The following is a 69,748-nucleotide window of genomic DNA, read 5'->3' as shown; positions in this document are numbered from 1 at the left end:
AAGCAGGATACCAAAACCTAGACCAATAAAGGCAACTGCAGAAGCAGCAATCACCTGGATAAAGAAAGTAGCAAAGACAGAAATTGATGAGACACCAGGAGCATAGAATTTTATAACTTGAACAAGAAAAACAACATAACAAGAGAACTTAACTTCCATGACCAGTTAAGATATGATGCCATGGTATAAACTAAAAACATATTAGGCATTCAAGACAAACTTTTACTGAAGCTACATTTACAATCATGAGTGGCTAATGAAAAGATTAATCAGATAACATTACTGTTCGTTAGCAGATACCAGATTTCGATGTCCACTTTATGCAAATCATTTCAAATTATATTAGCACTAATCATAATGGAGAAACAGTATACTAGAATTAGCAAACAAAGTATGAATTGAGATTAAAAAGAATAGAACGCAAAAAATGCAGGATTATACGAACATTGTAATGTACATTTGAGTTTAAATAGAACGCAGAAAATGCAGGATTATATGTTGCTTGATAATGACCAAAACAATGCATATAGACTTCCACCACTGCAAATGCAGTACTGTGTTTCAGCCAGCTACTTAAGAAGCTTGAGCAAAGGAAATGTCGATGGAAGCCAAAGTATGAGCAGGTTGATACTGCTAAGAAAGATCATATGTCCGTATATTGTAAGCAAGCACAAATTGCCATAAGATAGAAATCACAAAACTGTGAGGTCAAATGAATGGAACTGTGGGTATAAGTCACAGGGAAGTTATCATTTTGCAATAGGAAAGAATATCATTGTGCAAGTATTGCAAGAAAAACCAGGTCCCTTGGCTCAATGATCTTGCTAGCAAGATGCCACTATCTACAATTTTACTTTGAACAGGAACAACCATCAGATAATCATCTCATACATGCATGCACATTGAATAGATTAACACACAAGTAAGACAACCCTTTTGCTATTGAGGTTCATAAACTCGCTGTATGCCTAATCATTGTTATTTTGGTCTGTGATGCAAAAAACTGAGTTGTAAAAATGAACAAGGTCATCATCGACATTGCAATATGACTTCTACTTGGCTGCATTGTGCAACATCTGTGAGAAATATAATATATTGAGCCTGTATACATTCACATTGTCAATAATTTTAGCAGAAAGACAAAAGGAATAGCTGCACCATACCATGAATACGAGCATTTTCTTTATCCCAATCATCGCAAAAATTGATAGCATGCTGCACCAAAGTACTGCAAGGAGGGAATTTGTCCCCAGTCGTAGCAAAGAATCAAAGCCCCTTACATTGCAGTCCAACCAAACCGCCAACAGGAGCAACATCAACCTTCCAGCATTAAGCATCCATGCTCGAACTATAGGATAAACATACTCAATTTTACTGAAGGCATAGGCATGCCCTTTGTTTACAATAGCCATAAGAGTGTTGATTGTTGGCCTTTGTCTGTCAATGAATCTTTTGCTTTCTTCCACTACATACATCATGGAAGCTCTAAAAATGGATGCAGCCATGCAAGCCATGCACCTGGTCTTCTCCAAAACATTTTCTGCCAATCTAGGCAATGAAGTTTGCTCTAACAAAATGTTTTTACCAAAGCCACGCCTTGAAGATTTCTTGCTACCACTTCTGTTTTTAGTTCTTGATGGCAGATCATTTTCTTCTGAACTGCTCATATCACAACTGGTATCCATTTGTTGCTGTTTATATGAAGCCCGGTCATTTGATTTTCCCAAGGAAGAGATGCTACTGTTTCTGCTATTCTTTTTGTTGCTTTTAGCTGTTTTTTTGTCGCTGCTTCCTTCAGAACCCTTCAATCTGCCTTGAAAATGTGAACTTGGATTTTCAATATCCGCTGCGCCCCTTTTTGGGGTACTTAGTACATCACCATCAGCTGTATTTTGACAGTTAGGTGAAGCATAATTGGGGCCACTTTTGCTTTGATTTCCTCTCCGAGCCATGATTTCACTCAAAACAAGGTATACTGACAGCTTAGGTATTGATATAGCCCCCACTGAACAAAGGAGGGCAAATACATATTTTCATCTCCCTTGAGTAAACCAGTGCCTACAGGACCCGCGAAAGTAATAATAAGAGAAAAGGTATACTTCAAGAGAAAAGATGTTTGCATTCATATGCATGACCAGAAACAATGAGTTTCATAGTCTATCTTTTAGATATAGAACACTGCAAACTTATCATGGTAGATTAGGACTTAGGACAGAAACAAGCCCAGGGTTCCATTATTCTGTTACCAAACAGCTCCCTGGTGGTGGGGAAAAAATAGTGCAATCTTGCAAGGTTTAGTATTTCAAATTTTAACTTCAAATTTGATATAAGCTGATGGTAAAGAAAGAAAAGAACCATTATCTTCTTTATGCATGTCTGGGACTAAAGCAATTTCTTATTGATTAATCCATAGATGTTAGGGAGTTGAAGAATTATTTAGCAACCAGAAGGCTAGAAACACTGCCCCGCATGTTCTCAGTAGCTACTCCATGTGCACAAATTAAACAACTAGGCTGTACATGATTAAGGTACTCTATGAATGTAAGTAGCAACTAGCTTGATCCAAAAAAAAACTCGCTAGGGTTAATGATGAGAAAGAAGTTGCTGCTTTGTCTGTTTGGACATTGCATGAAGGATCAATATTGCTTGCTAATTTGCCCAGGCGTGGAACAGCTCTGTGTGCATGCATGTCATATCTACCACAGCGTTTAAAATCGGCCTAGGCGGTGGCTGGTCCCCACGATTACAGCCTAGGCAGTAAGGCTAGGTAGCCACCTGGGTAAGGTCAAGTCGACCTTAGCAGCCACCAAATCTCACCTGTTGATGTCAACCCTGCATACTACCATGCCATCCTGCTGTAGCCCCTTCCTCCTCTTTTCTCTTGAGAGCTGGTATTGATCTCCACAGGACGGTATCTGTTGATGCGAATGGTCCCATGTAGAGGTGAACATATACCACTTTACCAAATCCTGTTTGGGTCCAGAATTTCAGTTAATAATCGGCTAACAGTTTTTCCTTACAGGGAGTTGGAATCCTAGTACCCAGATAAGCCAGGTAAGTACGCTCCTACAATGCAGCCAACTCATGAAGAGTTATCACTTACCAGAGCTAAATTTGGGTTAAATTCAGCTTGCCTAATGTTACGGGTAGAGCGGTTCATAACTAGTTTGCATTGCTCAAAACCTATAGACCATGTGTGCTGCAATGGGCGGGCTTAACTTGGACAGAAAATTCTCTGAAAATAAACTACACCCGCACCTTGGGTGCCAACTTAGTTGTGCCAACTAACACCGATCGATCCAGGGTGTTGAAGAAGAAGCAAAACCTAATCCAGAGATGCAAATACTTCACCTTTCAAAGACAATGGCTCTTAGTTGACAACTTCAAAGATCTTGTATGTCAAAGGTGGCTAGAAAAGAAAGCAAAAAAACCTACTAATTGTTACTCTATGGATAAATGGAATGGCAGTCTTGGTGACATTAGGCAGTTTATGAGAGGATGGCATAGACAACAACTGGTTGGTGAACAGAACAAGAACAAGTTGGATATGTTGGCCCAGCTAGCTGTGCTTGATGGTAAAACAGATTCTGAAGGGCTGTCTAAAGTTCAATGGGAGATCATATACAAGCTAGAAGAAATCATTGAGAAAAATCTCTCCATGGAGGGGATATTTTGGAAATAGAAATGTGGGAAGACCCTGGTGAGAGAGGGTGACAATAACACAAGATTTTTTCATTTGTTAGCCAATGGGAGAAGGAGGAAAAACGTGATCCTGTCTATGGAGACTGATCATGGAGAAATCAGCTCTCAGGATGAACTTAGGGAGCATATTTATGACTTATACAAAAAATTGTTTGGCCAAGACTCTAAAGATGGGCTAAGATTAGCTGAAACCTTCTGGGATAACCATTATAGACTTTCAGATGAGGCAAAAGACACCTTGATTCAACCCTTCTCTGCTAAAGAAATTGAGACTGCCTTCACAGAGATGAAGGAAGATTCTACCCCTGGGCTTAATGGTTTCACAGCTACCATCTTCAAGGTCTTCTGAAACTGTGTTAAGGAGGATATTTTCGACATGTTCCATGACCTCCATGATGGGAGGTTGGATCTAAAAAGACTAAATTATGGGGCTATAACTTTGGTGTCAAAGGTCAAGGAGATCAACACCATCAAGCAATAAAGATCCATTTGTCTTCTCAATGTTGATTATAAAGGCTTCACCAAGGTCCTAAATAATATATTGACCCCAGTAGTCAAAGAGGTTATTGGTCCAAGTCAAACTGCCTTCATCAAGAGGAGGAACATTCTAGAGGGTGCTGTGATCCTTCATGAAGTAATTCGTGAGTTAAGAAGGACAAAACAGCATGGGTTGTTGGTGAAAATAGACTTTGAGAAGGTGTATGATAAGGTAAAATGAAGTTTCCTGGAAGGAGATACGGAGGGGAAAGGGTTCCCTCCTATGTGGACAGAATGGATTATGCAATCTGTAAAGAGGGGCAGAGTTTGCATAAATATTAATGGCCAAAGAGGGTCTTTTTTTAGAACATACCAAAGTTTGAGACATGGTGATCCACTTTCCCCTTTGCTCTTTAATATTGTTGTTGATGTTTTGAATGCCCTGATGGACAAAGCAACAACCAAGGGGCTGCTCAAGGGGGTTGTAGACAACCTGATTCCAAGAGGAATCACACATGTTCAGTATGCTGACGATCCTATACTAATGATTGATGGCTCTGACAGTTCTACCCTAAACCTCAAGATCATTCTTTACTGCTTTGAATGGATCTCTGGTCTTAAAACTAATTTTCATAAAAGTGAGGTATTTGCTTTTAGGATGGAGCAAAATGATCAGGAAAGGGTAGCAAATATGCTTGACTGCAAGCTAGGTCAGTTCCCTCTGAAATATCTGAGTATTCCTGTTTCTGACCACCACCTAGGCATGACTGCCTCCTCTGTTACTCTAACAAAAATGATGAAAAGGCTAAACCCATGGAAGGGTAAAAACCTGACTTATAGGGGCAGACTTACACTGACAAACTCTTGCTTTACCAGCTTGTCCGTGTTTACCATGGGGTTCTATCTCCTCTCTGGAGGGATTCACAGGAAGATGGACACAATCAGGTCCAGATTCTTTTGGAGGATTGCTAAGGATTTCAATAAATATCATTTGGCTAAATGAGGAGCTATCTGCAAGCCTAAAGACTATGGGGGTCTTGGCATTCTAAACACAAGAATTATGAATGAATGCTTGCTTGTCAAATGGGTTTGGAAGCTTTGCTCTAGATCTGAGGACACCTGGTTTAAGCTCCTCGAAGCCAAGTACATGCCAAATGGCAACTTCTTTACCTCCAGACAGAAGGGCACTTCTCAATTTTAGCAGGGCTTACACAAGGTGAAGCACCTTTTCTAGTGGGAAGCTATTTATAAGGTGAATAAAGGCAACAAAGCTCTCTTCTGGAAGGACGTGTGGCTAGGAAATACCCCACTCAAAACCCAATTCCCTAACTTATTTGTCCTATGCTCTGATCCCGATGCCTTAGTTTTGGAATGTTGGGTCAATAACGAGTGGGAGGTTCAGTTTAAAAGAAGTTTGACTGCTGATGATCTGCTTCAGTGGGAGGAGATGCTGCAAAAGATGCAGAATGTTCAATTGAATGATAATGGTGATGAGGTGGCCTGAGCTCTGGATAAATCAAGGGGGTTTACCACTAAATCTCTATACAGGTTTCTCACATTTGAGGAGGTTTCTAGCAAGAGGGCTATGAAAAATTTGGAAATACAAAATACCCCTCAGAATTAAGATCTTCTTGTGGCAAATGCTGCACAATAAACTCCCAGTAGCCTCCTTCCTTAAGAAGAAGGGTTGGAAAGGGAGCTCGACCTATTGTCTGTGTGATAGTCTTGAGGGCGTTAATCATCTCTTCTTTGGATGTGTACTGGCGCAATTCTCTTGGTGTGCCTTGAGAGATACCTTTGGTTGGAATGGTTTCTCCACCTCAGTAGTCAAGTTATGGGCAAGCTGACTCCCGAAAAAATTTAATCTCTCTCAAAACCTTGAGCTTTTTCTTTTTGCAGATTTAGCCTGGGCTCTGTGGAGAACTCAGAACATCATGGCGATCGAGAAGAAGTTCCCCAACAAGCCAACTGAAAATCTGATCCTAGCTATGTCGTTCGTGCAGAAATAAAGCATACTTCTCAGGGGTGATGATGGACTGAAGGTGGACAGTACATCATCTCTTATCTGCGAGTGGATTCGGGGCATCACTCCTACGGCTGGTTCAGGCTGTGGTTCACCAGTAGCCGGCTGTCTCATTTGATTTATTTTTTTTCTCTCTGTCCTGAACTTGTTAATTGGCTTTCGATATAAGCTGAGGTAATTTCTGTTAAAAAAAACTAATCGAACCGAACCGTGGATGGATTTGATTACTAGGGTAAAACCACGCAGCAAGTAAGTCGACAATCAACCGAACAGAGAATTATTCCGATTCGACCGAGAACAAAACGAGCTCTTAGAACATTGGAATCCCGTTCAAACAGGCTAGGATTTACTTACCAACACGAGAAGAAATCAATCCGTGCCCGGGCAGATCTCTATTCCACCTGGGCGACGTGAGGAGCGGCGCTGCGGCGGCGGCGGCGGCGGCGGCGAACTGGCTGGCGGAGGGTGGGAAGCTGCGCTGGGGGCTGGGGATTGGACTCTGGACTTCTGGAGGCGTGCGACGGGGATGGGATTCTTGAGGTTGGGAGGGGACGAAAGAGACGAAACTGCGGCTGCTGCTGCTCGCTCGCTCGCTCGCTCGCACGATCCGGTCGGGTTTCTGCCTCTGTCGTCCTTTACTGCTACGGGTACTCTCTCTTTATATATACTAGGATACAACTTGTCGTTTTATAATGAGAGAAGACGAGTGCCTTTGTGTGAAAAATTAAAGAGGAAGATAAAATAGTTATATGTAGAAAACTAAAAGAGTTAGAGAAGACGAGCAGTTAAATTTAAAATAGTTTCTGAGTCTTTAAATACATATGTGTTTTTATAAAATTCATTTATGTTTATCGTACAGAAACAAATGGATCTTATAAAAAATTGTACGTGACAATATCACATACGAGTTTTTCTAAACGTTATCTGTGTCTGTACAAAAACAGACAAATTTGTAAAAATCGTCTATGAGTTCACGCACGTCTAGATGAAAGTCTTGTTATAGACACGCCTATCTTAGCAACCGTTTGAGGGTATTTTGTCAGTGATGAGTCTAAAAATCTTTTGTGACACTCCGTTTACTTTCACTGATTCTAAGATTTTGTTCCCAACCCCTCCCCAAGGCTTTACCTATCAACCATCGGCTCCTGCGATACCCTCACCTCCGCCTCAAGCGTCGATGCCAGCAGCAGGGCGAAGACATTGGCGGGGTCACCAAAGAAGGTGAGGATGGCGTCCACCTACTTGAGGGGGAGATCGTAGTCCCCTATCCTAGTCCTGACCGTCACCGCCGCCATAGCGAAGTGGGCCCTGTTAGGATCGAGACGTGGCAACTGAGTATTATGCCCATCGGCGAACAAACATTTCTTCTTCAGGCTATCACATTATGAGGATGGAGATGAGTCCAATGGCTATGAACTCAACGAGTTGTTTTAGCATGGCCAATGGGGAGACCAGGAAATACCATGTCAGCTTAGAGTATGGCTCGTGCCACATGGAGGTAGGGCCGGCGGAAGATTGTGGGTTGAGCTATACGATGCAAATGATAATTCGGCCAGCATTCTGCAAATTCGAAGGAGAAGCTCATTTTAAGACCAACATTTTAAACATGAGATTTGGTTAGGGTGTGCCAAACCTAGACTCTAGTGTAATGCCTCGGCGACATGCAAGGGTTCCAATGGCAAGTCATTGTCATGAAACCCTTCGCCATAAAAAAACAGTTTTAATATATATAGCCTACTTATCAAATATTAAATTGATAAGAACATATATTAGTCCAGTATTATGCAAATTTGAAGGAAAAGCTCCTTTGAAGATCAACATTTTAACCACATGATTTGATTGGGGTGTGCCAGCCCAGGCAATAGTGCAGTACTCGGCGACACACAAAAGTTCTAATTTAATATCAAAATAGGCACATAACCTATATATATATGCTACATACATTGGGACAGTTAAATGGTGGCTCATCTTATCGGATATCTTCGTAATAATATAAATATAGTTTTGTGATAAAGTAATATAAAGTAAGTGTGATTTTGTAAAATATGAGAGAAAAAAATATAATTTTGTGATAGTTAAAAAAATGTAATTTTGTAATATTCATTCTTAAACTTATAAATACGATTGATAGTTAGAACGTGGGCATTGCACAGATGTAATTAAGGTCATATATGTAGTTGATTCCTTTTCCAAAAATCTAGATATCACAAGCACACAACTCAAATATTCGAGAACCGACCCTTAGCTTAGACGGTTGGCATTAAGGGTGTTTAGGTAGTCCATACGGGTCCAATATCTAGGGGTCGCAAACCTACGCATTTTCTCAGTAGGTAACCTTGGGTCTAATTGGAATAGCAACCCTAGCTCGTTTAGAAGTGGACACCTTTAGCACTCTCAAACTCAGGTGCTTATCTTCTTCTTAAATGAATTACCAGAGTTCTTAACCTATTTTTTTTAAAAAAACAACTCAGTGTTTCTAAATCTTGCATATGTAGCTGGGTTTCAAAATTCCCATCACGTTTTTTTTATCTGTCACTAGAGAAACTGCATGAGTTGCATTTGGCAGCCTATGCTGAGAAGTAGAGACGCAAGTAGTAGCTTTGACTTCTGATCCTCGGTTTTCTCTTTCCAATTTCGTTTTCATTTCTTTTTTTCACGAGATGGATGAATCACCATTGCTGTCAGCGGACTGAAATTATGCATACAACGGGTATCACAGCCAAACGTAGGGATGAAAACGGTTCGAAAATGATTGAAAAATGCTTAAATCACTTTCAATTTCATATTTTTGCTCGGGAATAAAGTCGGCAATAATACGGGAAAAGAATACAACGTCAATAATACGAGAAAATCGAAAATGTTGTTATCAAGACGAAAACATATCAATATCGACCAGGATCGATCATTCAAACCTAAAAGAATAATCAAGTTTCTTACATAATGTACGACAATATTTTATTATATTTATACAGCACACATATACATAGATAATATCAAATACTAAAAAAAAGAAGAAGAAAAAAGAGTAGATAGACTCAATTTTCCTTCAGGCTCACCTCTCTCATCTTCCCTCATTTTCCTTTCTTTTTCTCCAAGCCTGAGATCAGTAGCCCAAGACCAACCTGCTCTCCTTCTCTTCTACAGGCTTAGCCGGCCCCTCCTTTCTCCCCCTACACCCAGCTGCCCCACATGCTCTTGTACTTCCTCCAGCCAAATCACAGATGACAGGAGCCCCTCCTCTATCTCAGATAATCGAAACAAACCAAGCACCAAATCCCCCCGAGTCTGGATCCAATATGAAAGGGAAAATCAGCTGGAAGCCATCAAATGAGATTGACATTTAGTTCTCAACCGAATCCCCCTTTTATCTCCGACTCCGTACAATTTGAATCACCAAAAATCACTTGAATAAGAACTTCGGCCGACTGTAATCTCTGCGAAATCCTAACGAATCCGGACTATCTCTAGGATGGGGAGCTCTATCCATGCCTGTATATGGCCCAAGGGGTCCTCGCCCAGGAGGGATCAATTTTGCAGGTCCATGGAAGCCCTGCCACCAAGGAAGATCGTCGAGCCGTTAACAGGTGGTGATGTTCTGATGGTGGCCGCCAATGTGTGCCGCCCTGCTGCTGCTCCGCAAATGCCATGCTGGCTGCTGTCCACGGTCGCCCCTCAGCGAGATTGAGGGCTCTAGCTGAGCCCTGTCATTGCACACGCCGGCTAGTCCTACTGGCCACCGCCCAGGACACGCAGATGGGATTTGAGTGGAGCCCCTACGGCTGACGCCCATGTTTGGTCAAGGAAATCCGATAATTATCGTCGGAAATTACCGGTTAAAAATAGAAAAAACTCGAAAACGATCGGAGGTGGCTTAAATTATTTTCGCTGTCGTTTTATCATTTCCATTTTCGTTTTTTCAAATATCGTTTCCGACTTCTTCGATTAGAAAACTTCAAAAACATCTCCAAAATTTCGAATTTCACCGTTACCGTTTTCATTCCTAGCCAAATGCAGCAGATAAAACAATAACAGGAACCTGGCATTTGATGCAGCCGATTTGGCAATCGACAGAACAGAACGTGCGGAGCCTGGATTTGGATTACTGATCAAGCATTTTGCTTAACAAAGGGCATCACAAATGTTTTCGTACATCGTATAGTTTACCGAGCATTTCCATCATCTAGTCTGGAAAAATCTTTGTTCTGCAAGGAAATAGAACTGCGTGACATGTCTGCACCGCACCTGAGGTGTGGCTGTCAATCCGCCGTTGGTGGAGACCGGCCTACGGCTGCGTCTCGGTGCAGCGGACTCCGCGCAGCTGGGGCACCGCATGGGGAGGCCGATGGCTCGGTGCACAGGCGAGAACGGTTGCAGTGAGCAGTTACCTCGGCAGCATAAGGTGCGGAGGCTCGGCAATGGCGATGGAAAGTTGAGGCTGGACAACAGCGACAGCGGGTAAGGCATTGGCGTGGCCCAATCTGGCCATCCCCAACCAAACACTCCTGCATTTTGGTTTGTTCAAAAAAAAATATCTGCATAAAAAAATTGGTCTTGTTCATATACTTTCCCCCAATTGTGCAGATCTAGAGTGTTCATATATAAATTTTCTTGTGTTCTTATTTGTTCAAGCAAGATACTAAGAATAGGTTGTTTGAAAAATGATCGTGGTGATGAAACATGTGTGTATTGCATCTTCTCGTTCATGATTTTGAATACAAAAGGGTATATCATGGACTAATCTTGTGAATTCCGACTGCATGGAACATCAATTTAGTTCCTGTGATGTTTGAATCTAATGTCTGCAGATTAGAATATTTGATTTTTCTTTTTCATGTTTGTAGATTTAGAATTTTTATTGTTTTTGAATGTCATATGTATAGGATGAGACACATGTGATTGTGGTGCGGAGGAACAATTATGTGTAGATGTATTTGTTCATCTGATGTCTTTATGAGTACTGAGTACCTGACACACAAATTCTTGTGCATTTTGTTCTTGCTTCTTTTGATCTTGTATGCAGATGGTTGTGTCCATGTTCATCTGCATGCCTCATGAATTGGGGTGCAGACCTAGCTAAAAAATAAACCCAGGGGAAGTTCACGCGACATGTATTTGTATACAATATTACGCAATTTGAGTAACTTGTGTACACTAAATAAAATATTTAGTTCACACACACTGAAATTTGTCAGAAAGTTTTTGAGATTAACAAATGAAGTTGTATGAAAGTTCATGTATGATTTGAAGAAATATGTGCACTCAACGGGTATTTATTTCAATTATTGTATATGAATTAGTGCCCTTGTTAAATTTAATATGCACGCTTTATTTGAATTTTGGAGAGGCCTACATAAAATTGTACATTACTGTTTCATAGCAAATTTTACCTGCACATTGCACGTGTGTTCATTCATTTCCAATGTTATCTGATTTACTTATTATTTTTATTCATGGCACACTTCTCAGATGAGTGTATATTACATGGAAAATACTCTATTATTAAGTGTATATTACATGAAAAGTTACAGATGCAAAGATGAAGAAATGAAATTATGTCCAACAGAACAAGGGTTACAATGAAAATGCAGAAACGAAAAGACTACATGTTCCATAAAAAAAAATTGTGTACCATTGTGCGTAATGGGATGTGTACCGTTGTGCAAGGCCCATTCAAAAAATTGTGTACACGCGTCCTTCTTTCCGGCCCATCTGTTCGGCAGCTCATCCACCACAACAGGCTACGGGCCTACTCCGTAATTTCCTAGCTCCCTCAGAAATTCATTTCACAAATTTCATCTTTCACCTCATTCAATGCTGCTACAAATCTTGTGTGCTTAGGTCCCTTTGAAAAAATCCGTGTTCTTCATAAAGCATGTAAATGAAGTCAGATGGTTTTATATATACTTGATGCACAATGATTGAGTCGGAGCAAAATAAATGGTAGGTTAATGGCTGGTCAAAGAGGAAAAGGGGGGAGAAAGAAGAGATGACAGTGCACTGTGCTATGCCATGGCACACTTCTCAGATGAGTGTATATTACATGGAAAATACTCTATTATTAAGTGTATATTACATGAAAAGTTACAGATGCAAAGATGAAGAAATGAAATTATGTCCAACAGAACAAGGGTTACAATGAAAATGCAGAAACGAAAAGACTGCATGTTCCATAAAAAAAATTGTGTACCATTGTGCGTAATGGGATGTGTACCGTTGTGCAAGGCCCATTCAAAAAATTGTGTACACGCGTCCTTCTTTCCGGCCCATCTGTTCGGCAGCTCATCCACCCCAACAGGCTACGGGCCTACTCCGTAATTTCCTAGCTCCCTCAGAAATTCATTTCACAAATTTCATCTTTCACCTTATTCAATGCTGCTACGAATCTTGTGTGCTTAGGTCCCTTTGAAAAAATCTGTGTTCTTCATAAAGCATGTAAATGAAGTCAGGATGGTTTTATATATACTTGATGCACAATGATTGAGTCGGAGCAAAAGAAATGGTAGGTTAATGGCTGGTCAAAGAGGAAAAGGGGGGAGAAAGAAGAGATGACAGTGCACTGTGCTATGCCCCTAGCGTTTCAGTATGTTCATCTCCATGGGTCAATGATTCGTTTGAACGCATCGACACAACAGTCAGCCCGGGCGGGCTGTTGCAGGATACAAACAAATTCAACTGAATTGATGTTTGAAGCTGCTCAGTGAGAATCAATTCCGATAAGCCTTATCTTTTCTCTCTCTTTCATCTGAAAGCTATGCTGTTCTTGTCGCACACATGGTCGTAGATGCAATCAAACCTCCCAACAGTCTAAGAGACCACCCTCGCCAACGGTCAGCAGTCACCACCCTCCTATCTGAAACCACACAAGAATCAGTTCGCGCCAAACATCTGAGACCCGTTTTGAAACGCGTGAATTTCACAGTAAACAATTCAATTTTCATATGAATCAGGAGAAAAATCTCGCGTGTAAGACAACGCCTCACGATGTAAAATACCGGAACTATTTTCTGTTGTCTAAAAAAAAGACAGCCCTTATGTTTTCGTTCTTCCATCAATCCTAGGGTTAACACCGTAAATCAGCAGCTACCGGCTTAAGTAACGGATCACTGCAAATTGGAGAAAGAAATGGTCCAACATGGAGTGGCATTTCACCTTTTTTTTTCTTCTTCTTCTTGTTTTTTTTACGAAACGGCACCTCGCCATTTGACCACCGAACCAAACGAGAAAAAGTCTTCTCCTTTGACCAAGGGAGGGAGTCAGAGCTTTTAATCCATTATTAACATGGTGGAGTAAGCGGCATGAGATAGCAAAAACAAATGGAGTTCAACAGCTTGCACAGCTAACATGATGGCGCGAGATCCGATAATGGCTAGAGCATTGACCATCGATCCAGACAAAACTGTCTTGCTCTGAACCGCCACGATTGAACAGGCAGTAGCAGTCTCAGGACTTCAAATATAAGCAAGCACACAAATTCTTGCAAGTTTTGGGCAGCACACTTCGCAAATCGATCACGGTAACAGCATGTAAGTTACACGTTTCTGTTCGAACATTCTGCAGAATTTAAAATCTAAGGCACTTTATAGTAGAATGTGATGGCCGTTGAGAACTGAGAAGCAACGACCCTGCAGTTAGAATTGCAGATTTGAGATCTGACTATAGATTTCTCCTCACTTTTTCTGTTTCATTTTCGCGTCGTCTAGATTTTGCTCTTGAGCATACATTTTATTTTGTTTCATGAGTTAGTATATAACAATATGAGATGTTGCATGACAGTCTTGTATGGATTATAGTAATATACTGCTAAATTACATTGCTGAGCAGTGGCCGGGCCAGAGGAGGCATGCCAGCCAGAGCTGAGAGAGTGCCGTGGCTGTGTCTGCCTCATCGGCTGCACTCATCCATGGCCTCCACATGCACCAGCTACTCTACTCAATCACTTCTCCTTCCTCGCATGTCGGGTCCACGGATTCTCCTCTTCGATCTTCTTCTCCATTGATCCATCAAAATCCCAAGGCATGATGGCACTGGCTACAACTCCAAAGAAAAGTAGTGCATGGCTTTCTTTTTTGTGCAACATTTAGAACTAATTTAGTATTAATTGTGAGTGTAACAATGCTCAATCATGTCCTCTCGATTCTCTTAAAAAAGGTGGTGCTTTTTCATTAAAATTTTGACCAAGCTGACGATTTTTTAAATGAAATCAAAGGCCTATATAATCACACCCAAAGCCCATCCCTAACCATGCGCCAACGAAGCTAGCATCGACCATGTCCAAGCCAAGGTGAGTGCTTGTGTTATTTTTTTAGTTTGACTTGAGAGGTACGTGCAGCTCGAGCATTGACATGGTTGGATTTTGATCGTCGGCAACAGGTTGGACGGCAAGGTGGCCATCGTCACCGGCGGCGCGAGCGGCATTGGCAAGGCGGCGGCGCGGCTGTTCGCGTCCAGAGGCGCCACGGTGGTGATCGCGGACGTGCAGGACGCGCTGGGCGAGTCTGTGGCCGCGTCGGCCGGATGCACGTACATGCGGTGCGACGTGACGGACGAGGCGCAGGTGGAGGCGACGGTGGGCGTCGTGGTGGCCGCACACGGGCGGCTGGACGTCATGCTCAGCAACGCCGGCGTGCTGCTCCCGACGGGGTCGGTGATGGACATGGACCTGCACGCGCTGGACCGCGTGATGGCCGTCAACTTCCGCGGCGCGGCGGCGTGCGTGAAGCACGCGGCGCGCGCCATGGTGCCGCGCGGCACCCGCGGCGCCATCGTGTGCACGGCGAGCGTGGCGTCGCTCCAGGGCGGGTTCGGCCCGGCGTCGTACACGGCGTCCAAGCACGCGCTGCTGGGCCTGGTGCGCGCCGCGGCGGGGGAGCTCGGGCGGCACGGCGTGCGCGTGAACTGCGTGTCCCCGGGCGGCGTGGCGACGCCCATGAGCTGCGCGCTCATGGGCGTGGGACCCGAGGAGTTGGAGGCCATGACGGTGCCGCACAACGTGCTGCGCGGGACGGTGCTGCGGGCTGAGGACGTGGCGGAGGCGGCGCTGTTCCTGGCGTCCGACCAGGCTGCGTTCGTCAGCGGACACAACCTCGTCGTCGACGGCGCCGCCACCGCAGTCAACCCCGCCGTGCTGCACACCATCGGGCTGTGAACGCCAGAAATATAGTAGATAATTTTTAATGCCTGCTCCATCGTTTTGGATTGCTTTGATACATTGATTTGGTTCCATTTTATACCCCGCTTGGAACACTGAAATCTTTCTCGATTCCTATGAGAATCGAATGCTTTGTCATGGAACTTCAGCAAAATTCCAGTGTTCCAAAGCGGCCATTGCTTGCTTTGTTCATGCATCTCTTCAGTGTTATGAAACAGTGATTCATACGGCCGAATCAATCCATTCTATAGATTAAAAAAATCCATTCTATAGATAAACTGAACCGGTCGACTTGAGGGCGTAATTGGGCAGATTTCGAAGTCTGAACCCGAGGCACTCACTTTTGGTCAGCACACAGACGTGGCTATGATAAAGTGAGCCACTGGGGCACATGCTGCTGCTGGCAAAAGAGACTAGATAGCTAGTAGCTGTTCTTGCAAATCGTAACCACTGCTGCTTGACACTTGACAAGCAGAGAGATTAATTTAAGCATGTCATGTGTGAGCTCTCTGAGATCCTGCCGCAGAAGGAAGGAATTGACACCAAGGTTTTGATGTGCAGGATCTCTTTATTTTTCACGTAATCACGTGGCACTATCAGCAAGCCCGTAGAAAGCAACCAAGTCAATCGAACTAGTACGGCGCAGTTCTCAGTTCTGATTATGGACACACCTCTTTGATGTTGGCTTGGACGGGAAAGTTTGCCGGATTTTGCAGATTACACAAGCCTGAGAAAGCGGTGGCATCAAGGGAGATAAACCATCAACAAAACGTTAGACTATGCCAAAGGATTCTCGTCGCCGACGAAAATCCCGTCGTGAAGGGATTTTCGTTTTCTTCAACGTTCCAACGGTTTTCTTTCACGATTCCTGTCACGAACGGATTCCAGTATCATTCTCTTCAGGACAAGATTTTCTCTCATTTCCTTTCGTGATTCCCCTCGAAGGGAAGTTGTTGGAGATGAGAAAAAATAAAGGGAATAAGAATAGGGAAGAAAATCGAGAAGGGAACGAAATGAAGAGAATATAGTTAGAGATTGTCTTACAGCGAGATTTCAATGACTTCGTCATCTACTTTTAGTGGAACATATGAAAAAAGTGTAACCGCAAAGTTTTCCAAATGGAAGCCCTTGATGTTCTACTGGTCACGCTTAAGACAAAGGAAGATATTGATTATGGACACACCTCTTTGATGTTGGCTTGGATGGGAAAGTATGCCGGATTTTGCAGATTACACAAGCCTGATAAAGCGGTGGCATCAAACGAGATGAACCATCAACAAAACGTTACAACGAGATTTCAATGGCTTCATCATCTACTTTTAGTGGAACATATGAAAAGAGCATAACTGCAAATTTTTCCAAATGGAAGCCCTTGATGCTCTATTGGTCACACTTAAGGCAAAGGAAGATATTGACCAAAGGCGGTTAGCAGTGACTATGTACTCTAGCTGATTTTTTGCCCGTTTGAGGATGCTGGGCGTTCTTTTTCCTTTTTGCTAGGAGGTTGTCCGAGTTGTGAGCGGGGTTTGTTTGTTTTTTCTTGTATCATATCTCGGCAACTCTCTTGCCGTCTTTCCAAAAAAATTATGACTCTGCCACTCTGGAAGTCTAGAGATATGTGCAATGGACGCCTGAATGTGCCCTAGAGACTAGAGTTGCATTGGCGTTACTTCACCCAAACCACTCAAAATTTGGGATTGATGAGAATGAATGAGATCTTCATGCTCTGAAACCTGAACAACCAAACGTTGTCTGAATATTTTTTTTGCAGGGAAGCATTCTCTGAATATTGCATTGCATGATAAGAGAGTTTGCTTCTTGTAAGGGGCTCGCTATCAAGGAAACGCTGGCTCCACCAGCCTGTGTCTGTGGAACCCTAGGCTCAGGACCCCTCTGGAGTCGATATGCTCCGAAGTTGCCTCGGAGCCTCACCCTGAAACCTGCGGAGTCTCACGGAGCTTTTGGGGGGAAGCCATCGGTCATTTAGAAAGATCAATCAGAGGGGGACCCGCTGGCTGCCCTCTACCTGCCATGAGATGACATGCATTTAATGCTGCTCTATTCGACGACCGACTTGACACCCTGGGCAGAGCGGCACCGCAACAAACGACCAGCTACGGTCACTCCACTAGGGCCACTTGCTGCCACTTTAGTGCCACAGTCAGATAATGTCATCGAGGTAGATTCAGATCTACCTAGGTCTGAGTTGTATATTACTTGGTTAGCCCTGGGTCCTGGTTGTCTAGTAACAACTTGTATCTCTATCCCCTGTAGGGGTATGCATGAACACTTACCCTTGCGAGACTATTTGCTAGTGAGACAAGATATTTTCAATGCAAGTTTCGATTCTTTCTCTCCCGAATTTCTTTCTCTTATCCTATTGACTCAAAACGAAGTGTTCTAGTGCTCTATTACAAAATAGCTCAAAATTAAGCATGACGCCTATGAAGCATAATTGTGCTTAATTATGTGATTCCGGGTTTTGGGACATGATAAGCCTCCCCCTTAAAAGAATCTCATCCTGAGATTCAGTACGAGTCAGGGAGAGTATGGCGAATCTAGGAACCACATTGTGAGAATATACCATACTGTGAGAAATGGAATCTAATGCAATACTCACGTGGAGAAGAACTCAGGGAAATCGGCACGAAGCCGATCTTCTCATTCCCACATCGCTTCATCTTCGGAGTGATTACTCCATTGGACCTTAAGAAACTTAATTGAATTACGTCATGTATTCCGTTCTGTTTCATCAAGGATGCGGACTGGATGCTCACAATAAGAAAGATCTGGCTACAATTCTTGGTACACAACCTCAATGACTTCGGTTGGGACTCAAAGACATTTCTTTAATTGTGAGACATGGAAGATATCGTGTACGGCGGAGAGGAATGAAGGTAGCTCCAACTGATAAGCTACCTTGCCACGTCGGACAATAATTCAGAAAGGGCCAACATAGAGAGGTGCTAACTTTTTTCTGACTCAAAAGCGTCAACTTGACCGCCTTGCTAAATAACCTCGCTAGGCTTTGTATGATAGTTCCGCTTAGCTAAGGTTGCATGTCGTCTTCCACTAGGTTAGTTTTCGTCGTTTTACCTATCATTCTTCTTTCGCTTTGGTGTTTCCCTTGGTTTTGTTTCGGTATTCTATTACTTAGTCGATGTGCGCTTTTCGTCGTTAATCTGTATAGGCTCGAAGTTAAGGTTCTAAGCAAGAACGCGAGGAAGGAGCTGAAGGTGAGGCCCAATGATAAAGAACCCGGGAGACTCGAACGACAAGACCAATCGTGAATTGACCTTCGTGAAGGCAAGTCCTATCGTCTTGATCATATTGAACCTATGTTTTCAAATAATCTACATGATCAACTAAAACTAGACTTATTATCACATATGCTATGTATTGCATTTTCTTTCAAACTGCTTATAATAACTAATCCTATCAAATAATTATCATGCCTTAAATGTCATCATCTAGAATATATATCACCGTAGGATTTACTTGTCGCTAACTATATTAACGTTGGACGACGCCATAATATCTAGCATGCTTAGGATTGAATACGTCTCCTCGGAGATGTTGCCTTAAAATGCATCTCTTCGGAGATATCGCTTCACTCTTTATCAAATTAACTGATATACCATGAATCCTTGATGGTTGTAAATTCCGTGATGTTTGTGAGATCTTTGATGTAGTGTTGGATATGGAGAGTGATGTGTAAAAATAGATGAAAACTATTCTAACGGGGGTAGGTACAGTAGTACTCTTGACGAGGATGTTCTTGAGGGCTTTAGTTACTTTTGTGGTATTCATTACCAGAAGATGTCTGCCCTAGCCACTTAAGGACCGAGTCATTGCATCGTCATACTTAGCCACCTCAATGCAATCATATGTCCTATATGGGCAGGACTTGACTTTTTTTTCGCCGAACTAGGTTTTGCATCATACTAGGAGTCTGGGGAGCAGTAAGGGGTCAAGTGGTAATCTGTCCCTCTTCTTGAATGTTTCGAGAACTGGCTAATGGCTTAAAAATGGGGCATTCAGTACAAGGCCTCTGGTACTTGAGGTATCTTGTAGAAAAGCCCGGCAAGAAAGGTGATTGAAGTGTCTCGGTATGATTTCCTCCTCTGCTCGCAACGGATGGAGGCTGAGCATATCGTGTGGATACAGTGTACAACCTTTGTAGAGTGTAAAACTATTCAAATAGTCGTATCTACGGTTATGAACTTACGAAAGCAGTAACCATCTTGATTAGACTCTGGGTGCGTGTGTCTTAATAAGTGAGTATGTGAACTAGATGTATGTGATGAGGTTGCTAGCTCAATCCGTCAGAATATGTGTGGTACAAGAGGTACACCATATGTGATGATAGGGACTGTAGAGTGAGGTGTAGCCCCTCCCAGGACTGAAGAATCTTTAGATATAATTTGTTACCCTATTTTTTGGAATTTAAGCTGTTTTAAAGTCAATAGTAGAGGATACAACTGAATACATATATAAACCATTTTACGTTTAAAACTAAACCATAAAGTCTTATCCTTGAATCATCTATTGTGCATCTATGAACCCCTTTGAAGTAGTATATGATTTGTTGAGTACCTTTCGTACTCAGTCTTGTTGCTTTTAGTTGTTGAGATGGAGATCTACCTCAACTCAGATGAAGTTAAAGAGAAAAAGCCTAAGGTCGCGTCCGCACCCGAGTTGCATGTGGCATTGGGCTGCATCGCTCGTTTCGCTTCGCTGTACTGTAGGCTCTTCTGCTTGTCTGGTCTGCCATGGATCCTTGTCCACCAGACCATCTTTTGCGCCATTCAAGTAATTATTTTACTTTATTTCATTCAAAGTATGTATTTGATTCATTCTGTTGAATTTTGCGTGTATCAGCTACTTGATCCAGGGACTGATACATGAGGCATAAGGGAACCTGAGGTTAGGGTCCTGACAAGCTGCTATGCCTCGCTAGATTTTCTAGCCTCAGCCTCTACAGCATCGATCGTTGCTTCGTCGGTCGTCGTTGCTTCGACTGGTGCCATCTCCCGCCTCCGCCAGATCTCCACCAGACCCGCCCGTCGCCGCTCATCCACCTTCCTGGTGTCGCTCGCATGACCTTACATGGATCTGTTGGGTGCGTGCATCTTCGCACCAGATCCGGCCTCCGATTCGCCTATGCATTCCGACTGCGGCCGCCTCAACGCGTCTCAGCGCCAAATTCACCGCTCCTCTGCCTCCAACCCCGGCCTTGCCCTTGGCCTCGCACGGTCGCCAGCCCATCGAAGCTCCCGCCTGCCAGACTCTGCCCGACACCACCCACTCCTCCACCGAATTCATCTACCGGTGCCACCTCTTGATCCACCAGCGCGGCCTCCTGCTCTGCCTTCATCCGCTCAGCCTCTCCTCTGCATCACGTAGCCTCGTGGGTCGTGCATTGGCCGTTGTAAGCCGTGTCGCTTCCTTCATCATCATGTGCAACACGAATCACTGCCATGTCGCAGAAGGCTTCCGTGAGTTCCGTCAAGCGCCCCGCTGGTCGCCTCTCCTTCCTCACGGCCACATCTTCGAATTTCGGCGACCTTCCTCCGATGCTGTTGCACCTTCCATGGAGAACAGCCTTGTTTGCCTTCTTCAACAACGTGGGCAAAGGCAACATCATCGCACAACATGTGCTGCTCTCTCCACCACCACTGGGCAATGACAACCTTCTTTGGCAGCCTGCAGAGCACGCACAAGAATCTTTGCATCCATCGCCGCCTTCGGTCCTACAATGCCAAGAGCTCGAGTCACCATCACAGCTCGAGGATGAGTTGTCTTGAGGGGTGTAATGTTATGGGTTGTGCTTTGGGCCTGAGATATAGTTTGTTAGTTATGGGCTGGAATTACTGTTTGGCACAGGGCGTAATGTAGCAAGCACTCGAGATAAGAAGAGGGAGCTGATTATATTAGATTAGTTAAAGATAAGATTTGTTAGTTTAGTTTGTTAGATCTAACTCCTACATAAAGGAGGTTGCATCGTTCATTATAATCAAGTAAGAAGAAGTCTAAAGAACCATCTGAGCCTCGGGAGAAAAGCGACTTCCTCTTTCTTCTTGCTAACCCATCGAGCATAGCTAATCCATATCAGACTATGGTGCAGAGAACTAGAGAAACCTGATCCGGAGGCAGCGGAGAGGACCTCTTTGGGATTCATGTGTAAAGATGCCGTCGATACCGGGAGGCTGTTATGGCTTAGACATAAGGGTCTAGTTGTAGATCTTGTAACCTATGTTCCATCAAATATTTCACCAGAACCGTCTACTCATCGCAAGATGTAAATCTTGATGATTGGGTTGTACCCAGCGAAGATCTTCAAATTGTAAAAGTGTACATCGACAAATATAATCTTGAGAGTTTTGATATCATTTCAGAAGCAAACGTTATGTCTCAAACCTCAATCTAAATACAGATAAGAACAAGAGCTCAATATATACAAACAAGAATACGTTTTGTTCTGACGGTTCCCAGAAGCTCTGTAAAGAATGACTTCTACAATCAAAATGGATTAATGGAATGGAATGATATGTTTCCACATGTTAGGCTGTAAATGTAGTTACGGGATATTCACGGCATATAGGCTTAAATATCATAACTTCTAAACGATACTGCTTTTAAATACAAAGGACCTTCACACGGTCAGATGTTCCTTTGATCTTAGCCACCAGCCCACCACACAAACTCCCAACTGACACAACAGCTACGCTTATTTCATCCTAAAACACCTTACATTGCTCCACGCTCCAACAACTCCCATCTGAATGTAGGTGCGGCATAAACCTTGGGCATGGTGTGAAGAAGTATGCCCACACAAACACAGAGCACGGCGACACCCATCACCGTCAGCATTGCTGGTCTGTACAGGAAGGTCCTCACCGCGGAACTTGGATATGTCAGAGCCTGACGGCTGCAGAGGTGGCACTTCGTCAGTGGTGCTGCCATTGGCATGCTCCTGCAAATCTCGAGACTAAGGTTGCCTGGCTTCACACCATCTGTTATTACTGGGCACATACTGCTAGGGACACCGAGGACAACATGACCTTTGCCAAAATGCTTATCAATCTTCTTTTGGACCAGATCCAGGTAAGCATCATTCCCTCTCTGGCGAGCATAGTCTTCTGGGGTAAAACCTGTTTTGTCCCGTGCATTTCTCCATGCACTGATCCCAACCTTGAAGGAAAAAAACAACAGAACTATTAGAATAAATCATGTGTTCATCACTTCATTACAGCAATGGATGTGTATGTCTCTAGTTAAAAGATAAAAAAAGAGACATTTTACAAAGTTGTCATTGTTGTCCTGCTGTAACTAAATAAAGTATTGAAACATTCCAAGAATAAGATAAGGGAATACCAATCCAGGATCATTGGTCAGTGCATCCAATACATCCTCTGCGTCACTAGTGGCAGCTGCTATATGGAGGGGGGTAATTGTTGAAGGGCCCAGAGCATCAGGTCTGAATAGGTATGTCTGTGCTGTTCCCTTTAAGTGTTTATTCACCTTGTATCTCAACAGAAACCTAACCATTCCGACAGACTTCCTTCCTACAGCAGTGTGCAACAAATTTTCTGAAAGCACCACCTCTTCTGGAGACTGGGACCCCACATCAACAAGTCCAATAAATAAGAAATCTAACAGCATTTTGACCACAGCACACCACTCCCGCTCCATGGCAAATAGGCCAAGATTCCTGAATCTCCACATGTTAAAGGCAGCTTGTGGCTCGATTTTATCCTGTTTCGAAATTCTGTTTGCTCTATGAAGAAGCCAACCCAGCTCATTTAGAAACTCGATTGCTTGGTTCCTGGCATTATCAGCATCTGCCTGTTCATGACTGGAGGAGTCAAATATGTTCTCCAGCTCAGAAACCTCGGAGCATACGTCCTGCTCAGCAATTATGAAGGGGAAGAAACCATTGCTAAATCCACTATCTTCGACCTGAAATTGTGGATGATATTAAGAATAAGTTCAAAAGTTACAACAAAAACTAAAACCATGTCAAAAGAAAATCTATCTAACAAGTTGTACCTCTATAAATCCTCTTCCTATTGAACCAGGGAGAGAACAACAAAATCTGAGATAATCGGTGTCCTTATCCTCATGCTCAGCATCGTCAGCTACAGTAGCTGTGTCTTCCTGGAATACACAATGCCCTTCAAATGAACAAATTAGCCTGCAAACATGAGAAGATGGTATTCAGATGAAAATGGATTTGCTGGAGAAAACATCAGGCTTTATAAGCATCTCCTTCAAGAATGAGCCTACGTAAATTCTAGACGATAAAGTACCTTGAGGAAGCACTGACTAGGTTCAAGCCTTCTACTCTGAAATTTACTGTTGCTGAATTAGGAGCAGCAACTGGCCTGACACATAAAATCTTGCAGTAATGATGAGAACTGGGTGCCAGTGGTCTGTCCAACATAATTTGACCTGCAGTAACACCAATGCAAGGCAATATTAACAATCTTCCTACATAAAGCATACAGAATAAAACTTGAACAGCAGTATAACTGTATAATAATAGCTAAGCGCCTTGGCTTGGCTCACCATTGTGCATAAAAGCTAATTGGTGTCGCACCATCACATATACCAAGCCAGATGCCCAAAAGTTGCCAGTGGAGCTATTCAAAAGCTTATTCAGGTGCGAGCTCATATTATCAGAGAGCTGTAGAAAAATTAAATATCAAGAACCAAACAGGAAAGGGCACTATCGTGACATAAAACGATTATGAAAAGAAACATACCTCTCGCCATGCAGACTCAACTAACCGAAGATACACTGTTAGAATAATACAGCCAGGTCTAATATAGCTCTCTATATCAGTAGGGCTACTGGATAACCAACCAAGAATCTGACATTCAGGATTTAAGTGTTATGTTCAGAATGTGTTCTCATGTCCCAAGCTGAGAGAGTGCATAAATTACCTGTGACCGCAAAACTGGAGGTAAATCGCCAGGAACTTTCTCGAAAAGCTTGAAGACAATCTTATCAGTTCGGCACTGCAAGCAAAATAAAAAGAATCTGTATGAGAAAGATGCTTCATAAGAAAAAGAGAACATCTAAGCATATTAGGTGTAAATCCATTATGCAATACACTAACAATGGCAATTTGGTATTTGTGTAAGCGGCTAAGCGCTGCCAAGACTATTGTTGCTAACATAAATTCCCACTTTCATACATACTTTTGAGACATAGAAAGGCTGTCCAGTTCACGTTAGACCTTCTCAGTATCTGCATGTCATTTTTTTACAGAAGAGATGCGATGAACGCCGTATCTATCTGATTGGAGCCTGTATCTTTGAGGTGAGATATTTTGTTGGTGCATAAAACTTCTTTACTTAAAAGTTTGGATCCTGGGGATTGAATGCTTGTTTGGGGTGCTGTCCCATTCAAATTTTACTCTTGTACATTTTTTTGTGTTTTTGTTCTTGATGTCTGTCACTTCTAGTAGGGGTATCGAAAAGTCAGGTAGGTGTAAAAGTCAAAAGGTTCAAACAGTTTGTGTAGGAGTTATTATATCCCTCAAAGCAAAGCAACTGGATTCACAATCTAGTCCCGAATAAACTGAATGCATTTGAAATCTCATTCCCTAATTCCAGTGCACTGAAAATCCCATTCTAATTCAAAATCCAACCCTGAATAGTCTCCACCTAAGAAAGTTGTTTCCTGACAACACTTTGATGCATATGCACGCATAATATTCCAATAGGATATTGGCAGCTAGTGAGTTGACAATTTCCCATTAAAAATGATAGCAAGTTAACTTCTGTTGTCATCAATATATAAGGCTATAACTATACAAATCGATAAGTCATCCAAGAACTCGCAAAAGGCCCTTTAGCATTCTTTATATGAAGTTACTGCAAGGAAAATAAGAGAAACCTGAGCATCTCCATTTGAGCTTGACAGTGATTGAGCTGATGTTGAATCCGAATTGCCACTAGTCTGTGGTGGGCTTTGAGTAGAATCTTGTAGCATCCATGATGGGCAATTAGGAGAATCAGCTACCTTGAAGGCAGGTGTAGGTGAACCTTCCTGCCCATCATCAAAGCCTTCCATATCATTGCAAGCGTTATTCAGATCAAAATCCTTAAGCTTGCATGCTGTAGGTTCTGTGCAGGAAGGGAAAAAAGTATAAGCTGAATTTTTTTAATCAGAAAACATTTTCTGAAAGTCTAACAATGGTTATACATCATACCGGGAGTTGCCACAATGGTAGCCTTTGATTGTGCTCGCATAACAGACGATGACACCTGTCCACACTGACTACCATTCAAGAAAGGCATCTTAGAGTTAGATGGCACTGCAGCCTCTGCTGCAGCAGTATTCACTAAAACATTAGCTGTTCCAGAGGTTCCAGCATTCGATCCATTTTGCAGGCTTTGGAATGCCTCCAGGAGTTTGCAGAGTTCTTTTGGCTCCAGTGATTTGGCAACAGTCCCTAGGTTCCTCAAAAGATTGGATACCAACTCCTGACTGTTTGAATGCTCAGCATTGTCAGCTGCAAGTAAAGTACTGAAGTCATGCCCCTTCCTGACTATGACCATACGAATAGTTCTGAAAACTAGTAACTATGCTCATAATAGTGCAGTCTAGGCGTGGTCACTATATCTAAGAGACAAGCTTGCATGGACAACAAGAACAGCTAGTAATAGAAATAATTTAAGGTCACACAGCTAGTAATTGCATCATTCTGTTGGTGCAAGATGATAAATTGCTGAATATGATGGGCATCCTACCACGCAAGTGGCAAAGGGACTTCCTGTCAGCAATCCTAGAGTTGAATAAAATGAAGAAATACATGGAACTTGAAGTACCATGTTACACCCTTATGGTCTTAAAAACTATTGTATTTCCATCTGTGTCAAATAGACTAACAAGAACCGTGATTCAGATACTGTAAAGCCATATACAAGAAAGTGAAATGGAACGTGATTATAAGTCTTTTCTTAGGTCTACACCATTTTTTTAGCAAAGTAAACCAAGTAAATTTCATCAAACATAACTGATGCAATATCATAAGACTAAAGGAAAAACAAACTATAGTAGTATCAGAACCTTTGTGTGCAGAATAGACAAATGTGTATGTTGAAATAATAAGTTAGCAAACTTACGGTTTAAATTGGCACAGATTCCAAGAAGACTCAGCAATAAATAATTGCTGATGTTGTTCTCGATTGAAGCAGTTCCACCAATAGCAATTTCAGGGTGGGTTTTCCTCCTCCGTCTATTGTGGCCTGCTAAACGTCGCCGGCAACTTCGCTTCCCTTCATCAAATTCTTGAAGGAGGTGAAATCTGTAAAGGAACACCCAAGTAAGAATTTGCCCGTATCTAAGAAGAATGTTCTTTTAAGTATATAGTGGCACCAACATTCAACTTAACCACTTAAGTTCTAAGCATGACACTATTTGACCACTTCTCCCAGCATTATCCCTAACCCTTGTTTATTGAAGGTGAATGTTCCCATCTTTAAAATGTATACCTAAATTTCCTTCCAAACAATTTTTACTTAAATATTGCCATTTCAGTCAACAGATGATAAGTGTGCCTTTTCTTTTTGTCTACAGCTGTCAGATTACGGTGACTCTCAAAGTTCAAACTTTGGAAGGACATCAGCATGGTCAGAATTTGAACATCTCAAGTCTTGTGTCTGGCTGAGCTAAATAGAACTTGCATGAGATATTCCACCCATTCATCCCATGTGAACAAATAATTACATGCAAGTAAAAGGTAATAGAAGCAGAATCATAAAACTAACCTACTACATTGCTGGCAGAACCGCTGGATGGCATTCCCAACCACAGCAGTGGTGGCCTTAGCATGCATCTCACAGACCTTGTGCCGCCGATGGTAATCCTTCGCCGCAGTAAGATCCGCCCCACAGCCCTCAACCTGGCACGCTGGCCCACTCGAGCTACCCCCTTGCACCCTGATCTTCTTTCCATTTCTCTCCTCCTCATCAACACTGCTGCTCTCCACCACTCCACCCCCAATTCTCAAGCTGAGTGCCCTGCCACCGTTTTCAATCGTGTCCTGATCCTCTGTGTCATCATCATCAATGACCACCACCCTTTTCCTCTTATCAGAGTCGCCTCTCACGCCCCCATTCGTAGCCACCTCGACCTCAGCTTCCTCCGATGAGGACGGCGAGCTGTTCATAACCGAACCATTTGCCGCCGCCGTGGACACAGGCATGGCAACAAAACGCTCGCTGTCCCAGCTCCAGTCGTTCAGGTCCCAACCAAGCACCCTCTTCTCACGCCTGTTCAGGTCAAGCTCGCCCAACCCGCCGCCGTACAAGTGGCTGCTCTGCGCGCCGAGCCTGGCCGCCTCCATGGCTCCACACCTCCAAAAACCCTAGACCACACGTCCCAGACTCTGAAACCAAGCGCGGCAGCCGCAGGAGCCGAGAGATCTAATCGGCTCCCCGCCCGCCCTGGAAGTCGACGAACGTGACGCCCACGCAGCCCCAGATCCACACCAGCGAAACCCACATGCCCTCGCGCCTCCGACTCCGGCGAGCGGGAATCAGAAACACCACCGCCAATTCGAGCTCATACGGGGCGAATCACCGAAAAAATCCAGGAAAAAAATACTGAAGCGAATCAGCGAGGCACCGAACCGGGCGAGTTGGGAGCTTCGGGGACGAATCGAGCTCCAGAGGGGACGAACTGCGCAAAATCGGCGGACGGCTGGGGAATTCGGGGTGGAAGTTTTGGTGGGAACGGAGCAATGGAGTCGAGGCGGGGAGGAGGGGAAAGAGCAGAAAAGCCGAGATGCGGATGGGATGTATGAGTGGGGGAGATGGCAAATGGGGACGCCTAGCGGGATGGTCTAGTAGAAATATAGGTGTAACAAATTGCATGCGACACCCCAGCGGCTACACGACAATTTGCACTGGGCAGAGGAAGATAAATCAATTGTGTGGTTAGCCAACTGTTTCAAAGGTTTTTAATACTGTGATGTGAGGAAAGAATATGTTAAATTGTATTTAATAAAGGTTCTAGAGGTTTGAGAGTATAATCAAAAGCTATTTTAAGATGTACTAATTTTAGATTTTATCTGATTTGAATTATAAAGAACAATATTGTTCAACTATATATATCATACGATAATATAAGCACCCAAGTCATTAAACTACATGCGGCATTTATATGACGAGTAGAGAGACGTATGACAAATTTGACTAAATAGGTATGTAATAAGCCATCCATAAAAAAAGAATTTAGCATCCATGTAAACTATATGGAAAGAATCATAACCTTTATGTATTTGTATGCTAGTATACTGGAATTCTGATATTATAGTAGATACATAGTAAGTGTAGTTGGCCAAATAAGTATACCTTGAAGCATCAGGCATGGATAGAAGTCAAACTTTTGGCTAGCTTAAATCTACTATGCTTGTTGCCCATCATAGATATTTCAGAGTACAGTCAAGTGTGATTTTGAATTGGTACTAACTTCAAAGTCCACCTGGTTAATTAGAATTGTAAAAGATAACCAGGATTGCTCAACTGCATACGCCATATGACAAAGGAAAATAAGGAAGGCATTAAACTATATACGATACTTATGTGATGAGTAGAGACGTTATGACGTGCGTTACATTTGACTAAACACATATGTGATAAGCAGCTCTAGAAAAATGGTAGAGTTCGTGTGAATTGCATTGGAGGGAGCAGAACCTTTAAGTGGTATGTTATTAGTGCGATAAGGTTATGTGACATCATTTTTATGTGAGCATAGAATGGGTGTTGATATACCCATAAACAAATAAAGTATATTCACTATCTCGAGATAGACATAACTTATCATGTAATTATTAATATATAGTTAAAAAAATAGAAAAGTATATTGTTGTCTTTATCATAATAATCTGCTAACGAATATGCTTAAAAAGAAATGATGATCAATCAACTTTTAGTCATTTTATTAACTTTCTTAATCGTTAACTTAACTATCAAATATCAATATATGTCTTGTCACCTCTAGTCTGATATACTCTCTATGTTCATGGAACCTTGGAGATATGGTTTCTAACGTTGGCATAGCCATAATAACGTCATGGTTACAATAACTTGTGTCGACGATTTGTGAATAGGCAATCTTACGAATATGTGAAGGATATAGGGGATACTCTTTGTAGCCGAATCATATGCCAAAACACAAAGATTTATACATGTTCAAGCCTCTCAAAGAATAATAATACTATATCATATGATCTTGTTTTAATCTTTGAGACATATTAAAGGGGGTCTTAACTAGCGTAGATGAATCTAAAGCTAGTTGAGGGTTTCTTACGTGTAGTCTCGATGATACGTTGATTTAGATCACAAGTACAGAAGGGGGGTTTAAGACTTGTGTCTTGTTGGTTGCACTTATCCTCCGTAAGGTCTCCTAGCTCTGTATAAATATAGAGGCTATCATATGACATCTGGATTCCTTTTCAAATAAAATTATGTTATTTCTAGAGATAATTTTTCATATTCGTGAGATACCTTGTTACTTGCGGATAATTTTCATAGACATATGAATTTATTTTTTATGTACGAACGTGTGCTCCAAGAATACAATAAACCCTAAAAAATTTAGATACATATAAGATACTAATCTACGGTAGTTTTATTCTACCTATTCTTAACTTGTTATTATAAACTTGCAATATGGTTATCTTACTGATCTCACATGACACTACCACCTTGCTACAGAAAAAAGAAACATGCTAAGCGATTATGCCGTGGCAATAGCAACAACATTAATCGGTCATGCATGTGTGCGCGTAGCAAAGTTCCTCTCCATGGTTATTTCAACGTGGTTACTTGCTTGTGTGGCACTGGGTTGTCTTGACTGGCGCCAGTAGTGTCCAGTGTGCCATCCGCCCACCTACTGCGGCTGGCAATTTCTCTTTAGTCCACTTATTCTTCACGCGACTCACTTGTAGTGTTATCATGATTGCCACCATCACGGAGCCGCACCATAGTTTGTTTGCTACTGCCTTTGTGGCCTCGAGATCATCGATAATGCATGCCGTGTTGTATTTGGTTGTGGTTGCATGCATGGATTATTAATTGAATAATCAGTGGATATGACACCACTAGAATATATGTGTTTGCCTTCGGAGTATGGAGTTCAAAGCTTGAGTCAAACCTTGTGGAAAGAACCGTTTTTTTCTTTTAGAACAAAGTGGTCAAATATTCCTTTTCCAATTTTATATATGATGATACTATTATACTATCTTCTATCATTGTAATGATTATGGAACACGCTTTCTCGAGGTGCATAAACGTCAAGTATACGTTGTCTGTCTCACGCATGCATGCATCTACGCGTTGATTCACTTGAAACCGAGTAATACCAGGTCAGACTTTCAGCCCCCATTGGCTTTCTGTTTCAGCGGCGCTTACACTTGGACAGCTAGCTAGTATTAGTGGTATTACTAGTAAATCTTAACACTGGTTCTCAAATATTTTTAACTTTTCGGAAAAGCTTGAATCTTTTTATAGCATTTGTAAATTTGAGTCAAACTGAAGCATGCACCTGCTACTTGAATGAGCGCCATGGATTTCCGTGCGCAGATTTGTTTCGTCTGACAACTTTCCAGTAGAGTACATGGTGCTATCCCCGGAGGCCAAGCTATGTTAACAAACCCGAGTACACCCAAATCAGAGGAAAAAAATCTTCGATGATTAGCAATTCAATTTCATTTTTCGTGCACCTTCTAACCCTAAACATATACACTATCTCCTTATTACTACGGCAAATACTCAACTAGAGCAGACAGTTAGGGAATTTTTTACTCAGTTTAGATAGCAATCTAGACTTTACATGCAAAACTAAGCAGAATAAACCTAGATGAGGAGATGTAATTTCATCTTGTTTGATATTTGCTTTTTTATGGGTTATTTTAACAAGTTGATGTTTATTAGATCGCGGCTGCGTGTATCGTAATTATGCAGAGATCGAAAATAAATTTTTTACAGTTATATCAGCTTAATGTAATGATGGGAGTTAATAAAACTCCCATTTTCAAAAAAATATACATCATCTCCTCAGATATATTAAAATGTGTACTCAGGTTTTTAGAGCTATAGCTTCACCTAGAGCATCTCCGGTCCTAAGTCGATGCAAGGGAAAAATGTGCACCCACGGAGGATGGGTTCGGTTTCGCCTCTTTGATCTCCAGTGTTGTCGAGGATTAATTCTTGACAATGATTCTGGGGTATGCCAATCGAGGGGCGCGTGAACAACGCTTGCGGTGTATATGTGTTTGTGTGTGATGAACTTATACATAAGTTATCCAGGTTTAGGCCTCCTAAAGGATAACAGACATATATCCTATTATTTTATTACCATAGTTTGTGAACTGGTTACAAATGAGTTTTCACGACTCCTCGTCCCCCCCCCCCCCTAAATCGGGTCCTCAACTCTTTATATCCTAGAGAGAATAAGAACTTACAAGTGAACCCCGTTTAGCAAACTCATGTCTGGTTAGATATTCTACTCTTGGATAATCATTATGAAGAATTGGGTGATCCCAACTTGCTTTGAGAGCTCCGCATGCCCGTCCCATCCGTGGAACACCTCCCTTTGTGGACTTCGGACGCTCAGCCTGTCTCATCGTCATGTGCTATAAGATCGTCTTCCAAACTGTCTCATCCTAGCTCTCCACAAATCTAACTACAAAATCATCCACTCACTTGGTCGTCCTGCAGACCCTATCCTGTCCATCGTACGGCACCACGTCGGTTCGCAAAGCCTCATCTCGTAGCATTTAATGCTACATGAGGAGGCAATGTCTGACTGCGCTGACCATGACTTTGTTCACCGGATGGGGTCCCTGAGAAAGAAAAACACTTAAGTAGACAACAATAAATGCAATTAGATGGGTTAGGTAAGGACTGGCCATGTGACCAGCAAGGACTGTCATGGGATCGGACAACATCACAAATAGATTGGTTGCGGGTTCGTGCAAGTCTCCACCTGATCGCGAATGCACAAATCGGTTGAAGCCAAAAAATGTGGGAACCAAAGCCAATAAAAAATCTCCTTTCCTCTCTCCATCCTAATCCACTCGCACGCTGGCTTGTAAGTCTCTGTTCCCCTTTCCTTTCGATCCCCTTCTTCTTCACTCGAGCCCCAATGCTCCTTGAGAAATCAGACCATGGTGATGCGTAATCCAAATCGGAGGTCAGTAGAAGCCCTATTGCATGAGGTTGAATCGATTTGGGGACGTCAAATCCCCAATCGAGTCAAACAAGACCGACGAGGGGAGCTCCAGCGCGCCGTGGAGAGTGCGTCGACGCTACTCCATCCACACGAGGGGCCGCAGAGGTGGATTACACAAGCCACGCGTGCACTACCTCATCTACTAGGAGCTATAGAACAAGGGGCTCCAGAGTGGCGGCACATGTGACCTTGGACGACAACGTGCTGGATTGGTGTCGCTGAAGCCACGCATGCACTCACCTGCCGTAACACAAAAGTCCAGCGGTCCTTGAGCCAACCACTTTGCCTCCTGGAGCGCTGCTGCGTCAATTGTCTTCACTCCAATAGGTAAGCTAGTGTTGCAAATATTTAATCACCTCATGCTTATTCAATCATGGCATGTTAGTTTGTTGAATAGCACATGGAAGCTTAATAATGTTACGCATGGGAGAAAATTTTATAAAAAGAAGACCGATGGAGGAAAATGACTTCATTTTACATCTTGGAAACATGCATACACAAGATAATGCAATAACTAAATTGACTAAAAAAATTACACAAGAGTAAGCAACACATTGATAGAATTGGAAGAACTAAATAGGCTAGAAGCACATAACTGATTTAAGACAAAGTAATCAGTCTTGCTCTTAGTTGCCTCCATATTGTTGCCATACTCGGTCAAGTCGGCCTTTAGGTGACGATGTGTGGGCCGATCATAAATGGTAGTGTCACTCTCAAGCATCCTAGCAAACTCATAAATTGGCCCTTGATGATACTGGAGCGATGGAGAAGAGGAATTCTCTTGGTCATAGTCATAATCATTGCGAGCCCCATAAGAGTCTCGCTCATCCTCTACGATCATGTTATACAATATAATGCAAGTATACATGATCTGAGAAAGTGCTTCCCTTTGCCACATACATGTTGGGCTACGTATTATTGCAAAACGATCTTGGAAGACACCAAATACACATTCGACACCTTTTATTGATCCTACCTATTTCTTAGCAAATAGCTTATCCTTCTCACTTTAGGCCTTGGTACTGATTTGATAAATGTTTCCCACTCTAGATAGATGCCATATGTTAGGTATTAGTGCATGTTGTAATCATTTCCATTAACCACGGAGCTCTCCCTTGCAACACTTATGAAAATAATTTTGATTGGTTCAACACATTAATATCATTGTTTTATCTAGGTGTGCAAAAAAATGCATACCATATCCAAAGATCATGCGAAGCAACAGCTTCTAGCATGACAGGGACCACTTTATAATCACCGCGAGTAAACTATCTCTTCCATGCCACTGGATAATTTTTCCATTGCTAATGCATATAATCAAGGCTTTTCAACATTCCTGGAAAGCCATGAGCCTCTCTGACTTGTAGTAACCATTGGATATCATCATTATTAGGCCTCTGAAGCGATCAGTGACGTTCTAAGATGGGTCATTTTCGCTACAATATCCCCCTTTATGTGATTGATGATAACATAACTAAAGCAAGTGGTAAATAATAAATTATACCAAATGTAAAGATCATAAACGAGCATAAAGTCTTACCACATTGTTTGGATGCATGTTCTTACCACTTAATCCCCTTCTGTTGTGGTTTTTCCTTTCTTCATTACCACTATCTCCCTTGAACGACCTATGCAAGAGCTTCTCTTTTGTCAATCTAAACATCTAGCATATTTTCTTCTCCCCCTTTGTAAACTTCGGTATTCCTAGATGTCTTGCTTGTTGATACAATTTCCTCACATTGTTCATCTTTCTTTCATCTTACTTTGATCATCAAACTTCTCCTCCTTTGTCAACAATGTCCCAAAAACGCATTGAAAAGTTACACATTTTCATTAGACAGATTGCCTTCTGAACACCGCGACATTGCTTTTCACTTCCCTTTTCGTTGCGCTAACGTTGTCTTCTTCCTAAGAGGGCGATGATCTGCTACAGTACTTGCTTCATCGGTATCATGATTTGAAGAAGAAGTGTAAGCTCCAGATTGATTTAACTTTATTCTCTTATTCTCAGGTGGATATACTCTACCCTATTTGGGCTGATCCTTCACTACTCTTCACCAGTACTACAGTAGGAATGGCTTTTGAGTTTTCATTTTTGTAAAGTGCATGAGCTCGCCCCATTATTTGATCATCTGATTCACCACTTGCATATGCACTTTTCATTCGACTTCAACATGAATTGAACTTTGTAACAAGTGGTGCATTTACTATTCCAATAGTTTTTGCATTGTGAAACTGATCTTCAATGATCTTTTGGAGAATACTTGTTGTATTCTTTAGTGACTTCCTTCCAATAGTGATCATATTTCTTATCGACGCCTTGTACTAGATCATTGGAATTGTTCAACCATGCACTTACTAGCTGTAGGTTCTTCTCTTCACTCCAATATCTGCACCCAGAATTCTGTTTTCCCTCCTCAGGACTACTCTCACTATGTTCTTCGTTGATAACAGGGCCTCCATGTATGGGTTGAGAAATGGACATAGGAGAACTTGATTCATCACCACGTGAAGCACTACCACATGTGCCTCCAATGAAGGTAGTTGGTCCAACCAGGGATGATGGATCACCAACAATACCGACTCTAAAAACTCCTTGCTGGTATTGCTCCACACCGCTTTGGTAAGGAATGCCATGGTAGCTTGATGATATTGTATGGAATTGTTGATAGTATGATTTAACTCCATAAGGGTTGAAATTACGTGGATAATGAAGCAGTTGGTTGGGTCCATATGACGATAGTGGGAAATTGTGGTAGCATGGGGTGGAGGGAAGCTTTGGTATTATTGGCTATTGGTATTTTGTGTCCTTGGAAAATCTGGAGTTGAGGTTGAGGAGTTCAACAAGCTTGTAAAGCTAGCAGATGAAGATGATATCTCTATTATTATTATTTTAGGTTAGTTGTGAATGGTTGAGATTCAAAAATGTTGGTTTGTATTTTGTTAGTGGAAGAGTATAGTGTAGCGATTTTGAAACCAAATGGATAAATACATGTATATATAGAGCCAAAGGGAAACAACGACTTTTTTTATTCCAATGGTCATTTTCAAAAAATAATTACACAATTGTTATTTTAATGTACATACATCAAACACTAATTCAGATTCAAATCTTTCCTCCTACTCAAAGTTCGGTTCCCTATTATGGGTACAAATCGACTTATATACTGTTAGGTCACTGTATAAGTTGTTTTATTTCCTGCTCTGGAGATGCTCCTAGTGGTCTCGTGGGCTTCTCGTCTATCGACGTGGTGGGCCACGGCGAGTGATGGGTCTATGTGCGTGTGGGCCATGCCGAACTGTTGGGCACACAAAATCAGAAACCGTTGTCAGACTGTCTTGCACCAGTTTTTTCTCCCTCAGAATTCGCACGAGATCAAGCTACTCCTATTCTTTTTCTGCAACTGAAAACCTGGAGCATAAAGGGATATGCTTTCTTCAAGGAGTCCCTCTCCTATGAAATTTGGTGAACTCTCTATGCGAAGGAGATTATGGAGACATCTTTACAAAGATTAACAGAATCTGTAAATTCTACATTGATCGTTAAATACACACAATGTTTAGTGAATCTTACGACAATCCAATCCAAGGATGCAACATCGTTTGTATGTGGGAAATGCTATTGTCAAATTTGGGTTTCAACACACATCTTTTTCCCCGGGTTAACTGTTCCAGTGGATGCGTATCTCGTATTTACATGAATTTGTTCTGAATCTTGTGAGATTTATGCGTTGCAAACACTCCCTCAAAAAATACAAGATTACCAACAGCAACATTTATAGAAGAAAGAATGATATAACCTTTGCATCTGATGGCGCCCAGTTTGACAGTTCGATCAGTCTCGATAAAAAAAAAACTATATCTCACGCACGCTTACAAGGAACCAAAAAAAGCACAGCAAGATATTTCTCTGATAGCTCCGGCCCCATCAGAGAAACCATACAACTATACTAGAACAACGCATGGCCTATCTACAGGCTTGTCATTAGGGAAAAGCTCTTCCTCTAAAGCACAAATTACAAGATTACTTAATGTACATAGTACTCTATCTGATTTCAAATATAAGTCTATTTAAGTTTATTCTAAATCAAACATTTTTAGCTTTGTTCATTAATAGTAAAAAAAATCATATAGACTGATGGTATAAGTTTGATACTATTATATTTATCATAAAAATATTATTATAATATATAATCTTTTGTATTTAAAATTATATTTTTATAGATATTATCAGTTAAAATATCCTAACAAAGACTGTGTCGATGTACTAGATTTATATTTAGGATAAAGTGAGTAGCAGTTAGCATGGACACTATTACTAACTAATTGCGATGTTTTTCTCAATCATTGGAGAGGACAAGACCAGCGTTGGAGTCTTGGAGATCCGTGATTCTAGAGACTCTGTCGCATGGAACGGCGACCCGGTTGCTGCTATATGACGCTGCATTCTCGCTTTCGTGTCACCTCATCATCGTTTTCTGAAACAAGTCATGTCATCATCATTCATCGCATGATTGGTTGATACACACATAGGGCGGTTACTGGTATATGTAACCGTTTCGTATGATCGGTGGACCATGTTCCTAAAAAAAATACAGATATACATATTTAGTAGCTAATGCAGAGAGAACCGCGTGCTCTGAATAAACACAAGACTAATAAGACGAGAGGAAATGGAACAGAAGCAAGCTAACTGGGTATGTAGGTCACCTGCTGCTGGTCAAGTCAGAAAAGGAAAAAACTGCATATATATAGAGAGAGAGAGAGAGGCGAGGAAATTTATTTCCCCAATTGTTGCTAATTAATACAAAAATGCAGAGCTGAAGTGGTCCTGGTGTATGTGAAGGAAATAGAGATATGTACATAGTGAATCGGTCATAATGAGGTTTTAAGTGAATATATTGCGGCAGTTGCCAGTAGCAGGTCCATGATCATTATCAAGTAGAAGGGACTCTTTTTCTCTCTTTTTTCTTCTTCTCTTCTTTTTCTTCTTCTATGGCAAAAACTGAAGAGGGTTTGGAGGCTCCCTGATGCGCTCAGGTACGGTTTGTTTGGTCAGAGAGAGTCGATTACCCGTAAACGTAGGGCGTTTGGCTTATTTGTCGAGAGAGTAAGCTTGCCAGTACGGAAAAGTTTGGACTGAGCGCTTCACGTACGATCTCCATTATATTGCCGGCCGGCCGGCGGTTAAGTTTCTTACAGGAGAAGGTACCAAACCAGCAGGGTGATTGGCTGATGGAGTCGGAGCTGGACCGCACATATGCCTGCATGGTCCTCACGCACGAGGAGGCAGGACGACCGATGAGCACATACATGATGTCGATCGCCGATGGGCATCTATCTGTTCATGGTGGCGAGGGACCGCTCGATGGAGATGGAGAACAGAACAACAGCTGCATGCGTATATACGTGCGTGCGTGTACGTACCACTGTACCAGCAGGCGCGCACTAGTTAGAGCTAATGGTCGGTCCCTTCCTTCTCGTTCTTGCTAGCTCGTAATGGCCCATCATTCTCGTGCATGACATGCCATTGCCACGAACTTGATCGGTGCCCATTGCCCACTAGACTAGAGCATGCAGCAGCAGGCCTTTCCATCATCGATCCGTCCATTTTTTTTTTCTCCAGATATATATATATATATAAATAATATGTTTAGACTCAACTCTAATTACTGTTGCGCAACCTTTAATTACAATTCATAAAATAGCAGAGTTACAATTCATGAGACAGGGAGTTATAACTAAACGTAAAAAAAATAAGTTGCAATTATGTTATGTATGAACGTAAATTTTAACAAATTTCTTGTCTAATGATATATAATATAAAAATACGATTATAATTATAATACAATGTAAAACATAACTTTCTGTATATATTGTACTACGATTACAATTTCTTGAGCCATTTTACTCTGGCCCGTTTACCATACAGGCCTGATGTGATCTGTCCTGTAGGCTGGAGATATCGTTTTCATCTCTTGGGCCACGGGCCGCTGAATTCGATGCATCCTTCAGATTTGCAGACCACGCAACAAGGCCTGTCATCATTCATGCCGGCGGAACAAACTTTTGATGAGTCCACGAGACACACGTTCCCTGTCCGCTTTCGGAAGGTCTGCTCAATTGCTCATTCATGCCTAAGTCCCAGCCGGCCCCCTCCGCCGTCTCCTCCCACTTTTTTAAAAGCGTCTTTTTACTGTGTAATCTAATTTAAAGATCTTTAAAAATGCGAAATGAGAGTCAAATTCCTACCTGTTCTCTTCAACTATAGAGTTTTACCACTAAATTACAATCCTGTCCACTCCTCTTACTTTTTTAAAGTAGGAGTGGAACACACACTTACTCATGCATGCACAGCTCGTCTAGTCAGATTGACAAAGTAAATCATGAAAAACGGAGGCATTGAGGCAAAGAGACAACCAAATGTTCTATTTCTTGCCTAAGCCAGGCAAGGCAAGCGGCGACAAGGATAGGATCCAAACGCGCTCTTAATCCTATCTCGCCCGTCCATCTCCGTCCAATCGGCGGCATCTCCCGTGCGCGATCCCTCTCTGACTCTCTCCCCCTTGCGTTCGTTGGTATCGTACGTCACCCGTGCGACCTCCCTCTCTCGGCTGCCAGCCCAAAGGAATGTCCCGATCGGAGCCTTTCTTTCCCCGGCGTGCGTGGGCAAGCTAAAGCGGATCGCCGTCAGCTGCTGTTGCTCTGCTTTTCCATCCCAATCCGACCGACCTGTCCCTGCATGGCCGCCGTCGGTTTGCTATTGTCTAGTGGCCCAGCACTTACACTTGGCCTTAGCTGTTAAGCAAAGTGAGCTGCTGCTCGTCAACTCAATCTCGATCTCGCTTTATGGTGAGGGATTGCATATAATAACGAATCAGCAGCAACTACCTGCTCGAAGCTCGATCAATGTAGGGTCATGGTCATCAGGTCATATCAAATTTGCGTGCCATCACTGTGGCTACTTGGATTGGTTCAGGTTCATTCAGTCCAAATCCCTTTTTTAGTTCAGACGGGCTGGTTAATTGGAGCGATCGGTCACCTATTCTCTTCTTTGCTAATCTACCAATTGCTACAGCAGGTTACTGCCTAACAAATAATTCAGGAAACACAACTGTACAACATCGATGCTTAATTAGCAAAGAAATTACGAAATTTCAGAGAAATAGGAGGTAACTCGAACCTGCAAATTCACTTCATTCCTACTTTCCAACACAGCGCGTGCCCCAAATCCCGTGCCTAGCGCAATTGGTCACTGCACGTTGTTGTGCCCGCACCACCCACGTTCAAGATTGCTCGACTCCGGTTCTCACCAATTTTTTTTTTAAAAGGACGACAAGAGAGTTATCGAGATATATTAGGAGAAAAAACAACAAAAAACAATCAATCTAGCCAGTTTTCTATCCACCATAGAAAAAAAACATAAGCTTACAACAAACAAGATCTAAAAAAGAGCGTCCGCTCACAACTCGACAACCTCCTAGCCAAAAGAGAGAGAAAACACCTATGGCAAAAAGTCAGCTAGAGTATATGATCATGGCTAACCGCCTCTGGTTAATGTCTTCCTCTACCTTCAGCGCGACCTGTATTTCAAAGAAGGATTTCCCTTACTATATTTCCTGTCGATCGAGCTTTTTCCTCAACTTGTTCATACGTTTATCTCGCACCTAGTGCTCGACAAACTTCGCTTAAAGCGCCTTTCTTTTCCTTGCCAAAAAGCATTAACGCAACGCATCACCTTCCTCTCAGTAGCATTGTCTATTTTTTGGTCAGAAATCAAAGCATGCAAAAAATCAGCAGTTTCCTCGCCTTTATCAAGAAATTCACACCAAGAGAGGGTTACAAAATGCACATGCCGATATTTTTATGTTTTAATATCCTTGCAACCTTTTTTTTAGTCGAATGTTCTTAGAAACTTATGACCATCGCATCAAAAAGAGAGTAGCACTAGCACAACAGAACAACAGTTCTTGTTTTGCTCAATCAGCAACATTTGATACTAGACGCCGAATCGAACAAATTTTATGGCTTTTCCGCCGATCGAAGTCGGTTCCAGATTAACTCTTGTATCATCCAAGTGCTGTTTGCCGGTGTGGCCGTTAGACTTGGATTACATTCTTTACTCTTGACTCTTGACGTGGTTGCATTTCTTTTTTCGCGAACAACATAGGAGAGCTACGTGTCAATATATTAAGTGGTGGAAGAACTTCAAAACGAGTTTAAATACAATGCTGTTCCAACGGCCGGGTTAGTTAGCAGTGAAACAACGCGCCATGAGCTCAGCACGACCATGATTTTTGGTCAACCTAGCAAGGCACGCAGTCTAGCTACTCCACCTAGACACCACAACCGAACCTCCTCACGAATGTCTACTAGAAGACCATCAATCGAGAGACGAGCTCCGTCAAACACTCATCGATTCTGCAGCTTCCAAATAAACCATGCCACCAAAATCACTAGCGAGTTGAAACCCTTGCGAACCTCCTTGGGAGCTTGTTCCATCGCGCGACTCCACCAAACTTGAAAATTCGTGTCTTCATGCGTCGGTGTCAGAAACCCCAGCTGCACATGTTGTAGCGTTTTGAACCAGATCTCTCTAGCAAACACGCAATCAGTCAGCAGGTGTTGCACCGTTTTCTCTACCTGATCACAAAGCGAGCAACTTGGTGGGTGATGTAAGCCACGCCGTGCTAGCCTGTCCGCTGTCCAGCATCTATTCAGAGTCACCAACCAGACAAAGAATTTGGCCTGTAGCGGGGCCCACGTCTTCCAAATCCTGCTGTATGACGTGGTTGCATTTCTAAGAAAGAGAGGATATCTTACTCTTATCCAACCTTTGTAGAAAGAAGAGCACAGTAGCGCGCTCAAGTCAAGAGTGAGATGAGATGACACCACAGACAAATGTAGCAAAAGAAGCTATGATGTATAAATTTCAGACACCAGCCTGAAATCGATACCTCTGCACTTCTCTCTCTCTCTCTCTCTCTCTCTCTCTCTCTCTCTCTCTCTCTCTCTCTGCTCTTTTTCCTTGTCCAATGATGGTTCAGACAAAGCAAGCCCAGACCTGCAATGTGGCCCCCTTTACCCTCTCTAATTGATGTGTCAAAACTAATCATAAATTTCTTTCCCAGATTCCTGTCCACTCTGCTAAAGATTAATTTCATCTATCTTCATATGGAGATATTAGCAGAATCAATCGCATTGATGTTAACTACTCCTTCCTGGTTTTAGGAACAAGTACCAGAATATATTCCTCTAACATGTGCAGATTCCTCTTGCCTCACTCTTCAGGGCTAAGACATGTCAGCTTGATCCTGCACTGTACCATATGAATGCCTGTGCGAAGAATATAGCAAAGGATCTCTGCAGAGAGGTGCACACATTTACACCTTTACCCAAATGGTTGCAGAGCCCAGACAAGGATGCTTCAAGTGCACATGGCATGAGCAACCAAGGGCAGCATTTTGGAGGGTCATGCACTCATGCTTGCTTGCTGCCCATCTTCCCCAGTCGGTCCAAACGCTCAGTGGTCCTAGTCTTCTCTTCTCATAGTACAATTCAATTTTTTTTTTTTAAAGTGTGTCTAATCACTGTTCAGAGTTCTGTCAGACTGTGACAGTGAGCATGTCTTGTAACTCATGGCCATAATTTGATCAACGCAAGACTAAGTTCAGAACCTTGTGCGATAGTCATCAGAGAAATCACCTCTCTCATGGAACCAAAGCTTTTGCCAAGAAAAGAAATTGTCATTACAGGAAATGCTACCTTGTGTGCAGTTAATTCATACCCATTGCCTTGCATATACATGCTTTTCTCCTGAATACAAAAATGGCACCTCAGCTTTCAGAAGCTTGTCTCGTGAGGCATCATACGAAGATCTCACTGAGTTTTTCAATCTGGATCAGTAATAAATGCGTTCAAGTTTTGCACTTCAAATGTATAGATATCACCAGGAGAGCTGCTACAAATTGAAGGAAATGTTCAAACTCCCAATGACACAAAAATACAAGGAAAAAACGTGGCAACTAACACCAATACTCTAATTGCAGACAATTTTTCTCTACAGAGAAAAAGGATATATGTACTTCAATAATGTTTGCCTGTTTCAAAGTGCAAAAGGAGCACACATTGCATCCTAAACCAATTGTTTTCCACTTCGCCACTTTTTCCCTATTGCTTATGCTTTCAACTTTGTATCACACACACAAAGCCTTTGCTCCCTGTACTTAAATTGCATTGCTCCTTTCTCCTACTCTTCCTTCCCCACTGCCCATTTGGCCACATCCAGCTCATTCCCTTCATCAGAGGCTGCTCAGCTCAGCTACCCCTTTGCCAAGATCTCTCACTTCTTCAATGGCAGCTGCTTGCCCTACTGCTCTCACCTTCTTCTCTTGTATCCTCCTCCTTGATACCATCTGCTCTTCAGGTCAGTATGCCTTTTCTTTTCTGCATCTTTCCCCTATAATAAAGCTTTTACCTCTCCATGACTTACTCAGCTGCTGATCGCATAATTTTTTCCATTGATGCAATTGGCATATGCTTGTGCAAGAATATTTGACGAAATACACCTTTACTAAAACAACTCTTGCCATTTTTGTTTTGTTTCAGGAGCATTTCTAGATTTCTCATATGATTCAACTCAAGTCAAGATACTGTCCACCTCAGTGATCACTGAGAGCAGAGCCCTGGTCACTGAGAAGCAGCATGCCTACCTCTTCTTGAAGCCATTTGGGTGCAGGACAAGGCCATGCTGGCCAGAGCATCTTGCCGGCTCATTTGTCACTGAAGTTCTTGATCCCAACCGGCACCTCAACGTCAGCAACATCATCGTCACGGCCACGGAGAGGCAGCTCAGGGCTCTGCGCCGCACCTTGGAGACAGTTCACTCTTCTCTCGCCGCCGCCGGATTGGCGCGGAATGTCAAGGTCTCGCCGGAGCTGTCCCTGTCTTCTTTACGGATCATTGCCAAGAATCGTAAGAGCAAGAAGCAGTGGCGTCAGCTCATGGAGTTCGTAAGGAGGTCAGGCTCGTTTGTTCAGGTGGAGATGGAGGCAAGCGTGAACGGTCTCGCCGTCCGTGCGGTGATGCGAGAGGTGATCGCTGATCTCGCCGCTCTGTCGGGCGCTGATGCCGGCGTCGTGCTCCATTTCAAGAGCCGTGCGGCTCCAAGCGCAGGGGAAATGGCTAAGCTGGTCGGCGATATCAGTCGGGAGAACAGGTTCTTGGGTCTTCTGGTGGACCTCTCGTCTCCTCGGAGGGAGCTCGCCGAGGCAAGAGCGACGGCGCACGACGAGTTCTCGCCGGTCACCAACCCGGCGACGACGCCAGTGACCGTGCCCACCACGAACCCGGTGACGAACCTGATGTCCCCGGGATTCGTCACCGTACCGTCGACAAACCCGGGCAACGGGTTCGCCACCAACCCAAGCCTCCCGCCGCTGAACCCCGAGCCAACGACGCCGGTCACCATGCCCGACCCGACGACGACGACGCCAGTGACGGTGCCCGCCCCCTTCATGAACCCGGTCACCACGCCGTCCATGCCGAGCCCGGTCACCAACCCCACAGCTCCAGTGACCAACCCAGCGACCACGCCGACGCAGTTCCCAGGAACGTCGCCGGTCCCGGTCACCACGCCGTCCATGCCGGGCCCGGTCACCAACCCCACAGCTCCAGTGACCAACCCAGCGACCACGCCGACGCAGTTCCCAGGAACGTCGCCGGTCACCAACCCGGTGACCACCTACCCGTACCCACCGCAGGGTGGCGGCGTGGGCGTGGGCGCCGGCGGCGTGCCGATGACGCCGACTTTCCAGCCACCGGTGACAATGCCTGGCACGGTGCAGCCGGGCGCGCCTGCCGTCGCGGGGCAGACATGGTGCGTCGCCAAGACGGGCCTGATGGACGTCGTCCTTCAGAACGGGCTCGACTACGCGTGCGGCATCGGCGGCGCCGACTGCTCGGCCATCCAGCCGATGGGCAGCTGCTACAACCCCAACACGATGCAGGCGCACGCCTCCTACGCCTTCAACAGCTACTTCCAGAGGAACCCGTCGTCGGCTAGCTGCGACTTCGGAGGCGCCGGCATGCTCGTCAACGTCAACCCAAGTAAGTCACCAACTCACCATGCCTTGTAATTACTTCTTCAGACACGCCAAGAACTCAAAAACTGCTCAAAAACTCGTAACTGCTTGCATATCTAACACTCGTATTTACTTGTAAACCTTTGCAGGTTCAGGAACTTGCATTTATCAGACATCAGCAGGGTAAGAGCGAACTCAATTTTCTCATCGGCATGATCATATCAAGCATGCGATATATGCAGTGTGCAATGACTGTCTCCTGACTGCTTCCATGTCGCAACCTGTGCAGTTTTGGCACCGGTTACAGCCCGGGGGCGACAGGCACCGTGCCCACCGGCACGACGACGGGCACGGCGGTGGGCGGGGGCTCGGGCTCGACGGTGCTGAACGCGAACAGCCCCAGCGGGAACTCGATGTACGGCAGCCCCGACAACCCAACGGGATTGACCGCCGGCTCAGCTTCCCTGTCCTGTGGCTGGGTCCTGAGCCTCGTCTGGATGGTCACCTTTGCATTTGTCAAGGAGAAAGTGTAGCCTTCTTGTGCTGCTATACTAGTGCAACGCTGCCACATGTTGTTTTTCAGTTGTGTACAAATGAGTGAATTCATAGGGGAGAAGACTAGATGTATTGTGTGTACATGGGCTGACCTGAATCCGAATGATGCTCGGCCATACATGTTGGAGACTGAGCAGAGTTCCTTCTCTATAAACCATGCTTGGTCTAGTGCATGATAATGATTAATCTCACTTGATACATTCCTGCTTCATCATTTCCACGATACTAATATTATAAATTTGATATTAATATTGCAAATTTAATATATACAACTTCAAATTTGAACTTAATATTACACATTTGACATTACCATTACAAATTCAAATAACTAACCTAAAATTTAAATTCGTCATTTTCGTGCTTTCTTGACAGGGATTTCTTCGTTATGGTCGGAGCGCAGGTACGGAGTTTTCTCGTTCATTGAAAAACGTGGCACGATTGCAGTAGCAAAAGGGGGCGAATTGATTGAACTCCTCATCAACGATGTTTGCAACTCCGACGATGCGTCTTTTCCCAGCAAGAACCACATGACGTTTCTTCTTTATTGTGTCAGTCACATAAAAGACTTGGCAAATATCTTTAGCGAGTACGAAGGGTTTAGACTTGTATCCGACATGTTTGAGATCAACGCTAGTGAATTCATACCTGTCATTAGTGACACCCTTTGCTTCATGTACCAATGACACTGAAACAGGACTACCTTGAATCTCAAATAGTTCAGCTCCCAGATCTTATCTATTTAACCGTAGTATGTGCCTCTTTGCATGTCGTTGTTGTCATAAGCATCTATACGGACATTGTTGCAAGGAGTGGAAATGCAAGGATGCTGAAATTACTGTTGATGCACCATGGAAATGTAATAGTTTATTCCTTTCCAAATTTATTTTGATTTTTCGCATCAATATTATGTGTGTTGGATTTTGGTATTCTGCTCCTTCGCTCTGTCACCGGAAGTGTCTAGTTATAAGCCATTCTGTTTGTTGGGACTGGGCAGTTTGTACTTGATCTTAACTCTCACGTCACCATGGAGCATGGGCTGGTGATAATGGATAAGCATCCCGTACACTTAAAATACCCTGATTCTGCCACTTTGTTGTTCGAGTGTTCATTTGATTCATGCTTAGGAAAAGTTACATAAGGGGTTTTGTTGATGAAAGCTAGATTTTTCATATATATAATGTTTGGGTATACCTTTTATGTCCGATGGTGCACTGGAATAGGAGATGATATGCATTGTGGCTTCCCATTTGTAGGGAGAATTGAATAAGGTTTGAAATGCTGTATTTGCAATATCTTTTTGACTTGTTCTGCTGAGAACAGTATAATACAGTGCTAGGTGTGCTGTTTTGCCCTGTATCCTTAGTGTCATTGTTTGTCTACAAGTAATATCTTCTTTGCCTTTTCCGCAGTGTGAAAAACCAGCATGCTCATTATACACACCACTGTCGGTGGCTCTATTTGGTTCTTCATTGGAATGCTTGAAATTGCTTGTTGAGATGAGTGACTTGCCCCTTTAGAGCTGCTACTCACCCCCTAGATAGTTCATGCCAAGGGAACACAGAAAATTTGATTGTGTCATTCCTAGATGAGCACAAGTGCAGCATGTTTTTGAAAGCTGTCTTCAACACTCATCTGTATTACATCTTCCATGTTGTAGGCTGGTGCTGACGTCAATGCTGGTAGGCCTGTTACTCCATGAACCGTGGCTGCTGCTAAAGGCTTAACTGGCGCAGATGCAAATATTGCCGATGAAGTGAGTTGTATCCTTCTGTTTGGCTTGTCTGTTGTCGCTTTTGTTGATGCACTGTCAAATCCCTAAAATTTCCCCTTTTCTCCCTCCTCACTCTCTCTTTCCCTCTTCTCTCTCTCCCCGTGACTCGCTGTCCCATCGCCGCGCGCAGCGCCGCTCGCCGTCCCATCGCCGCGCGCCGCGTCTGCCGTCCCGTCACCGCGCCGGCAGACCTCGCGCCCCGTGCCCGAGCCTCGCGCCCCGCGCCGTGCCTCGCGCCCCGCGCCGCTCCGAGCCCCGTGCTGCCTCGCTCCGCGCGCCGCTCCTCACCCCGCCGGCCGCTATAAAGCGGTGAACAGTGCCATCCCCTTCCTCACTTCACTCTCGCACACCCTCTCTCTCTCACATCACCTCTCTCTCCCGAGCTCTCTGTGCCGCAGCCGCTCCCTCTCTGTGCGCGTCGCCGCCGGTGAGCACCTTCCTCTTCCCTCTCCCCGAAGCATACCTGGCCCTTTCGTCGCCGGCCGCCACCGTCTCTGTCGTCGGTCGCCGCCGCCTCCCCGTCGCTCTCCGTCGTCCGGGCGCCGCTGCCTCTCCGGCCGCCGCCGCCCCCGGCGGGTGCCCTGCCGCCGCCCTCCGCCGGCACGGCCGCCGCCGCCAGCGCCTCGTCGCCGGCCTCCGCCGGCCCCCGCCGCTGCGCCGCCGTCGCCTCTCTCTCTCTCCCTCCCTTCCGTTCTCTCTCTGTCAGCCGAGCCGGCCGCCCTCTTCTCTCTGCTCTCTCTCTCTCTCTCTCTCTCTCTCTCTCTCTCTCTCTCTCTCTCTCTCTCTCTCTCTCTCTCTCTCTCTCTCTCTTTTATACTCCCTTCCGTGTGGCTGACATGTGGGTCCCTTGCCAAGCCGCCCGCTGTCAGCCGAGCCGAGCCGGCTGCCGAGCCCACCGACACCGAGCCCGAGCCCGAGCCGAGCCAAAAAACTGAGCCGAGCCGACCCCAGAGCCGAACCCGAGCTGAGCCGTGAGCTTGAGCCGAGTCCAGTCCGAGCTGACTCAGCCGAATATTCCGAGAATATTCTCCCCTTTTCTTTTTCTGAATTTTTCTCCCGGCAAACCTTCCAAAGCCCGTTTCTCCTCCGTCCTAACTCCGTTTTCGTCGATTCTTCCACCGATATTCATCTAAATTCGAGATCTATCCAATCATGTCAATTTCATAATTTTTGTAAATTGTTTGATCATTATTTTAATTGTTTGTTTGATTGTGCCTTTGTCGTTGTTGCGACTTTTAGAGGAAGGAGCATTCGAGGACGACCCCGAGGACCCGGAATTTGAAGGAGCAGGCGAGGACTTCAACGAAGGCAAGTCCTACAACCGTTGACCATGTTGATCCTATGTTTTAAACATAACCCGTAGAGCTATTGTTTCAAATAATAGGAGTATGCATATTTAGATTAATAGTTATGATTCTTAAAGAAATGCTAGAATAGTTATAACCCAGCTTGTTTATCCCATGCCTTGTCATTGTTACCATTATTTCGTTGAAACCCTAGAAGATTCCCAACATCAACTATAATGATTGTTTGGAAGATTGCTTGTTTACTAGTATGCTTAGGATTGCTTTGCTCAAAAGAAAGAACTAGATTATTTACATGTGATAATCATGCTTTACAAAATGAATGGTGTGTGCTTGGTGCTTGGTGCGTGTAAAACTTGTGTTCTTGAGAAAACTTTAGAGTAGTGTTGACGAGGGTGAGTAAGGTGCCCCACAAAGGTGGGAGCCACCTTGGAGCAAGGTTCGCCTTTGTGGTGTTCTTGCTGGGAGACTCTTACCTCGGTCATATAAGGACCGGTTCGCTGTGACATCTCACCTAGTATCCTCTCGTACAACCACATGGCCTGTATGGGCAGGACTTGACCTAACCCCTCTGACTTAGTGCGGTACCCACCCGGAGGCCGGTAGTGGCAATGGGGACCAGGAGAAGACTTGGGTAGTGTGTAGCCCAAGGTCCGGCTGGTGATATTGTTGAGGCTAAGTCAAGCCTTGGGATTGCTAAGTGATCTTTCCCGTAATTCTTCTAAAGCCCCTGGTATCTTAGTGCCCCATGGGTGGATATTGTGGTTTCGTTGTGAGGTCGTTACGTCTCGTTATGACGGCTTCACCAGTTGCTAAGGTGGGAGTCCGTGCATATCTTGTGGGTAAAGTGTACAACCTCTGCAGAGTGTTAAACCTATCCGGATAGCCATGTCCTCGGTCAAGGACATGCTATGGTTTGGTCACAATGATTAGCTTTTTGGCGTGAGTAACTCCTTGGCGTGTGAGTGGGCTGTGTGCCCGTGTTTTCTAAAAGAATGGTTTTGGCTTTGTGTCCTAAGCCTCCTGGACTGTGTGTCCGCTGACAAAGTCTTGTGGGAACTGGCGGGACGGGCGTACCTCCCCCAGGGCCGTCAACCCCCCCCCCCCATAAGCTCAACTTATGTATTTCTCTTGAAAGTGTTTTTATTAAAGGTTAGTCTTTGCAAAATGAACCCTGCATCAATAAAACTAGCTTTCCGCAAAATTTAAAAGACTCTACAGCCTTATCCTTGAACTACCCTTAAGCATCTAATTTCTCCCCTTGAGGTAGGATTTGCTAAGTACCTTATGTACTCATACTTGCTAATTGTGGATCCAGATGATCCAGAGGCCGACTTCGCCGAAGAAGGAGATGAAGATTAGAGAAGCCGGTTTCGTCTACACTCAAGCTGCCTGTAGGGCTTGGGTCGCTTTTGTGTATTTCCGCTGTGTTCTGAGAGTTTGTAAGATTATGCCTTCGGGCTTCTATTGTAATGAACTCTGTATTGTGCTTTATTATCGTATTTATCCGATGTATGACTATGATGTCTACTTCTGTTGGAGTTCGTGCGTACCAGCTACTGATCCAGGGACTGGTATGAGCTACACGAGGTGACCCTAAAGGAGGGGTCCGACATGCACCTCGCTAATTCTGTTCTAATATTAATTAAGGGAGTTGATAACTTGGAGCAGTTTAGGATAAAATGCTCCACTTTTGACTTTGAAGTCCTATGTCCTATCTCTAAAACTAAGTTCCGTATCTTGGTAGTACTGGAGCTTACATGATCCGTGCTTGGCACAGGAAAAAGAAAAAAGAGCACAGGAACTGGAAGGGGCCAGTCTAAACGTTCGTGCACCTATTTGTTCTTTACACATGTCCACAGATAATTGAAGTGAAGTCTGATTACATACACACTATCTAAATCTTTGCCATAATCTTATATTCTTGTACACGCTAATACCATAATACATGTCTTTCAAAGTCGCATACAATTCCTTACACATGTGATTTTTTTCTCAAAAACTTTGTTTACGGCTAGAATTTTGCAGTGTAGATATGTTAGCTCTCTTAGTCTTTTGTAGTACTAGGTGAATCCAAACTGTGCAGATCGGATGTGGTCTACGGGGTCAGTGGAGTGCAAGTTTTGATGGGTGCCATTTTGTGCTCTTGTGCTGACCGGGAAGTGACTGCTACTACCGCCACAAAGATTGCTGGCGTGCTGTTGCGAATACACTTGGAATCAAATCAAATAACATTCGATAATTCTTGGATTGTTACAAAGGTGCATTTCTGCTGCTTTTGCTAACTCCGTATTCGTAATCAATTTTTCAAGGACGCGTTTTAACTTTTTTCATAAATCAATTTATGAGGAGCAGCTCGCGTGATCTAGAACATAATGAATCCAAACTCGTGTAAATTCCATCCCAAGACCTTTTTTTTTATTCCATCCTGTTACGGCATGGTTGCCGTGCGTTTGCTCTGTGCAGTAGTTGGTTGGCCTAAGTTTCCTACGAACGAAGGAATGAATGAATCTGCTAGCTGCAAAAAGGACCTAATCGGTTATCAGGAGCTTGACCGGCCATAGTACAAGCAGAACAGGCGCTTGATAAACTGAGAAACCTCAGGGCACTGCAACGTTTGCTGAAGCAAAAGAGCTAAAAGGGGCCAATTACAGAACAAATAATGACGACATCAACCTCAAAGCAAACTAAAACAATCATGTCCAGTCCTTTTGATCCTTCCACCTCCTCCAGGAGGCTAACCTCAGGTCCCATAACAGAAGATACAGCATGATGGGCAGGAACTGATAATTCACCTTGCAAGTCTGCTACCCATCCAGTATTTTATTACCTTGAAGAGCTTCTTCAGCTACACTTGTTTTCTCTGGAACAGACCATCAATTAAACCGAATCCAAAGCCTTCTACATCGAGTTTCAAGATGAAAGCACTGTGCAAGCAGGAGTAAGATGGTTTGGATTATGCTTTGGCGTGCTTACAAATCCACCCTCCCAAACAGAGACTAAAATCTTTTGCCGTGGTTCAGAGGATGACATCAAGACAACATTGATCAGAAAAACGTTGGAAGAAGCTAATCCAGCAACAAAACATAGTATTTCCTTTTTCAAAATCAATCCAGGTATGCGTTATGAATTGCATAAACACCAGCACTTCATTGACAAACACAGGTTAGTATGAACCACCGAGCTAGCCAGGTGTTTACACCGGATAGCATCTACTTACAAATCCGAACCCTCTCCGATTTCGCTTCTCCTGGATGCCCGAAAGATTGCCCACACAAGGAACGCCATGAACCCATAACTGATCGCAGCCATGGCATCCAAGAACGACCCTATCCCGCCGCCTCGACGTTCTCCTTTCCTTGTGAGGATTACACACCAACAACAAGCAGCATACACGATCTGCAAGCGCAAGCGGCAGGGATTAGTCATACAACAAGGACCTAGATGTGCTTTCAGCCAAAAAAGAAGAAGAAAGAAATAATAATTAAGGCGAACATGGGCAATAGACAATGCATCCCAATCGAACGCGGATGATTTCCGCGATTACGGCGGGATCTATGCTGTTCTCGACAAAATTCCAATAGATCTTGAATCTGAGACACACAGTTTGCGCGAACGTACCTGGATGGCGTACTCGAGCGCTCGGGATGCCGCCAACCTCCTACTCACCGGCGTCTGGCGCCAGCCGGCAGGGGCGCCGCCAACGTGGGGCATCGCGATTGAGCTGAAAACCGAATCCTTTTTGGAAATAGATCTGCAAAAATATGAAATTTGAGTCCCAGGAAAGATTTCCCACAGCAAAAACAGGACGAGAGCAAAACCGTCAAATCAATCCAAGCAAGCTAGGGCTCGACACCAATGAAAGAAATCAATCCAAGTCCGGGAGATGCATCTCCACCCTACGACAGATCAGTATTCAGGAGAGCGGAGGAGGAGAGAAGAGTACCTTCGCGGCGCTTAGCTCTCGGAACTCGGAAGGGTTAGTAATTGCAGCAGCACAACCGTCGTGGAACTCGGAAAGGGTTACAAATTTCTCCCTAAACCGTCCGAAATCGGTTCGGAGGAACAGCCTTGACACATGTCCGTAGCTGACACGAACAGCAAGTATCTAAAACCGAGCCGCATTCGAAATTACGAATACGCGTGCACCAGGGTTCACGAGAAGACAGACGGCGGCGGCTACAGAGTTCGAACGCGTGCGCGTACTACTGGCTCGTTAATTACTCCAATTTTTTTGCTGCTAAATTACCAGCTACCGGAAGAAAAATCGAAGAGGCGGGCAGAGGCCACGCTTCGTGACAATTTAATTGAGTTAATAAAATCTTAGTGCTGGATCGATCTATAGCAGATCTTGTTGGCACAGGGTCGGCGCCGCCGGTGTCGTCCTAGCGGCCGCGGCGGCGACTGGCGCCGTCGGCGTGTTGGCTGTGGTCGCCGTGACGCTGCCTTTGGTCGGCTCCACTACAGCGCTCTGCTACGGCCTCTTCCACGACGTGACGTACCGTGTGGGCACTGGGCAGAGTACGTCTGCGGATAAACTGGATTAATTAGAACTTCGCTCATGTTGTCCTGAGATCGATCCTGTCTCCTCGTTATTGTCGTCATCATTTTTTTTTTCTATTTTTTTTGGAATGTCTCGTCGTCGACGTGTGATCGACCCTGAATTTTGTTATTTGCATAATCATTGACTGACATGTGTGAAATTATCAACGAGCAACTGTTTTGTACACAAGAACACGCCCCGCGCACAAGCAGTCTCCAGCCAAGCAGTACATGATCTTGCTGGGGTCTCAATGTCTCAACACACGCTCACACACAAACTTCTCTTCGAATTCTTGATCTTCAACAATGGTGGCATGCATGGCATACAAGCTTTGTCATGCCGGCTGTCTCAGAAGAACCAGCCGGTCGCAGCCTCCACCTCCCTTGCCTCGGTGAATTTACTGCTACTCCCGGACGACAGCGACAGGCACGACGACGAGGAGCTCGACGCCGACCGCCGTAGGCCACCCGGCGCCGGTGCGCCGTCCGACTTGAAGGCAGCTACTGCCGGACGAGCTCGACGTCCTGGATCGGCTACCAGAACCACCACCCTTCTTGTTGCCCCGGTCCCTCCTCCGAAACACGGGGAGCGGGAAGCATCTTGGCGCGGCGGCCGCCGCCGTCTCCTCAGCTTCGGCGCCGGCGCCATACGCAGCAGCAGTGGGCCGAGGAGTGACGTCGAGGAAGATGGTCGGCCGGTGCGGGCGGCGCCGGGACGGTGACACCGACGCCGAGCGCGCGGAGCTATTAGAATTTCACTTTACAAAATTACATCCCACTTTTATTTTTCCCTAAATCCTGTGCTATTGCCTGTGCAGGCATTCATATTTAATGTATTTTATTGGTCAAGATACCACTGTAGGCTGTTTCTCCAGTTGTCAGGTGATTCATATGTATTGTGCTGTCCATTTCTGATTTTCTGCAGATCGTGGTTGGAAGGACAGGAGCGGAACTTCTGACCAATGAGGCTGGTGAAGTCACGAGGCAAGAAATATTACTTGCCCCACTAATGATATGGTCATCATCTTTTCAGCTTATCTAACTTTGCCCTTGTCTGTGACTTGTATTAGCTTACTGTTGCTGACACCGCTGAACTTTATGCTAGATTTGTGTTTGATGGTGAGCCACCTGAAATGAAGAAAAAAGAGCTTGCAAAAAGGTATGGATGGAATTGTTTCTTTGATTCTCTTCTTCACTATAAATTCTCGATACATGCTTTTCCGATGTCTGTAATTCTTTAGGTCCTTGAAGAGGGCTGCTGCTGCCAAATATCTAAATAGAGCTATCGAGGTCATTTGCTACTCAACGTAGATCTAGAGCTTTCTTACTAGGCATACTTATCTTGTTCAGTGTTTTTTCAATCCATTGTTTTTGTTGGATTTCTGAGGTGGTTTTTGCATTGCAGGTTGGGGATGAGGATTCAGTTGAAAATTTAGCAAAAGGACTGTCAAGGTAATTATCCTATTGTTTGAGGAAAGAGGCAATCGATACTTTGTTTGTAAGAGTGTCCTTGAATTTATTTCAGATGAAGCATCCTGCCAGCCTCACATGAAATCTATCATTTGGAGTTTTGTATGCAAAAATTGAGAAACCAAGTTAAAATGTATCTTGGTTTTCGTGTGATGAGTGATTGATATTGTCATTTATTTGGTTTGATAATCTTCGGTTTTGCATAAGCTTTGATGTGATTTGAATTGATTTGAGATTTCATTTGAGTATAATGATTATGGACTAATTAGAATTGGAGTTGGAGATATGTGTTTGCTTGTCTCATGGTGTGCAGGTGATGGATGTAACTTGGCGGTCGACGGCGGGATGATCGGGGTCAAGCGGAGTGTTTGGTGCCAGACGATCAAGGAGGTCGGGCGAAGTCAAGGGTGATCCTAGCTGAACACGTGGAGATCAAGCAAAGCATTAAAGGCGGATGGAGACAGCATGTTGACAAAATCAAGCGAAGGGGATGCCAGTGTAAATGACAAGGCGACCCGAGGGAGCGGGAGCTGGAGAGACTTACCGGCAATCAGGATCGTATGACGGAGTACACGCGTCGACATCGAAACGCTTGCTTAAGGTGCAAGCAAGGCGGCGAGTCACGCTTTGAGAAGTGTGCAGGCGGTTTCGCTGTTTGGCCTCAAAACAGTGGGAGGACTGGAGGAGTATGTGGCACCATCGCGAAGCTTGCATCGAGACGAAGCTAAGTCGTGAAGGCGTCGCGGCCGTCCGTTGAATGGAGAAGAAAATAGACCAAAATACCCTTGGTGGTAGGTAGGAGTGCACTATAAAAGATGGGTATTTTGGAGAAAAGCTAAGAAACTTAAAGGCCAAATTTCCTAGGCCTATAAATAGAGGGGTAGGGCTAGATAGAGTTTCGAACCAGCCACTTAAGCCCCCTTGTGCCACCTATTTGAGAGCCTTAGAGCTAGGGTTTTAGAGGAGAGAATGATGAGTGCTTAGCCTACGTAATAGGTGAGAGTTTTGAGAGATAAATCTTTATAATCCGTCTAAAATAAGGCTGACCTCTTTGAGTAATTAAGTTTATATTTTTGCATATGCTTGAATTCTCCTTCTTCTAGTTTCCCTTTATTGGTTCTCTTGGAAGTTTTTTTGTTTTGATTTTCGTTTCGGTTTTTGGCCTGAAATTTCAACACCTTGTGAGATCATTCTTCTTGTTGCTAGAGGCATAAAAACTCACATATGAGTGTATGCTTATGGGTCTTGAGTACCCTTGCTTTTAGATCATCAACTTGGAGAGATTCCTTGTCCGGAGATCTTTTCTTTGAGCTGCAGTTTTTCACCTTTGCAGGGTTGTTTTTCTTGATGCTAGTGGCTTAAACACTCACATACTCATGTATTTGAGCGGGTCTTGAGTCCCCTTGCCACTAGACTATCATCTTGGAGGATAACCTTATCCGGTGTCCATCTTCTCTAGTTTTTTTGGAAGTTACGAGTTTTTGTGTACAAAGATATATGGAATGATCTTGAATGGAACCTATGTTTCATATTCTATCTGTGTAGTCATATTGCCATGGAACTAGTCTTATTGCTTTGTCTCTCTAATTCTTTTGCTTCCGCTTGAGCGTTTTGAGGTGCGTTGGGTGAGAAATAGGAAAAGTCCATCTATTTTGAAAGAAATTTGTTGATGCACCTATTCACCCCTTCTAGTCGTCATTCTCGTTCCTAAAAAATTATCCATATATTTTTCCTTGCATTTTAAATTATTTCAGTCGATTTATCAATATAACTAATATTCCTTTTGATATTTTTTGAAATTCCCCGAAAATAAAATTATATTATATGTGTAAATATACGTATACATATATATATATACACGTATATATATACATATACATGTACATATATATATATATACATATACATATACATATACATATAAATACATATGTATACGTATATATATCCATATATCTAGACATACACATACGTGGAGCCTACTACTACAGTAGCTACAGTATTCGGATCCCTATGAACGCACGGAATCTTGGCCTTTTAATATAGGGAAAACTGCAAAAACCCCCCCAAAAGTCACTTGGATTTTGACTTTCCCCCCCAAAAGTTGTTTTGTTGCAAAAAGCCCCCCAAAAGTTTGACTTTGTTGCAAAAAACCCCCTAAAAATTCAAAAAAATAAAAAAATCATTAAAAAAATTCTAAAAAAAACTAGAGACAATTCTAAGACCTTCTGTGAAATTTGTTTTCAAAAATAATATCCTTTGCATCATATTTCATGGAGAGGAAGTTTGGAAAAAAAAGAAAAATATGCAGCTCATTTATTAACTCATGTTATTTTAAATTTGTCATGTCTACCATTATTTTTCTACACAAATAATTTTGGGGGTGTTATGGATTAGTTATGAATTAATCTATCTGCAACCCATCTACTGAATCCTGCACGTTACAATAACTATTTCAAGATTTCATGTATTTTTACAAGATAGAGGATCATGTAAGAAGACTAAAAAATTTTGTTTCATGATTTTTGGATTAGTAAATAATTAACTATGCATTTAACTCGAATTAATAAATGAGTTGCACGTTTTTCTTTTTTTTCAAACTTACTCTCTATGAAATATGATGCAAAGGATATTATTTTTGAAAACAAATTTCACAAAAGGTCTTATAATTGTCTCTAGTTTTTTTTTAGATTTTTTTGTGATTTGTTTTAATTTTTTTTTGAATTTTTAGGGGTGTTTTTGCAACAAAATCAAACCTTTGGGGGGTTTTTTGCAACAAAACAACTTTTGGGGGGGAAAGTCAAAATCCAAGTGACTTTTGGGGGTTTTTTTGCATTTATCCCTTTAATATAAGACTAGGTAGGATGGCGCGCTTTGCTGTGCCCGTATCAAATAAATATTATGTTGAGCTACAGTAGCAGGTGGCTTAGAAGCGTACTGATTTTTCCATCGTTTGAATATGTTATATATGAGGGGGATGTTGGTTTCCTCTGGACTCATATATGTAATATACATATATAAATATATATTTGTATTGATTTATATGTATATACATTTAGATATAGGTACTTAGTATATTGATGGACAGTAGCTACAACAGTAATACGAACCTTAAAAAAAAGTTGTATTTTTTTTTAGTTTTAGTTTTTTTTCCTTTGTATTTTTATATTGTTATGTTGAGCTACAGTAACAAGTGCTCTAAGAGCGTGTCGATTTTTCTATCGTTAGTATATGTTATCGGAGGGGTACGTTAGTTTCCTCTGGACTTATGTATGTAATATACATATATAAATATATAAATTTAAATATATATTTGTGTACAGTTGTATGTATATATATTTATATATAGGTACATAATATATTGATGGACAATAGCTATGACAGTAATATGAACATAACAAAAAGAAATTGTGTTTTTTTTTGGAATTTTAGATCGTTTCAATCGATTTATCAAAAAAAATTTGACATTTTTTTAGAAATTTCTGAAAATAAAAATTATATAATGCGTACACATACATATACGTATACATACATACATATACATATATATATATATATATATATATATATATATATATATATATATATATATATATATATATATATATATATATATATATATACACACACACGTATAAAATGGTGGGACCCACCTGCTACTGCAGCTACAGTAGCCAGATGGCCTGGCGCTCGCGAATGCCGCGGTTAGTATATAGTATTGATTAGGCTGTAGAAAAGATAAAGGCTGTCAGGGATAGATTTTCCCCAGAGAGGTAAGCTGCAATCTGGCTGTTATCTCGTGGAGAAATATCCATGCATATCTGAAATGCTATCTTTTTGTTTGTGCCAGGTTGAAGCTTTTGACACCTGTTGCTAGCTTACCGGGATCTGTTACAGAGAAGGTGTAGGTCTAAACTTGTATTATTGTTTCGTATGGCTTTAATCTTCATCCCTTCACTCTTCCTTTGCCCCAGTCACAGATGTGCACTGGTATTGCACAAAGAGGTTATTTGTATATCTTTGATTTACAAAAGTTCTCTTAAGACATGCTGTGCGTAGGTATTCTCTCTTAAGAAGTATCTGCCCTTGCAAATAGACAAAATTAATATTTCGATTGAGGATCTTCAATTGTTCCTGCGAATAAAATATTGAACTTAGAGAAAGCTCTCCAGTTAAACACACCTCTCCTCCACATTTCTTCCATCTCATATTCCATGATACTGCCTCCGTCCAAGAAAACAAGGCATGTTTTATTTTGGAAAAAGTAAAAAATCATGTATTTTGACCGACAATTAGTCAATATATAAATATATTCAATGTATAAAAATTGTACAACTATATTCATATTTCAAAATGCTTTCACGCTACATTAGTTTTCTAGCTATAAATGATATATTTTATGAGAAAACAATGATCAAAGTCTTATTTTGAAGATTGGGTCACAATAAAATACGTCTTGTATTCTTGGATGGAGGGTTGGGTAAGCATCTTGTGTGGTGTGGACTAGTTGACCTGTTGCATTATTGCTTGCATCCTCTCTCTCTCTCTGTTGCTATGATTTGAATTCTAATTAGTAAGGTATTTGTGTAAAGTTCTGAAAACCAAGAAAGGACGCAGCGTCGATCCTTTTATAATTCCTTCATATTCAACTGGATGACAGGAACCCAAATGCATACTAAGTTCCCCAGGACAAAGTCTGAAGGTCAGGTCTGCTCTACAAGTATGCAAAAGCGCAAGCTCTGGTTTCAGATATGGTAGCTCAAAGCCATTTATGGTGGGGAGGCAATCAGGATTTCGTGGGATACCTCATGCTTTCTCTTTCATCTAAATCTGTAGCTGCTCTGGTTCTGAAGAGCTGACTGGTTGAAGCTGTAACTGCAGCTGCATGAAGAAAGGATGATCACTTGAAAAATTGTTAATCTCAAACTACGACTGTAATATTTCCTTGTCGTGGTGTAACATAGCTAATCAACTACTGCAGTTCATCTTCTCACATCTAACACTGGTTACCGCTTGATCTTTCCTTGGCGACCTTCAAGAATTTGGTCACATTTGGGTTTTGTCCTGAGAGGTTGGGAAGGTGTTTTTTTTTGGGCAATGCCGAGAGAAGAAACTGGTTGCAGTTGCTTGACTCGACCACCGCCTCATCTGACAAGATGCACCAATCTTTCTTCCTGTAGCATGGACTTAAGTTAACGAGATGGTCTCTGTACGAACTGTGTTATTATTCCGTTATCTAAAAATTTTCAAATTCTGGATTGAATTGATCTTTTCATGATGCATAGAGGTTGTACATTAGCATAAATTCTTCTTGATAACCAAGGAGTTGAAAAGTGCCATTTGTACCAGAATGGATCATTCCTCTGACGTTGGTTGTTCCAATTGAGTTACCATTACCATTGGGCTGCACCAAGTACTACCAAGGATGCCAAATGACGGCATGTGCTAACTAGAGTCTTGGAAGTATCCGATTCTCCATATCTTTTTTCACTATTCTTATTCTTTCCCATCCTCTGGCTCTATGAATTCAACAGAGGCTGCTGGATAAACAACAGCACTTGGAATGGCATCAAGTACTACCAAGTGGACCTATTCCTCAACTACGCGAAATTCCAGGATATTTAAAACAGATGCTGTAATATTCTTTGATCCTTCCAATTGGCGCCATATATTCTCATGCCACTTTTCTAGGAACCAGCCATGCAGTTCTGACTTGGCAGCATATACAGGACTTCAAGGTTGAACGCTGCACCTTTTTTCTTCTGTGAAAGGAAAGAGGCATCCTTGCTTTGATGGAAAGCTATAGACAAATTGGCTCTGGGTCATTCAAATGCTTCATGTCATGCCATCAATCTACCAAAGCAACTGCACATCTGTTGTCTATGTGGATAACCTCTGGCTGCTATAAGTAGAGCACCAGACTTCCAGCTTCAGCACCATTCATTGGAAGCCTTCGGACCTTGCATTTTGGAGGTAACCTACTTCTCCATTCTCATTGCTGTATTCATTATTTTGGTAATCCTTCAGTATTTTTGTCCTGTCCATGCTACTAAGTTGGGACATTTTTTTATGTTAATGATATTGGAATTCAGGTATCATGAACTGAACGCTTAGGTCATATCTGAATATCCCCTTGGGTAGTTACAGTGGTGAGATATGATTTGCAATACCTATAGCAGATGTTCAGACCAAAGCTTAAGCAAATAATACTATTGTGGATTTGAGACTTGTCAGAATTCAGAGCCAAGAGAGTCCTGACTAGTTTACCAAATTAACAATATGACATGATTTATTAATGTTGAAGTTTCTGGTCTAGTGGTCTTGCAGCTTCAGTTCAATTTTTTGTGTACCTTTTCGAGCTTGCAAGGACTGACTTGCTTTGCCTGTCGTTCCTATTATCTGGCATGTTACAGAATTTGTTTCAATTTCATCTCCTTAGTCTCATACGGTCAATTAATATAAGGTAGCAATCCTTTTTTCAGCTATTGGCTATTGAAGATGGAGACTATTGTTAAAGGACCGAAGTACGAGTGCTTGCTGTTTGGTATGTTTCATGCTTTTAAAACTCAGAGAAATTCTTGCTCATTTATTTCTTCATCTTTTTTTTTTTGGCACAATCCAATAAATGTATTTGCTATTTCATCTTCAGATTTGGATGATACGTTGTATCCCTTCAGCACTGGCATCAATCTAGCTTGTCGCAAAAATATACAAGGTGAATGATGATACTAATCATTTTCCATAGTATCATGCTTTATGAAACGCTTTTTGTTCGCAAATGTTGGAAGAGACTGCAATTTTTTTAATTTTTGCTGCCAGATTACATGCGTCACCATCTGCAAATTGAAGAAAGCCAAATTGCAGAAATGTGCCTAGAACTGTACAAGGAATATGGCACCACAATGGCTGGTCTTAAGGTACAACTCGTCTTTCATCGGTGCTAGTTTAGTTTTTACAATGACTTTGCCTGTTCGTTTTCCTTTTTCTCCTTTCTAATTACACGAGCGCTATTTCTCTGCAGGCATTAGGCTACGAGTTCGACAATGATGAGTTTCATGCAAATGTTCATGGTACATTGCCGTATCACAACCTGAGGCCCGACCCTGTTTTGAGGACCCTCCTACTTTCAATTCCACAAAGAAAAATAGTATGAGAAGTCACCATTTTTTTTTTACTGTATTCCAGAATAGCATGATGCCGAGAGCTTTTTTATCAACCTAAATTCGGTTGCTGCAGGTATTCACAAACTCTGACAAAGCTCATGCGGACGAAGTTCTGCACAGGCTGGGTTTGCAGGGTTGCTTCGATGGTGTGATATGCTTTGAGACACTGAACTCTTGCAACGACCTATGCGAGTCCCAGAATTGCATGCCGTTCTCTGATGAACCATCTCCCAACTTGGTTGATCTGAATGAATCAGATGGGTTCAGACCTAAATCACCCATCCTCTGCAAGCCCTCCATTGAAGCCATGGAAGCTGCAATTCGGATTGCAAATGTTGATCCCAAGAAGACGGTAAGGGATCTCCTCTCTAAAACATGACCAAGAACATATTCTAAACGAGGAAATGTCAACCTGGGAAAATCTAACTTCCATCTATTTTTCAGATCTTTTTTGACGACAGCACTCGAAACATAGCTTCAGGAAAGGCTGCAGGCTTCCATACTGTGATTGTAAGACACCTTACATGGTCCAAAATTCCACATTAACCATCCAAAGGATAAATTAAATTCGAAACTTTATGAATTTTGCAGGTTGGCAGATCAACAGTTGTTCCAGGGACTGACCTTGCGCTGGAAAGCATTCACAACATCAAGGAAGCTTTGCCCGAGATATGGGATGATCAGGATTGGTCTGAATGCGATGTTGTTCTTGCTTCCAGTGCTGTCGAAACTGCGGTTATTGCTTGAATGTGTTATCCAGTGGATTATCCTTCCTGTAATACTATGGGAGAAGACTACTTAGTGTGAGTTTGAATAGTGGATGCAGAAGTATAAGTTGAAGATGCATCCTAGTCCTAGCTTCATTGGTAAAGAAGTTGCACTCATAATGGAACTGTATCAGTGTATCAGTTACAGCAGTGTGAAATGAAGTTACTGAACAAGCATCTGCAGTAATTGTGCAGATGTTATTAGCATACTTTGGTGTACCATTCTCTATGTGCCATGTTGCTTCCGGATAATATCAAACATCAGAAGTTTGTATTCCCTCCGTGAAATTTACTACACTTGGATTCAATCAACATATTGGGCATTATTTCCTTGGGCTGGTAGTTACAGACTCCCAGTCATTTTTGTTTTGTATAATAAAGAAATTAACTTCTTTTTTAGATGATAGAATAAACATTATCCTAACCTCTGCGTCACGGATACACATAGCCGTAAAGAAATTAACTTCTGGTCGCGCTCAAGTAGGACTGTTTATTTCAGGTGCTGTCCTGTTGCCAAGGCCTTTCCCAGCAAGCTTAGCTCTTAGATTGGAGCTTTTTTTTCTCCAATCTTTTGTAGATTGGAGCTTAAATCGGGTTTGGCCTGGGCTGGGTAGGTCTTTTCAGGCCGAGGCCTAATATGCTCAGGTCTAATTAGTGTTTTTTTTTTTTGGCGAGGATAATTAGTGTCGTTTAAAATACTGAATTTTGTTTGGTTTCAGAGGTATTGTAATGAAATAAAGTTCATGCGAAATTTTTATAGAAATCGAGCGCTGAAAACATGCCCTGATTTTGAAGATTTTTTTTGACCTACTGTGCATGCTAAAAAACGCATATCTTTATTTTTGAGTTTTGGTTCGCTATTAAAATAAGTAAAACAGAAGGATTCTTTCGTAATTCGCCAAGCTTTTAAACACTGCACAGCGGATAGGATAAGGCCATAACCAAGACGCCATTGTGGGGAGAAGAAGAAGGCAAGTGAAGAGCAGCGTCGCACAAGGGAGCCATGCTCGCCTCGCCGGCGCTCACCGGCGCCCACTCCTTCGCGGCGTCCGTGTCCGGGAACCTCCGCATCACCCTACCTGCCATCCCTGCGCCGTCGCCCACGCCGGCACGGCGCGCGGCGCTGTCCGTTGTCGCCAAGGTCAAGGTGTCCACGCCCCAGGCCGACCGCATCGCCCGCCATGACCGCCTCCGCAAGAAGGTATGAGCCTACACGAGGGGTAACGTAGCCTCTCGCTTCTCCTCGCTTCTTGTTAACGTGAATGTGCACGAATTCTAATGCGGACGTCTGCATTCAATTACGCGAGCTTTTTTTTTTGGTGGGGGGGGGGGGGGGGGGCAATGCCATGCCTCCGTCCTGTTCGACGAAATGCTTTTGTTAGAGCGGTAGCATAAGCGTTCATCAACCATTGAGTCGCTACGAGCTTTACTGCTAGTTTAGCGTCGAAAATGTTGTAGTTATCGTCTTACATACTTCTTTCCAGGTAAGTGGCACAACGGAGAGGCCAAGGCTGAGTGTCTTCCGCTCTAACAAGCATTTGTACGCTCAAGTGATCGACGATACAAAGCAATGCACTTTGGCTTCAGCTTCAACCATGCACAAATCTCTCTCCAAGGAATTGGAATACTCGGCTGGGCCAACAGTTGTAAGTTCTCAGTACCTTTTCTTTTGCTTGAGAAACGGTGATCTTAGATAGTGATAAAAAATATAGTAAATGGTTTACTGGTTTCATGTGTTCGGCATTTTTTTTTTCAATGCTCATTGTGCAATGGGTTGAATAATTCAAGGAAGAATGCTACTAGCGAAAAATGCATACTCTTTCCACCTGTAGCATCATCGGAAACAAAATGATAACTTATCAACTGAGGACTTAGCGTGCAATTGATCATCTATGATCCACTCAAATGTATATACTCTGTTCGGGTACTGAATTATCATTGGGATTTCAGATTACATAGTTCGAAAAACTTAAAATGTACCACTTATTTCCATCAGATTGGACTATAAGTACATGCATGCATTCCGTATTTATACACAAGAACATACATGGTCATATGTCTCCAATCATTGGCAAACCCTGGTTGCAATGGAACTAAAACAGGTACCAGAGTATAACAGGTGGACAGACAATGTAACCTTCTATATGTTTCCCACTTTATAGGTTGCTTGTGCTATTCACAAATGATAAATATACCTTTTTATCAGTCCACCAGATGGTGGTGCATTTTTCGATGCTGCAATCTTTGCTGATATACCAAACATTCATGACCAATTTAATTGATCCAGTCAAATCTTAGGTTCAGTTTAGCTCAAAAGAAAATCCTAGGTTTAACTTGTATCCTTCCTTACATATCAATAACGTTTTCGGAGATCGTGTTAGCAGCGAGACCGCAAAGGCTTCTACATGGGCAAGTTACTGGAACTTGGAGAATCTCAGGGAATACACTGTGATATCTCTCAAGGAAACTTCAGAGGATTCTACATATAAAAAAATACAAAGCTGTTTAACGTTATGCAATCATTTTGGTGATTATGTTACTTTTATTTGCCACGCTGTTGCATTGGCATTGAATTATGGTTATAACATGATTCAAATTAACAATCTGAAATATGCTTTCAGCTCTTTATTGCAGATAGGCTATGATTTGTTTCTGATAGAAGTCACTGTTTTCATATTTGTATTTTCAGGAAATAGCACAAAAGATTGGTGAAGTGATTGCCAAGTCTTGCCTGGAGAAAGGAATTACCAAAGTTGTTTTTGACCGAGGTGGTTTCCTCTACCACGGTCGCATCAAAGCTCTTGCTGATGCTGCTAGAGAGCATGGGCTTGAGTTCTGAATCTTCCGAATGTTTGTTCATATTTCCCAGGATCACCTGTAACCTTCTCTTTTTTCCCTGTATGCTGAACAGAGTTCTTTTGTAGTCATTCGCCTTGTTCTGCAGATTGCGAACTTGGCCACTCTTTGATTGTATCAGATTTTTGTACCACTCTCGCGTTCTGAAGCTTCTCTACATGATAGTGTCCATCTCCTGCCGTTTGTAAACCTGGTGCACATCATACATGATAGCATGATTAATATGTGAAACACAGATCCTTCCAATCCGAACCCTACGTACACAAGAACTGAAGCAGGAAGAAGATGGCAACAGAGCCACACTTGGATGCTCTCTACTCTACTCCCATGGCGAGTTGGTGTGGTGTGTCGGCTCTGATATATTGATACACCACTATAATATTATATACAGAATTGCACGTTCACTGACGCACCAGCTTGTGCGTACTGTTCGTACGTTGTACTGTAGAACATGTATAATCTGACGTATTTTGTCATGTCAAGGTATTCCTATTTGCTACCTCTAAGAAATAAATTACAAAATACACTGATAAGCCACCTGCACCAGCACAATAACATCCAAACCACTATCACGCTGATGCTTACCGTGATTTGAAGTTTAAGACCGTAGTCCGTGCTAGGCCTCATGTTGGAACAACCATAATTAAGCTGTCGCTTTGGGCTACTGATCACCGCGTCATGTGTTTTGTTGTAAAATAGGCGATAAATAGAGCATAAAAATTATTTCATAGATGTAATTACCATAATAGAAATTCAAGCTATCTATACACGTAATAAAGTAATTGCACAACTGAAATGGGACAGTAACAACATTATTCAACATGTGTACCTTAAATAGTCGAATTGCTGAACAGAGCATATGAGCAATTATTCCAAAAGACTGACAGCAGAATAATAGAAGGTAATAAATTGCTCTCAGATTTTCACATAACAATTAGCCCCAAGACTCAAATGTCTTGCTCCCAAATTGTTCTACAAATTTCATCATTGATTGGGCTATTGCTAAGATCTCAACTAGCAAATAGAGTTTGGACATTATACCAAAATAAAGCACTAGACAGTGAGCTGCAAAATCACAGAGGACTTCTAACTGAATGAATTTTGTAATTACAGAGCTAACAAAAGCATACAGGTAGTGAAGCCTACAAAAGATTGCCATCACCACATTCATCCAGTAAAGACAAGAGCTTGCCATCTCTGTATAGTTATGGCCAAACATCATAATACTATTAGCAGCCCACAAGTCCAGAGCATCACAACAGCTCAAAAATCCAGAGCACCACAACCCTGTTGCTATTGTTCTTGACTAATAGCCCAATCTCAGATTATACCAATCATCACAGAGCAGAATTCAGACAGAGGAATAAGGGAGGAGATTACTCACAGCGAAATTCGACCAAAATCGAAAAGAAGTGAGGCTAGGCACGACTCGTAAGCCGCTGTCCCAGAAAACCTAGCACCCGCCGTTGCCGACGGCGTGAAGGAGATCGGAGATACAAAGCCTCTCCACACTGCCACTGCACGCGTGGATAAACTTCAGCTGTGCAGCTCCGGCCACCAACAAGTTCCTCTTCCCGGCCCCAAGAAAACAGATCGAGCACCCAAGAGGTCAGAACTCAATCTCCCCAGTGCAGGCCGGAAAGGAACTAGGGAAAGGGTGAGAAATCCACTCAAAATCGGGTATCCCAGAGGAGAGGAGGAAGCACATAAGAAGGGGAGGCTCACGCAGCACATCCTGGCCGACGAATCCGCCCCAGAACCGCATACCTGAGGGAAACGGACATGGCAGTTTCGCCGCCGCCGCCGCAATTTCCCCAGCCAGCCTCATGCTTATCCACCCGAGGACCCCCGTTGTGCAACCCTAGAGCTGGCTGCTGCTTTTGCAGCACGACGAAAGGGCCAGGACCAAAACAAGCGAGAAGAAAAAGGCCGGCCCAACCAGCTACCTGGAGACAGTCCAATAGTAAAATTTCTGAAAAAAAAATGCAACATTCCCCACCAAATTTTAATGTTGGAGATATCTGGTTTTATATACAGGATTTGAGTAAAGTGTACCTTACGGGTTTGAACACAATACCTAGTCATATAGACTTTGGCTCGAATAGACAGAGGAGGAATACACCTTGATCCTCTGTCTTGGTGTAAGAGCTTCCATCCACATAACACTCTGTACTAGGCTGCCATGCTTTTAGCTCCCGGGTTGGACTTTATGGTCATATCCATGTATCTAATTCATGAGTGCCACACAGAGAAGTACCCATCTTCTCTACAATTGCGACCACACAATCACACTCATATAGGTGAATTCTCCTAGATGTCCTGTAGGACGACATCTATTGCCATACGGCACTAAATTCATTAAGAGCATAAAGCTCAACCTCTCCTACAGAAGAGCAAGGCAGCAAATGGGATCAATTTGCTCTTGTATCCACACAGCTTATTTTCCTAGAGCCTAGTTCACGGGATCTTCGATCTCTTAGGATAGGTTACTGCCGACATGAATCTTTTCAGTGGGTAGTAATCCCATTCCTCTCGATGCTGCCTGAATGATAGTTCTAGCCATTCCTTTGGTGAAAGGGTCCGCAAGGTTCCTTTCAGACTGAATATAATGCACAGCGATTATACCCGTCTCTAGTGCATGCCTGAGCGACTTGAGTCGCCGTTTTATATGCTTCGAAGACTTCGTATTGTCCTTTCTACTCTTCACCTTAACCAGAACGGTTTGGTTATCGCAGTAGATGAGAACGGCCGGAATTGGTTTATCCAATATCGGCATGTCAGAAAGGAGTTATCTAATCCATTCTGCTTCTACGGTTGCTGAGTCTAGCGCTACTAGCTTAGCCTCCATCGTGGAGCGAGTAAGGATAGTCTGTTTAGATGATCTCCAAGACACTGCTCCACCTGCTAGAGTGAAAACATATCCACTCGTAGCCTTCATATCATCCGAGTCACTGATCCAGTTTGAATCACTGAATCCCTCTATGACTGCAGTATGGCCAGAATAGTGAATTGCAAGGTTCTTTGTCCCCTTTAGATACTTGAGTATCCTCTCCAGTGCCATCCAATGATCATCTCCTGGGTTGGACGTATAACGACTCAACCTGCATACTGCGTATGAGATGTCAGGCCTAGTTGCACTGGCCAAGTAAATGAGGGAACTTATCACTTGTGAATACTTTAACTGGTCTTTTCCATGGCCTACGTTTTTTCTTCAGCTTAGCATTTGGATCATAGGGCGTGGCTACAGGCTTACAATCTATCATACCAAAGCGTGTAAGCACCTTTTCCACATAATGGGATTGACTGAGTGTTATCCCATTCTCGTCCTTTAGGAGTTTGATGTTTAGAATTACATCAGCTTCTCCCAAATCCTTCATATCGAAGTTCTGAGATAGAAAAGACTTAGTTTGGTTAATCATTTCTAGGTCTGTCCCAAACAACAATATGTCATCTACGTATAAACATAAAATAACACCTCGACCCCCACCATAGCGATAGTACACGCATTTATCAGCTTCATTAACATAGAAGCCGACCGAAGTTAGTGTAGTATCAAACTTTTCATGCCATTGCTTAGGGGCCTGTTTGAGACCATACAAGGATTTGATTAGCCTGCATACTTTACGCTCCTGTCCTGTTACCACAAATCCATCTGGCTGATGCATATAAATCTCCTCATCCAGCTCTCCATTGAGGAAAGTGGTCTTGACATCCATCTGATGCACAAGGAGATTATGCGAGGCTGCCAGTGCTAAGTGCACACGGATAGTGGGTAACCTGGCAACAGGAGAATACATATCAAAATAGTCCTCTCCTTCCTTTTGCGTAAAATCCTTAGCCACTAGTCTGGCCTTGTACTTTTCTATAGTACCATCGGGTCTGCGTTTTCTCTTGAAGATCCATTTGCAGCCGACCGGCTTGCATCCAACTGGGAGGTCTGCTAACTCCCAGGTCCCGTTAGTGATAATCAAATCCATCTCACCACGGACTGCTTCCTTCCAGTACTCCGCTTCTGGAGAAGCGTATGCCTCTGAAAGGTTTCGAGGTTCATCATCCACGACATAGGTGACAAAATCATCTCCCAATGATTTTCCAGTTCTTTGCCTCTTACTTCTCCTAAGTTCTAGATCAGGTATCGCATCATCAATACCTTGAGGAATATGGTCATCAAATAAAAGATCATGGGAAACAATTTCCTTCACTCATATAGGAAAGATGTGCTCAAAGAATATCGCATCCTGAGACTCCATTATCGAGTTAACGGTAATGTCAGAAACCTCAGAATGGACCACTAGGAATCTATAGGCTGTGCTCTGGTGTGCATACCCTAGGAAGACATAGTCCACAGTCTTTGGTCCTAATTTCCGTTTCTTCGGTAGGGGAATATGTACTTTAGCTAAACAGCCCCATGTACGAAGAAAGGACAAATTCAGTTTTCTCCCCTTCCATCCTTCATAAGGGGTTACCTCGCGATTCAGAGGAGCGACCCTGTTCAGGACATAGTTAACTGTGAGAACAACCTCACCCTACCATGAGTTAGCCATACCAGAACTTTGTAACAAGGTATTACCCAAGTCACAAATTTTTCGGTTCTTTCTTTCGGCTACTCCGTTGGCCTGCGGTGAGTATGGTG

At 43.0% G+C, this 69,748-nt stretch overlaps 7 protein-coding genes, 1 long non-coding RNA gene and 2 pseudogenes across 9 annotated transcripts in view; 5 read left to right on the top strand and 5 right to left on the bottom strand.

Annotated features, from left to right (window-relative positions):
- Positions 1-6,851, bottom strand: part of LOC133913705 (uncharacterized) — a 10,207-nt gene extending 3,356 nt beyond the window's left edge. The window contains exons 1-4 of one of the 2 annotated variants that reach the window (XM_062356924.1): positions 6,557-6,851; positions 2,818-2,969; positions 1,164-2,058; positions 1-54 (exon numbers count right to left, since the gene is read on the bottom strand). The exon at positions 1-54 is cut by the window's left edge and continues 76 nt beyond it. In XM_062356924.1, the coding sequence (XP_062212908.1) occupies positions 1-54; positions 1,164-1,952 (843 nt within the window). In that variant the 5' untranslated portion in view covers positions 1,953-2,058; positions 2,818-2,969; positions 6,557-6,851. The remainder of the gene's footprint in view (positions 55-1,163; positions 2,059-2,817; positions 2,970-6,556) is intronic. The other variant, XM_062356923.1, reaches the window with a different exon arrangement.
- Positions 6,852-7,819: 968 nt separating this feature from the next.
- On the bottom strand, positions 7,820-8,002 carry LOC133913903 (U2 spliceosomal RNA; annotated as a pseudogene).
- Positions 8,003-14,389: 6,387 nt separating this feature from the next.
- On the top strand, positions 14,390-15,504 carry LOC133911293 (short-chain dehydrogenase reductase 3b-like). Its single transcript, XM_062353490.1, has 2 exons — positions 14,390-14,483; positions 14,573-15,504. The coding sequence occupies exons 1-2, from the start codon at positions 14,470-14,472 to the stop codon at positions 15,345-15,347; spliced, it is 789 nt and encodes a 262-aa protein (XP_062209474.1). The 5' UTR covers positions 14,390-14,469; the 3' UTR covers positions 15,348-15,504.
- A 6,277-nt stretch (positions 15,505-21,781) lies between these two features.
- Positions 21,782-28,196, bottom strand: LOC133913704 (squamosa promoter-binding-like protein 6). The gene is made up of 11 exons (XM_062356922.1): positions 27,135-28,196; positions 26,490-26,671; positions 25,574-25,876; positions 25,258-25,487; positions 24,300-24,374; positions 24,119-24,226; positions 23,922-24,039; positions 23,663-23,804; positions 23,403-23,547; positions 22,728-23,312; positions 21,782-22,544 (listed from the first exon to the last, which is right to left on the bottom strand). The coding sequence occupies exons 1-11, from the start codon at positions 27,710-27,712 to the stop codon at positions 22,101-22,103; spliced, it is 2,910 nt and encodes a 969-aa protein (XP_062212906.1). The 5' UTR covers positions 27,713-28,196; the 3' UTR covers positions 21,782-22,100.
- Positions 28,197-42,736: 14,540 nt separating this feature from the next.
- On the top strand, positions 42,737-45,403 carry LOC133913702 (uncharacterized). The gene is made up of 4 exons (XM_062356921.1): positions 42,737-43,030; positions 43,213-44,712; positions 44,837-44,870; positions 44,977-45,403. Exons 1-4 carry the CDS (start codon positions 42,958-42,960, stop codon positions 45,218-45,220), a joined length of 1,851 nt encoding a protein of 616 aa, XP_062212905.1. The 5' UTR covers positions 42,737-42,957; the 3' UTR covers positions 45,221-45,403.
- A 6,044-nt stretch (positions 45,404-51,447) lies between these two features.
- LOC133911292 (uncharacterized) lies at positions 51,448-52,421 on the bottom strand. The gene is made up of 3 exons (XR_009908637.1): positions 52,264-52,421; positions 51,939-52,071; positions 51,448-51,716 (listed from the first exon to the last, which is right to left on the bottom strand). It is a non-coding gene; the product is annotated as an uncharacterized LOC133911292 (long non-coding RNA).
- Positions 52,422-53,208: 787 nt separating this feature from the next.
- Positions 53,209-62,620, bottom strand: LOC133910827 (uncharacterized; annotated as a pseudogene).
- On the top strand, positions 53,822-59,342 carry LOC133911318 (flap endonuclease 1-B-like). The gene is made up of 7 exons (XM_062353515.1): positions 53,822-53,830; positions 53,930-54,018; positions 54,101-54,149; positions 54,265-54,282; positions 58,056-58,102; positions 58,180-58,231; positions 58,990-59,342. Exons 1-7 carry the CDS (start codon positions 53,822-53,824, stop codon positions 59,155-59,157), a joined length of 432 nt encoding a protein of 143 aa, XP_062209499.1. The 3' UTR covers positions 59,158-59,342.
- Positions 59,820-62,468, top strand: LOC133913701 (uncharacterized protein C24B11.05-like). The gene is made up of 8 exons (XM_062356920.1): positions 59,820-60,302; positions 60,812-60,873; positions 60,979-61,044; positions 61,149-61,246; positions 61,351-61,476; positions 61,566-61,844; positions 61,937-62,002; positions 62,084-62,468. Exons 2-8 carry the CDS (start codon positions 60,828-60,830, stop codon positions 62,237-62,239), a joined length of 837 nt encoding a protein of 278 aa, XP_062212904.1. The 5' UTR covers positions 59,820-60,302; positions 60,812-60,827; the 3' UTR covers positions 62,240-62,468.
- A 565-nt stretch (positions 62,621-63,185) lies between the features above and the next one.
- LOC133913700 (large ribosomal subunit protein uL18c) lies at positions 63,186-65,248 on the top strand. The gene is made up of 3 exons (XM_062356919.1): positions 63,186-63,460; positions 63,744-63,905; positions 64,949-65,248. Exons 1-3 carry the CDS (start codon positions 63,263-63,265, stop codon positions 65,096-65,098), a joined length of 510 nt encoding a protein of 169 aa, XP_062212903.1. The 5' UTR covers positions 63,186-63,262; the 3' UTR covers positions 65,099-65,248.
- Positions 65,249-69,748: the final 4,500 nt, after the last annotated feature.

This window comes from Phragmites australis, chromosome 3, assembly GCF_958298935.1.
Source record: "Phragmites australis chromosome 3, lpPhrAust1.1, whole genome shotgun sequence".
NCBI lineage: Eukaryota > Viridiplantae > Streptophyta > Magnoliopsida > Poales > Poaceae > Phragmites > Phragmites australis.
The sequence above is the reverse complement of the archived record's forward strand: the minus strand, read 5'-3'. Positions and strand labels throughout refer to the sequence as shown.

Coding starts and splice junctions, on each gene's coding strand:
- LOC133913704 (XM_062356922.1), bottom strand. CDS start 27,712: ATGGAGGCGGCCAGGCTCGGCGCGCAGAGCAGCCACTTGTACGGCGGC. Junction 23,313..23,402: donor TAGGAAGAGGATTTATAGAG/GTACAACTTGTT, acceptor CCACAATTTCAG/GTCGAAGATAGTGGATTTAG. Junction 22,545..22,727: donor TGACCAATGATCCTGGATTG/GTATTCCCTTAT, acceptor TTTTCCTTCAAG/GTTGGGATCAGTGCATGGAG.
- LOC133913702 (XM_062356921.1), top strand. CDS start 42,958: ATGGCAGCTGCTTGCCCTACTGCTCTCACCTTCTTCTCTTGTATCCTC. Junction 43,031..43,212: donor TGATACCATCTGCTCTTCAG/GTCAGTATGCCT, acceptor GTTTTGTTTCAG/GAGCATTTCTAGATTTCTCA. Junction 44,713..44,836: donor GCTCGTCAACGTCAACCCAA/GTAAGTCACCAA, acceptor AAACCTTTGCAG/GTTCAGGAACTTGCATTTAT.
- LOC133911318 (XM_062353515.1), top strand. Junction 54,019..54,100: donor AAAAAAGAGCTTGCAAAAAG/GTATGGATGGAA, acceptor GTAATTCTTTAG/GTCCTTGAAGAGGGCTGCTG. Junction 58,232..58,989: donor CGGGATCTGTTACAGAGAAG/GTGTAGGTCTAA, acceptor ACTGGATGACAG/GAACCCAAATGCATACTAAG.
- LOC133913701 (XM_062356920.1), top strand. CDS start 60,828: ATGGAGACTATTGTTAAAGGACCGAAGTACGAGTGCTTGCTGTTTG. Junction 61,477..61,565: donor CAATTCCACAAAGAAAAATA/GTATGAGAAGTC, acceptor CGGTTGCTGCAG/GTATTCACAAACTCTGACAA. Junction 61,845..61,936: donor ATGTTGATCCCAAGAAGACG/GTAAGGGATCTC, acceptor TCTATTTTTCAG/ATCTTTTTTGACGACAGCAC.
- LOC133913700 (XM_062356919.1), top strand. CDS start 63,263: ATGCTCGCCTCGCCGGCGCTCACCGGCGCCCACTCCTTCGCGGCGTCC. Junction 63,461..63,743: donor ATGACCGCCTCCGCAAGAAG/GTATGAGCCTAC, acceptor ACTTCTTTCCAG/GTAAGTGGCACAACGGAGAG. Junction 63,906..64,948: donor ACTCGGCTGGGCCAACAGTT/GTAAGTTCTCAG, acceptor TTGTATTTTCAG/GAAATAGCACAAAAGATTGG.